We start from the raw sequence: 72,089 nt of genomic DNA, 5'->3' as shown, positions 1-72,089 counted from the left end.
CTGTGGTCTAAGGAGACACAGGTGAGCTTCAAGGGGTTAAAGCGCTGACTCGGTTTGCTGGGAACCTGTGGCAGCGCAGCGGCTGTGGAGTGATGGGGGTCCTGAGGCGTTGGGTGTGAGTGATGGGTATGCACTATGCTTTAAGAATGGCTGAAAAACAGCAGAGGATTTCTAGCAGAGAACTTTAAGTAAACTTAACAGCACTATGGTTCTGCTCTGTGCCCTTTCTCCCCCTGTTTTTCTTTCTGATCTATTAAAAAAAAAAAAAAAAAAAGTGTTTTTCAGCCTCTTTGGGTGAGTGGCCACCTTTGAAGTAAAACTAATAGCATGGTTTTTTTCCTTAAAATTGCTCTAAAAGTAGGAATAATAAATCTGTCATGCATCCATTGAACTTATTTGTGCACGTCTTTTGAGATGCCAGCAAAGAGGCTGGCATAGTTTTAAAGAATGGCAGATGATGTGTTTGAGGAAAAGTTTACATTTTTATAACTGTGTCCAAAACTAGCTGCTGTTGTTGATAAACACGAGAATGCTGTGCTTCTTAATACATTACAAGGACTAATTAACAGGTAGAATAGGGAAACTAAAAATAAGATTTCTTTTAATTCTATGTCTGATTCTGCTGGTAACTCATTATAGAGTAGTTTATCATAGAATAGATTAGGTCTTGTTCCCATAACCTCTGTGAACTGATGTAGCAGTTTTAGAGGTGCTTGGAGGAAGAGCCCATGGTAAGTGTATTATCTTTCCTAATAAGGGTTTCCAAAATTTGAAATGCTGAGGAATTGTAAGTCTTTTTCAGAAATTATTCATGTCCTGTATATATAGGGGAAAACAAGCATTAAATAGTCCTAAACTAAAAGAGTACCAATAGAGTATAGGTTTATCACATAATACCTATCAACTAATATGCAAACCATATAGTCCTATAACTGAAAACCTAAGATGTTAAAAAAAAAGTTTCCCTAGTAAAGTCTCATCTTTGTATAAATTGGTTCCCTATGGTAAATTTCCTAGATATGTAGAAGAATCCTCCAGCACCTCAAAAAAGAATTCTATTCATTAGACATTTATTTGTTCTATCGTGAATGAATCTGGGAAGAAAAACAATCTATTAGTACACTTTCCCTTCCATAAGCTGAATTTCAGGGAGGCTTAGAGATGTTGTTCAACCTGATTATGTTATTCGCAGTATCCTGGCTGACTATATAAACAGATCAAAAATTATTTCTACATGTTTTGCGTGATTTGGAGATTTCATTTTTAATACATATGTAAATATTTATCGTATAAATGTGGAGGAAAAAAGTCCCTAGAGCTGCTGTGATTTTTCTATTAGACAAATAACCACCTCGGCAGATAAATATGCTGTGATGTGGCCAAATAAGTAAGGCAGTAAACAAAGCAATAAGCAGAATCTGGGACTTGGTGTTTGAAAGGAGCAGACCTAATGCCTGTTTTTCTTCTGTTTCTCCAGAAAGGTCCATAGAGGATAAGTTTTTCTAGTTGATTGAGAAAGCTGAACTGATCACAGCACGCTCTAAAATGTAGAATTCTTTTGGAGGATTTTGCTTCACCTCTTCATCCTCACTAATAACTGTTTATATAGCATCCTATGTTTGTGAGGTTCTCTTCAGAAATGATGAAAAAGACATGATATCTGGCTCAAAGTAGAGAAACAAGAATAATAACAAGAGATGAAGGAAAGTGGGTGGGAGGAAGAAGGTTTATAACAAGTAAAGGTAATTGGGTGGTAATTGCATATAGATTTCAGCATTTAAACTTAGAATCAGGACAGAGAGAAAAAGAGTAGTAGCTTGAGTTGAGTGCTAAAAATTGCAGCTCTGGAGAAGGCATTTGAAAGCGGAGAGTAACCCCAGCTCAACAGAAAAGATTGAGATACAAAAATGTATATGGAAAAAAGTGGAAGACTTGGGATTGTGAGTTTTTACTGGTCTGCACATACCAGTAGGCCAGAAATTGTCCGAAGATTGGGATAAAAGGTGGTACTTAAGATCTTCAAGTCCTTCCCTTATATTTTCCTCCACTCCACTGCTTATGTTTACATATCTTGCTTGGTATCTAGTGCCTCGAAATGCAAAAGATTGACAGCAAGACAGACAGTGTCTAAACTGTGGGGCTGTGATAAATTATCCATTTTTGGCCCCATCAGATCCCAAAGGGTAAAAGGGAGGCAAATACTCTTATCTGAAATCTGTCACACACATGAGGGACCTGTACCAACCTGTCCACCACACCGTCTTCCTGCAGAGAGAGTTGCTAGCAAGAGGTCAGCTGAAATATTAGGCTTTCATTCAGTGTAAATTTGGAAGAAAAGTTCAGGAATTTATAATGGAGATTAACCTCTTTGGTCAGCGCATCCAGTCTTCTGCACGCTTTTACAGGATCGCTTTTGTGAGTATAAGCTACATCTTGAAATTAGCTCCGAAGTTATTTCTCCCCTACTGTTCTGGCTCTAGATTTGCTCTGGTGTTCAGGTTTTCTTCATAGTTCCTAATTGAAACACATTTATGACCAGTTTATGACCCATTGGACCTTGTGGCTCTAGTTCTTTTTCTTCTTCTCTGATACTTTCCCATCCAGTGTATTTATAAAGAATAATCATAAACTGATTTCCTGCCTTAATTAAAGCTTCTCATTTTCTAGATTTTTGAAGTAGACCTCTTGTGCACCAGACTATGCACACGCTCCTGCTCAAGTTCATATTTGCAGATAAGGTCTTTTAAATACTTTTTCTGTAGCACTAACACTTTCTTACCATTGCAACACATACCTTTCTCAAAGTATCATATTATTTATCCTATCTTCTTGTACTTCCAGCACCTGAGAATCTTTTACTCACTCTCCCACAGAAGAATGCAGTTATGGTGACATGTGCATTTTTCACCTCTCCACTGCACTGCTGTTTTTCATTGCATATATTGCTGAATGGAAGAAAATAATGTACAGTCTCAGCTGGTTACTGACCTCCCCCATGTATCAAGATGAGCCATAAACATATCTGTTGTTCCCTTGGCTGTCGGTGAACCCTGCTCATCAAAGCAATTCATAAATAAGGCTGCAAATACCCTAGAGATTCTCCTTCTAGGTGCCTCAGCAACTGCTGGAATAATTTTTAACTATTTAAGCATGTTGTACAGCAGGCAGAAAAAAAATCATTTTACTGGAGATGAACAGGTTGACTAACCTTCCAAAGGACATCAGCACTGGATCGAACCACTTGTTGACTGCATCAAGAGATTTCCCTGTTTGATCAAAACTTTCCATAATAAACAGAATGGAATTTGTGCTTACTATCTCCATATAAAAATTTTCTTATCCAGAACAGAACTTTGCCCATCTGTTAGCTGCTACACACTCAGATATTCTAATGATGGTAACCAAAACAAAGACCACAGAAGTATAATATAGACTCTACTTACTAGAGTACTAGTCACAGTATTTCTGCTTTTCAGATCAGTACATTTTATTTCACAAGCAGAAAGAATATGAATATTATTGTAGTCCATGACATTTGCAGGGGTGTCCAAAATGGTTATTTATTACAATCAAAATAAAGCTTCTCTGGACTCCAGTTGGTGTTTATTAAGCTCTTCCTTTAAAAAAATTATTTGGACCTTTTCTTGTGTTTGCAAGATGAAAAAGAATGAAGATGCATAGCCAAGCAGGAAGCAGAGAGAAAAGCAATTCAGAAATTCTCATACTAAAACCAATATTTTTTTTGAAAGAATTTTTTCCTTTTTATTAAGCCGAGAAAATTCCTGTAAACTGAGGTCTCACAGGGCAATATTTGCAGGGAATTTCAGGGAAATTTTAAGAAAGTGCTGTGTACCTTTTTTTGATTATATTTAACAACAGATGAAAAAGTAAATAACTAATCAGTAATGATCATGTGGAGCTCGCTGCCACAAAAAAGCCCAGCCGAGCACTTAGTAGGATTCCCAAGGACATGCGCTGTGCTGCAGCAGACAGCGATGGAAGAGTCAACTAGTGTGCACCTATGTTTGCAAGAATGGGGGTTAAAAATGGATCACGCTGCCTACAACCTAACAAAATAATTGAAAGAAAAGGGCAATACGGTTCCCTTCCTACCTCGCAGTGCAAGGGCAGCAAGGAGAGACCCACACCAGATGTGTGCAGATGTCAGCGTGCACGGGTGGGGATTAGGGGACTGGAGGTACTGGAGTGGGTACCCACAGGGATAAGGCCACCACATCTCCAACAGGAGGGGTGCGAAAATGGGGGAAACAGCTCTGAGAAGAGGAATGCCTTCTCGCAACCCCCACGTGCTGGGGGGAGTTGTGTGCACTCAACTTTGGGTCTGCGTGGGTGCGCGTGGGCGCGATTACAACTTTGGGGGATTAGTTACAGGAAGATGTCTTGAAATGCGTAGGCGTCCATTAGCATTTTGCAAGTGTCTAGTGTTGTGGTTTATTTGTTTTATTGCTGAATTGATCCTGACTGTATAGCTCACTGATTGCAAGATAATGATCTGTCGTTAATGAATCGACATACCTCCTTGATACTGATTTGATTTAAATCACATGAATTGAGCAGGGTTTTTTTCCCCGCACCATCTAGGAATGGAGGTACTGGGTTTAAGGCACAGTAATGAGCCAATCTTGGGCCAAAAAATCAATCAAAAGGGACCTTTTGGGGGGCATTTGTAAAAATGTAAGATTTTTTTATTAAATTATGATTTATAGTTATTGCACTAATTTTCAAAGTAATACCATATGACAGGATACTTCCAGACCTTTTCAGCTGAACTAAACCAGCGAGCCTCTCAGAACTGGCTTTCCCAGGACATTTCTAGCTCAGCATCATAGACATAACTTCAAATTTCAAAGGGCTCAGGTAAGCTTCTGTGCTTCTTATTTGGTAAATCACCCTGTCCCTTTAGCTGGAGAAATGCAGAGCAGATTCTGGATCAATATTCCATTGCATGATTTTTATCTCCAGCTGAACTTCAGAAGCCTACATTGCACAAAGGATAATTAGTAGAGATCAACAAAAAGATAGACACTGATAAACTTAAATATGAACAAAAGCTTCTGTGATGATGCTTTTCTGCACATAAACAAAGTAAATGAAGGTGGTAAGCTGTGAGATACCCACAAATTGGACTACCCGGTCAGAACTAGAATGAAAAGGACAGCCAGACGTGGTGGTGCTGTCAGAGGAGAGCTGCAGGAAAGAAATAAGCGGAAGTATACAAATATATATATATTGGAGGGAGAGAGTAAAAGAAGCTGAGAATTCAGAAGTACACCAGAACACCCACTGAGTTTGTTTTGAACTCATCCAATCAATTTTTATTTTTATTTTATTCTTTTTGTCTGAAAAATATAACCACTGATTCTTTCCTGCTGGTCTCTATGCCTCTTTAAAAAAAAATAATCAAAGAATTACAGCACAGCACCATCTATGGTTGCTAAAACTCCTCAGAACCACAGCATTAGAGGCACTGGGTTGTGCTCAGCAGAAAACGGGCTTTTATTTAAAAATATAGCAAAGAAGAGCTGAAGCAGCAGTAATGGGGGAAGGGGAATCTCATGTAAAACTTGGGTTACAAAATTATTCTCTAATGTTGTTAGGGCCACATTCCAGGAAGGTGAGATAGAACTTCACAATAAGTGTAACCAAGTACGGTTTCTTTAAAGAAAAGGAAGAGGGAAATATTTCACTGACACGGGGAAAGAGTGAACGCAGTACTACTCTGAGCAGTCCGGTAGCTACAACAGACGATCAGGAGTCAAGATCATTTCACTGCATCGCCTTAAAAAAGATCATCTTCAGCGAGCCTTGCACCCTCTAGCTATAAGCAGAGATCTTCTATATTTTTGGACGTTTTAGTGAGACTGTTAACTTCTTAGAAGACAGGCTATTACTATGCAACAAACTCCAAAATGATAAGAACAAAGCATTAGTTTACCTACCTAAAAAATAAAATTAGAAAGCAAGTTACTGAAACAATGCAGATAATATTCTTGGCCAACTCCTTCCTATGTGACACACTTCCTTCTGCTTTTTCCGTTTCTCCTTAATCTTTTCATTCATGTGTTTAAGAGGACATATACGTGATATACCTGTCGTACTAGGTGTTCGCTTTACAAAAGACCTAATTCTGCTCTTGCACAATTATTTCTTGGTTCACTGAATTACACCTGCTTTGCTTCAGTGTGAATGAAAGGAGTTTTAAACTGCTTCTCAGGATACTAGAGAGGCAATAACAAACTCCTGCAACGGGTTCTACGTCAGACAGACAGACGAGATGTCAATCCGCAGATTCTGGTAGAGGAGGTTGCCATGGAATCACAGATACTTCCTAGATGTGAAAAATGCTATTTTGATGTCTCTTGAATTGGATAAGGAAATATTTGTCAGTAAGGCTGGGATTTACCTTGTCAAGGTTTAGCTCTCTAAAGTTAGGCATTATTCATGTCCTGCCTATGGTCAGTAGGAAAACAGAGGTGTCCTCAGAAGGTGTGGTCACGCTCATTATTGCGAATACTACGCTTAGGATAGTTTTCTGAGTAGCATCTCTCTCTACTGAGTACAGAAGGAACCCCAGGTTAGCCTACATACCTAATTTTTCACAATGTAAATTTCATTGAAATGGGGTTTACATTTCACTTTATTTTAGGAGGGAATTAATTACCATTGTAGGTGTTTAACCTCTGAAGGCTAGAATACAGCAAAAGGGACTTCCCTGGGTCTCAGATAATCTGTTTAAGGACAGAATCCACTCATTAGTGATCAGGTGGGAACTCCAGGCTTAAACAACCTGTGTAAGTAAAAAGTAATAGCATCTCAAGATTAACACAGGATTCTAAAAAACTGACCCTCCCCTCCCCAAGATGTGACAGGATTTGGGTAAAATGTTTTCTATTTTTTTTGCCATTTTGAAAATTTTCTTAAAGAGAACTCACAGACATCTTCAAAAATTAATCACGGTCAGATACCAAACAGTAGAGTGGCAAACTAATGTATCTTTCAATTTGGGGTTATATTAATAATATGCTTCAGCATCAAATCTGTTTTCAGCCAATTGGTTTAACTGTAGCTCATCTCAGAGGCAACTAAATTTCATCGTAGAAGTATCGGTTCAGTTTCAGGAGTGCGTAACCTCTGAGCGTGACTGCTGTAGTTTAGCTGTGGGGAAAAATATCTGACTACTTTTGATCAGACTAAAAATACAGAACAATCCAGGGAAGGTGACAGCCTTGTTCATCAAACAAAGACACACAGTCTTCATTTCAGTTAACGATGCCAAGTAATGGCATGCAGAAGATCATTTCAATGACATAGAAAGAAGAGAAAGAATACTTCCATTGTTAATTACAACAATTAATTTCTGATGGATAGAACATTTAATGGAACAAAATAATTACAGGAGGATTGCCTAACTTAGTTATTTGATTATTCACAATTTTGAGAGAGAAGCTTTTCTACTCTGCATGGTGCACAGTCTTGCTCCTATGGATTTCCAAGGTCTGCTAATGAAACAGAAATTTGGTTCTCCTTAGGTACTTGAGAAACAGGAAAGTTTTCCTGAATCAGGGCCTCGTAGCCAGTTAAAGAAAACCATGGGAGGTACTCGTTGAGCTTCCCAACCACTACAAGATTGGAAATGCCCAATCCCAAAAACCAGCCTGTTGCAGTGGGAGGACCCTTTGAGATCCAACAGTAAGAAAGGCTGTAGGAAATGGCTGCTGAGTTATAGCTCCAGTCTGAAAAAAGCAATTCAACAGGAGTTTTCTGTAGGCAGTCTTCTCATAAGATGAGAAATTGGAGAAAAAAAAAATAATAGCCTCTTACCAATGAGCATAGTCACCTCAACTAAACAGAGACAAAATCTAGAAAGTGTGCTCTGCAGAAGTGATAATCATGTTGTGTTTCTTTATCTAACACTGAAGCTTTTAGGAGGCTAAGTTTGACATTATTAAAAAAAAAAAAAAAATAATCAAAGGAAACCAAGTAGCCAGAGTTTACTTCAGGATACAAAGTGAAATCTTTCCTGAACAAGCGATTATCAAATTACAGACCTGTCACTACGGTTTCCTGCAAAGGGTCAGCACCTTCTCTTGTTCCTGACAGACAAAGAAAGTGTGACAGGCTTGATCAATATTTCAGTTAACAAAACAGCTGCCTAATAACAGGACTTATGACAGACAAAGGTTTGTTTCAAGACACTAAAATAAATGTCTTCTCAAAGATGTGTTTTAATTTCTGTTTTGTCTTGTTTTCCTTTTTTTGCTTGTTGAATAGCTTGCATTAATCTGAATTTTCCCTCTTCAAGCTTGAGATTTATGTGTTCAAAACCAAATTCGCAAAGAATCTTAGATGTGGAAAGAAAATTTTCAGTTATCTATAAGTTTGTTGTGGTTTAACCCTACCATGCAACTGCTCCCTCCCTCCCTCCCCCAGCCCAAGTGGGATGGGGGCGAGAATAGGAAAAAAAGTAAAACTCATGGGTTGAGATAAGAACAGTTTAACAGAACAGAAAAGAAGAAACTAATAATGATAATAATAACACTATTAAAATGACAATATACAAAACAAGTGATGCACAATGCAATTGCTCACCATCCACTGACCGATGCCCTGTTAGTGCCCGAGCAGAGATCCCTCCCAGCCCCACTCCCCCCAGTTTATATACTGGACATGATGTCAGATGGTATGGAATACCCCTTTGGCCAGTTTGGGTCAGCTGTCCTGGCTGTGTCCCCTCCCAACTCCTTTTGCCCCTCCAGCCTTCTCGCTGGCTGGGCATGGGAGGCTGGGAAATCCTTGACTTAGTCTAAACACTACTGAGCAACAACTGAAAACATCAGTGTGTTATCAACCTTCTTCTCATACTGAACCCAAAACATAACACTATAGCAGCTACTAGGAAGAAAATTAACTCTATCCCAGCTGAAAGCAGGACATGGTTGTAAAAGGACAACTATGTTGAAAGGGAATGTTAGCGCATTAAATACATTTTCATGTCACTCTCATGTGATGACCCCTCTCCTGTTCTCCTATCTGACTCATACCAAGGAAAGTCCCAAGGGGTTGCAGGGCCAAGCAGGCAGATCTGCCTGGCAGAAGAGAAGGCAATATCCATCGCTAAAGTATTTTCCTTGCATTATTGCTGTCTGGATCCAGTTGATGACACTCCACAGAAACTTGAGCAATTTTACAATACTTCTAAATCTTGCAGTGACTTTTTTTAACCTGGCAGCACCCTACTTTAGAAACTCAATCCCTTTCCCTTGGGTTTCCAGGAACCTCCAATGGGAGTGAATTTCAGTTCAAGGCAAATGCAGTGGAGTCTGACTATGCAACTTTCTCCCTTTGGAAGAAAATATGTTCGTTGTAAGAAGGCTGGGGCCCTCAAAATGGAAACGTTTTTGCGTGTCAACGGTGCACCGCAATAAGAGGTGCGCTGAGAACAAAAGCAGCACAGACCTCAATGATATCCTAAGCTCTGCATTTGCAAGCTGTTTCCCTTAACTTCTGCCCTTACCAGCATTTGTTCTTTGGTCGGTCACAGCCGGATTTAGAGGACAGCACCAGAGCTCCCGCCTATTCTGCCACGCACAAAGAATTCTGAAAAGGATTATATTGCAGATTTCTCCTTCTGTATAGTCATAACATTTAAAATACCATTAAACCTTTGCTTTTGCTGCTCTGTGGGTTCCTGTACCCTACAGCTTACCGCATTTCAGAGTCTGCAGGGGTTCATATTGTACTCCAAGCTTTGTGTAATGTTGTAATGTTTCTATAAAGCCATTATGTGGAAGAATGTTGCAAGCTTTGTTTCTTATTTTTCTACAGCAGTTTTGTGTGACACTTATTTATATACCTTATTATGTATTGTAGTCCCTAGTGATCATTTTTCATAGTGATCTAACTTGTCTGGTATTCTTTCCCTGAAGGCCCTAAACGCAGTGGCTCTATATAATCTCAAGGCTTTAAAGCCGAGCTGTTCTGATGCTGTGTTCAGCAGCTAAAGCTTTCTACTTGAGCTGTCAACTTTGTGTGCAGAGTGTCAGCTGCATCGGATATGACTCACCCTTTCGTGTGACAACAGCTGCACTTCTGGAAAGAAGAACCACCCCAAAAGACACCTCTTGGCATTGGCACGCATCCGTCTCGCCAAACACACCAGGTCTGCACAGGGGGACGGATGGACTTTCCTCCACCTCAGCTCCAACCTGCCAGAGATGAGCTACAGCCTTTGTTTTATCGGAGACTGCTGAACTGGAGTTACACGGATGTGGCCAAACCCACGGTGTTCAAATGGGAGCTTGGCCCCATTTTAAAATATTTGTGTTCAAGCTTGCTACAAGTAGATGGAGTACTACCTTAACACGTGCTCCGTCATAGAAACTTTCTTTCCAAGATGTCCAGTATATATTTCTTCTTTTTTTTACCATACATTACGATGCTAAGCACCTCATGACAAACTGATGCTGGGGAGAAGGAAGAGAGCTGAGACGGAAGGGAAAACCGGAGTTTACATTTCAGTGGCTTCTGTTTGTGTTTATGTTCCCACCCCCCATGGACTTTACTTAATGCCTTGAGAAACCTTTTATCAAGCCAGAAGAACACCAGCCCCAGCGGGTTATGGTAGAGCTTACGCTGCTTGATTCAGACTCTCATGCTGATTCAAATTACTTTCTATCACACATCAAAGAAACCTCCAAAATTTGGCATGTTCAAATTACTGCACTATTTCTGGGTGTTGTTTATTACCATTAAACACTCAAAGCCTCCAGGCTCAATTAGCTGTTTCACTTTATAACGGCCTTTAGCATCCATGTATTTATGCATGAATCCATCTCTCCCTCCCTGTAGATTCTGAAGGTTATTTTCACCAAGGCTCCCTCTCAAGCTTACAGCCTTCTACAGCCCAAACGGACAGGGCTTTCCATGGGGCAAATCCCTCAGTGGATGCTAAGGTCTTCTGATAATCACTAGACCTCACATTGGTGAGGTGGAATCTCAATCTCTGCTTGAGAGCCAATCTTCGTCAACTGCCATTTATTCTGCTTACCTTTGGCCATAAAAAATTTGGGCAGCTAATATAACCGATTTGCTTAAATTCCCTGTGAATGCAATGAAGAGATACAGGTGTCAGTACCGAGCAATTTGTTCCTTTCAAGGGTAGATGCCTGCAATATGTAGGATGGATTGCCCGTGGAGGTGCTACATTCTCTGCGTTGGCTGTAGATAATTACCTTTGATGACTAACTTTCATATGGACAAAATGAGATGATGTGATGATAGAATGACCTTGTACATGAATGGCTCTAAGTACAGGCAATTTTTAAAGCCTATGAACATTTTGCTATACAAACGCTGAGAAGTAAACATGAGACCTTAGTAATAACAGTGGTATTTACACACTTCACATTTTTCAGACTGCTTCACATTTTTTCAGACTGCTTCACATTTTTCAGACCACCAACACCTCACAGTTGTTGAGGTTTTTTGTTTGGTTTGGCTTTTTTGTTGTTGGTTTGTTTGTTTGTGTTTTTTAACTCTGAGGCTGATTTAAAGCTCATCAGAAGAAATAGACTGAATCCAACAGCCACATCTCCAAGCCCACACTTCCCACACGTGTTGCAGATTTTCATAAATTATGTCTGAGACAAAGGAGAGTTAAAGCATAGGATGGCAAGACCTTGAGTCAGGCAGAGCTCTGAGAAGGATCTGCTACATGTTTTCCTTAAAATGAGCATTCAGAAAGCACCACAAAGACTTCGGTACTGTAAAGCGAATTTTAAATTTGAAAAACCTAGTAGAATAGTGAGGTTTAGAAACAGAAAAATTCAGACAGTCCGTGAAAAAGAAATGGTTTGAGTACAAGTCTCCTCCCTGCTCATAGTGCTCTCTCTTCCCTTTCTCCTTGCTTTTTATCAAACAATTATCTGGCTTTGTGGTGTGTAATAACCTCCAACACACTCCACACAATGCCCTTGAGGCCAGAGATCCATAAACGCTCCTTTCTCTTTGTGGGAGAGGAGAAGATGGGAACCCCATCTCAGGTTAAGTTTATGGAGCACTTGCTGCTCCCCAGCTGGTTCCCAAAGTCTGGCCCTTCCCCGTGCTCTCGGCATTTCATCTTTCTAGAGTGCACAGCTAGCACCAAGGAAAAAGACATCCAGTAAAACCCCTTTAAATGAATATTATTGACCTTTGGAATACTATTGCCCTAATCTCACCTGGTAATAGACACAGCTCAGAATTTTTTGAGCATTTGTTAGATCTTTGAAGAAAATAAATGCTAATTTCTTATCTTCTGCTGCCAATGACTATTTAATTCAGAGAAAAATAATACCGGTATAAAATACATTTATAATGGTTAAAAAACAGTCACAGTGTGAGCATGCAGAAACCCTGTCTTGCCTGTCTGAAATGCAGATTCAGAGACTCCAGGGAATTCCACAAATGCGGAATTCCAGCAGAATTTAGGAGGAAAGTTAGTGTTTCTCCCAGAGGTAGCTGAGCTATGAGAAAACTAAAAATTAATGAAAAAGGGAAAGCATCCTCAGGTGACCACAGGTACCAGGATTTTTCTGTCCCTTATGTAGCTGGGTTAAGTTTCCCTTGAATGATTTCCACACCAAGAAACTTGTGAAGCCCCTGCCTGCTCCTGGATCACAAACCAATAGCAGTGTCAAAGACTTCACTATGTTTTGTTGGGTTTCGTAGCCTGTATTTCCTGGCCCCAATGTAAAAACACATATTTGGCTTTGTGATGAATTGGGATGATGTGAACTGCCTGGCATTTGATCTAAGACACAGTATGTGATGAATGCATGGGTATCAAATAGTCTATGACAGATGTGAAGCATCTGACAGGGAGAAAAAGATGTTCCATATCACAAGAGAAAGGAAGTTTCCGCATTATTTCTCTTTTTATGTTTTGATATCCCATCTTCAGAATCTCATGTTTCTCGTTGGATGTTTGATGCCCTACTCAGGTACTAGCAAACAGCAAGAAGGAAGAATCTCATTGATGAAGGGAACCTGATCTGAATACAGAAATGGTGTTGGCAGGCAGCAGTGAGGGGTATGTTTGCTCAATATCAAAGTGGAAGAGTGGGTTTTATGAATGATTGCAGAAAGCCAAGTAATCTCTCAGGGAGAAAGAATGTTCTGAAAAATTCCTAATAGGAAATTACAAGACAGACTTTCAGCTGGTGTGCAATGGCAGAGAAACTGTAACACTGCTGCTAATATTTAGCAGAGTAAGCACTGCTCAAAGCATTGAAAGACTGTACACATTTGTGAGGTTTATTCTCTAAGGTTAATCTTCAGATTTTTCCTAAAAGTTCATAAAATATGCACCTATTTACTCTCAGAAAAAAGATACAATGGAATGAATATTAAGCATATTAATATAATTGTTCTTATTTAAGATGAAAAAGTGCTTCACCATTTTTGGTCTTTTAAAGAGAATGTTCTTCTGTATTTACTTCAAGTACGATGTAATCACATAACTTCAGCACCTGCTGTCCAGAGCCCCTGGTGTTAGGTGAGACACAGACAAAAGGCTTGGTAAATCCCTTAGCTTTTCTGTGCTTCTATTTTTTCCCAACATATAAAATGGAGCAACAGCAATTTCTTATCTTCCTAGTAGGATGCTGTGAGTAATAACTAACAAATGCCTGCAAGGTTCTAAGAACTTTAATCCTATTTACCGGAGAGGTCAAACTGTTGTACTTCCAAGAGGAAACAAAGATTTTATAATGTGAAAAACCAGAGTTTTGTTCCAGTGCACGTATTAGTCCTGAGAAGAGCCAGATATCCTTGCAAGTTCACGGCAAAGAGCTGTAATGTGTGGTAGATGACTTGATGGTACATCTTTATGTGAATTAAAATCATGCAGGTTTTGTTTCCAAACCATTTGTTATTCAAACCCATGCTTTATTGCAAAGCTATGCATGTCTATATGTCTTCGCTCCAAGACAATTCGATAGAATAAGCCTAGATCTAAAGGTGTTTCTGTTCTCAGTGAAGTCTATTTTATTCCCTGGAGAAAGACAGCTTGGTTTGTCAAACCACCTTAGAGAACAGTTGGGATGAACACAGAAGTGTAGATATATACATATATAAAATGCAGTCATGTTCAAGCACTGTTATTTAGACTGTAGGTATGTCTGGATGCATCTTGGATGTTTTGCAGACGTCTGTTTGAAGTTTAATATGGTATTGTTATTCACGTACAGCCTCCCTTCATGCACATGATAACTTTACTCTTTGTGCTAGTCAGCTTTAAATTTTTTAGAGGGACAATAAAAAAAAGGTCCCAGAGGGTCATGTGTGAGTGTATTGCTTATTAGCTCTGGGACAGAGACCAATCCTCTGGCATAACCCCTTCTAATAGCAAAATAACAAAGGGAAGGTTTGTGATGGAGGTAGGAAGTACAAACGACTGTCTACCTGACAGTAACATGCTTAGTAGTGGTGGTGGCTGTCAAGCAAGACTTTGAATGAATAAAGTGTCCCAAGTCATGCAACATTTGCCCGTACACTCAAACTCAAGAAAATCCCCCCAAGTTAAAGTCCATAATAAGCTCAATGTACTCAAGCTACATAGGAACTGTATGCAACTTAATGCAATAATTAGATTACACAGCTCTTCCTTACAAAAGTAATATTTAATCTGAGCTACCTGAAAAGACATTGGTAAGATGGTGAACTGTACTATTTCTTAGGTATTATTTAGAGCAGTTGTTGTATACTGTCATCTCCCACGTTGGGTTATTTTAGGTTGCGTACAGCCCGTTGGAAATGAAGGGTAAAAACCCAGTTGAAAGCAGCATATTCTTTTACACTGTTGTCACATTACATTGTGTCATTTCATGTGATATTAAGAGTTGTCACATCATATTATGCTGTAGGTCAACTAAATGGTAATGTGATGGGACACACCAGATACAGATAGCAGGAGCCCCATCAGAATTCATTTGCATATCCTCATCGACTTCATTAGTTGGTTGGTATCTCAACATGATCACAGTAGTTTTCAGAAAAACAGAAATATTTTGTCTAAGTACATGTAGTCCAAGTAGAAATACTGAGAAGTTCATGAGCAAAGGGAGATCTAGGCTACATATTGCAAAAGATGCTAGTTTTAGATAAGTATATATAAATATATATAAATATATTATGCACACACACACTTACACATACAATGCTGAATCTTACGCTGTGAGAGAAATTTTTTAAACAATACTGGCCCTAAGATAGCTTTTCATGTTCAATAACTCTAAAGGCTTTTATCTTAGGAAACTGTTCCAGCAAAGACTCTCATCATTGGAATCCTATCAAACTACATGGAAAAGACACTTATGAAAAGAGTAACTGTAAATACATTGAGATTTGCAAAGTCATCTGACATATTTTAAATTCCATTGACAGTCTGGATAACACATCTCTTGGGTTTTGGTTGTTTGGGTTTTTTTTTTTTTTACTTTTAGAGGATGGTACTTTTAATAAACATTAAGTCTTTATGAGCCTATCCCAGGTCCAGTATTTCTGATACATACACCAGAATTTCTTAAATGTGTCAGTTCCCTTCTGTGGCTTAAATACTGAAGATAATCTTATGTCCAGAGAGTTTAAACCCATTCCCAACTCTGAGCTGTCAATCAAGATCAAGAAGATTCATGAAACACTTGAGCATGTGCTTAACTTCCAAAGAAAACAGGAGGCATGAGCTACTTTTTAAAAATAAAACTTCAGATAACTTGTAGCTTTAGATATTAGTCATCAGTAGTAATAATATAATAAAAAGAGGAAGGGCCTAATACATCTGGCTAATATTTAAAATAAATTTTATTGCATATAATACTTTTCTGACTGTGAGTCTCAGAAAGAAATGCATTAAAGGGGCCTGCATATCTGCTTACATTTCTGGTTTCCAAAAAAATAGGAATTTAGTGACTCTGGGATGTGTCACCCTTACCATCCACTTTGAGCCAACTTGACTTCTGCATCTTATAGAGTGACTCTGCAATGTCTGCACACTGAATACAATATTTCCAGGACCAGCTAGGCCACTGTACATGTGACATAATGTCACCATTTCCCTTAAGAGATTTCTGAAGCAAACAATATCCAGCAGCAAAGAATAATTGCCGATCAGATCTTCTGACAAAAATTGACAGAAAGTCAGAGAAGGCATTAAGAATATGGAAAGGAACTATAGAAGATTCACACAGATGGGAATTGTTAGATACAGGCTCATTTATAGAAGGTTTTTAACTGCAGGTGACATGCTAGAATGGGGTTACATAGTCAGATTTAGGTTTCTTTAAGCACCGAGCCTTGAGATCTTCCTCCTACCAAACTAAAAATGTTTGATATTTGGCCAAACTAAGGTTTCAAATTTTATGTTTGATGATACAGCAATGCATACAGCCTTATACACATAAATCATCTGGCACTGTAGAGCCATAATCTTGGTTCAGTTCTGTAATTTACCATTAAATAAACAATAATAGTAATAGGAGAATACTGTAGTAGTTATCAAAACTCTGTTTCTCCAAATATAATGTAATTTTAAGGCTAGTTTACGTATGGGTCTCTTGGAAGGTTCCTTCAGATACAGAAGATCTTTGGCTGTCAAATTCAGCAGTTAATCATTCCCATGTTCCCCGCCCCATCTGTCCTGCTATAACATAGGTAAAGCAATTTTTTTTTTTTTTTTTTTTTTTTTTTTTTTTTTTTTTTTGTTATATGAAAATAGAAATCCTCGGAAAACCTGCTTCTGTCTGAAATTTTAGCTACTGCATAAGTTGATCTTTATGACTTAAACTTGAGTCATTGTCGAAATTTAAGCATGTCATGAACTTAATGGCCACTACCTCTGTAACCTGGAGAGTGTTAATAATATTAAACCTTCAGTGGAGCTCTTTTCAATACCTGCTAGTCCTGAGCAGCTTCTTTACTCTCCTGTACAGTGGCATTGATAGAATCCCCCAGTATGATAAAATTGTGCCTCCTTAACTCCCTGCCTGCCTGAGGGGGATTCTGGCTCTAGGGCTTTGCATTCGTGATTGACTAAGGTCCAGGTTGAGCAGGAATGCAGCAGAATTCCCACCCAACTTCAACTGGCCACAACAGGAACCTGAAATTGAAGCTTTTGACGTGAATTCCTTCCATCTCAGAAAAGTAGCGAACGCAAATTGCCAACCTCCTGGATGACCCTTTTCCCCTCTAGATTATTGTGGGGGAAAAAAAGACAAAAAAAACCTGAATAAAAGCAACTGTTGCTTGTTCTAGACTTAATGCTATTTCCCTTTGGTTTAGCCACCTGTTCAGTGAGTTTTGGTGCCTCTGCCTCAATTCTGTATTGCAAGTCTAGAGCGTAGGAGAGAGAAGGTGATCAACATAGGACTGAGCTGTGCAGTACCTGTGTGCCATATAGCAGTTGCTTACAGAGTTTGGTACCTGATGTAGGGTAGGCTTTCCTTTCTTTCTTTTTTTTTTTTTTTTTTTTTTTAATTCTTTTTAATTCTTTTTATGTGTGTAAATGTGTCCTCAGGCCCCATTTTAGTGGCAAGTTTTGATTTCCATAGGATACCAACAGAAATTAAAAGGTTTTCCTACCCCGTTGGAAGCCCTAGTTTTGTGAAACACCCAGATGCTAAAATTTCAGCACAAAATCGGTTCCACTGACATGCACATTTCTGCATCAGGTCTAAGGTGGATCAGGTACTACATCAAAACAAAAACACCCACTCCACCCCAAAAGCTGTGCTGAGGTGCCCAAAGCAGGATTGTTTTCCTTGTTGCTTCAACTGTCAGCAAAATGATTGACAAGAGGGTTTGTCACCTTTCTTGAGCAAGTTGATCAGTGACTAAGGGTCCTCTTGATAATCAATGAAATACTGCACCAAAACAATTTAGGTGTTAATTTGTCAGATCTGAAAGTTCTTCTGAGTCATAAGGCAAATTCATTTTATTTGAACATCAATTAATAAAACAAGGAGGAGGGAAAAGAGCTGTAAGCTTGATAAAATACCTCATTAGTCTATTTATATAACTGTAAATAGACATTTTTCTCCCTCTATTATTTACATTTCTTTGTCATATTATAAGACTTCTTTAATAAGGGAGTTTATATTAAAAAAAGCCAGCAAACACAACAACTCTTGTTGTGGAAAAGTTTTCTTTCTTTCTTTCCTTCTTTCTTTCTCTCTCTCTCTCTCTTTCTTTCTTCATAAGCTATTCTTTTGGAGTATATAAGTTAGGCTAGAAACTCTTAGGGGTCTTGGGTACCGTATCTGGCTGCCTCACTGAGGGGCTACTCAAGAAAGCCTGCAGGAACTGAAGGCACCCTACACCCTACGGAGAAGGTTAACAGGCAGGTTATGAATGCTTCAATAAGCAGATGTGTTGTTTAGCACGCTCGGTGTGGATATATACAGCCAGCCCTCAAAATGACCTCACCACACTGAGCTCTGCTATTTCTCAGCAGCAGCATCTCTACCCCATGTGCTGCCGCTTCTCTCTCATTGTGTGTCCCAAGTGCACATCCCCACGTGATGTTTGTAAATAAAAATGACCCAAGAGGCTTCTAACTTGCCCTGTAAATATGGACTATCCAATCTGGGCATGTGACTCCTGATTCTTCAGCTCTAGTAATGGGGTTGCCCCTTAAAGGACCGGAGGAGAAGCGGATCCTGCAATAACGGAGGGAGCTGTTGTCTCTGCTACGTATCTTGGACCCAATTAACTGCGTGGAAAGCGCACCTTTCTTTGTCAGACATGTCTGTTCTTACTGCCCGAGAGCTCTCAGGCATAACTGATTCTGGCACTTCTATTACTACCTGGAAACACAAGGGCATATTTTTTTACAGTCACTCAGGCAGTAGTCTGAGGAGAACGGTTTTCCTACAGGATATTGCTTACACTACCTATTTGTGCCTTCACCGAGACTGTGTGCAGACTTGGCACTCCCACACCACGGTGATGAGCACAACAGAAAAGTGATAGCTTCAGAATGCCTTTTGTTGCAACTTTTTTATTTTTTATATGTCTGTTTCTGCTGTGTGTTCGGTCAGTGAGGCAGCCTTTAAATTCAAGAAATTCCTAATACTTCAGCATCTAGAAAAAAAGGGATCTGTTATTTATCTTCTTTTTTTTTTTTTTTTTTTCTTTCTGCAATTCTTTTGCTTGTAACTAAACATGGAATAGGACTAGCTCTCCAGTTACAAAATATCATAGATTTCACAAAGACATAAATACAATTAGGTGCGTGCATTCATAAGTGGTTTCATCACAGAATACTTGTGGCATGCAGAGATAAAAAAGGTACACAAAAAACCTATACATTCGGTGTTATCATTCCTGGTTGCTGTGGCCAAACGTGTGCTTGTACATAGAGAAAGGATTGTGCTGTGAGAATTCAAGAAAAGGGGAAGAATTGGAAGAAATGAACCTTCAGTGATTATGTATAGGTGAGTGTTCCGGCATGTACTTAATTTTCCTCCCAGTTCCTCAAGACACAGAACTTATGAATACAAGTTTTATCAGTGGATTTTCCATGAAGTAGTGGAAAGAAAAAATAACAGCATTATATTTGATCAACGCAAACCTAAATAAAAAATCAGTTTTCAAAGCTGATAGGCCAAATATTCACAAAAATTCTTATTAAACTACAACTGAAAATCTACATGCAGACAATGAACTGCATATATGTCCACAAAAACTCACATATACTCAGTTTCTCCTATTAACTGTAGGCACGAGCCTGTTTGCTGGTAAATAATTGAATCTGGGGTCAAATTTACTGCAGGAGGTATGCGACCATGCCGATAGATTTAGCCCTTGCTGAGAGCTGCTGCCTTGTGCCTCCATCTGAGCTTAGCACAGACTGCTCATCCGATACTTCAGCTTGGGGCGGGGGGTGAGTTCAAACCCTTGCAACTCAGATTTATTTGGGGGCAGAGGACTGGGAAGAGTTTGGCTAGTGGAAATGGCCATTAACTCCTCCTTCTTAGCTGCCCAAACAGGCCCAAGCGATAACTAATTTTATGTGAAAACGGATCTGGATGAAGAAGCCCTTTTGGTGCTTCAAGAGCATAAAAATCACAAGCTACTTGGAAATATCGGTCCATCTCAGAAGGATGGGCTAAAACATACTTTCTTGCTCTGTCAGAGCTCTTGCAGTAGAGTTGTTGGAAATGGGGGATAAGATCACAGGCACATGGAAGACACTATAAACCATTAGAGTAGGTGCTTCGCTATGACTTGAGCTAATTGTATGAACCTTGCTGTTCCCAGGGTATCTTAGCCTCACAGACTATTTTATCTCTACCAGTCGTCCCTCAGAGGGTCTGGCAGAAGAAGATGCTACAGTAGCATCGGTATGGCCAGGGGAAGGGGCCCCAAAGGGAGCTGTGCACAGGGAGCATGGGCAGCAACACAATGTTGTAAGAAGCTTCCTCATCTCTTTTTTTTCCTCCCTCCCACCATCCCTGAACTCTGACACCCACACACAAGCCTGCTGTGGGGGGATCAAAGGAAGAAAATCTCTGCTAACAGTGAGACATGGAAAAATTATACATGCATAGCCACGTACTCATTTTGTATTTTTTTTTTATTTTTTTTTTTTTTAATATTGAGGGCATTTATGTCTGTTGATAATTAGAGATGTTTATGACATGCATTAATAGTAACTCTCCACACTGCCTTTTTGGAAACATGTGACTTCATGTTAATGGCTTGAGTTTGCTAACAATTTACAGGCAGACACTTACCACTCTAATACCCACTTACTCATTTGTTCTTCATATTTTTAATTTTATGTATATCCTTGCCTAAGCTCCAGAAATGACTTACTCCATCACCCACGCTGCTTCTCCTACTTAAAGATGTAAATGGGTCCCAATTGTACGAGATATTTAGCATATGCTTAAATTTAAGCATATGAATACTCCCACTGAGGTAAATGGGACTGCATACTTAGAGTTAGGCTCACACTTAAATTGCCCATTCAGAGCTAAAAAAATTCACATACTTGGCTTCCTGATTCCTGCACAGTCCATCATTACCTCAGGACTTTGTAGGTTTTGTGACTTAGTAGCATGTTTTTTTGTAAATCCCCCGTTGAACAGTCATCCTGCTAGGTTCTCTCTCTTCTTCTTTTTCTTGCTGAGGTGTCAAACATCTCGTTCCCCTGCTTGCAAGTGTTTTTTCTAACGCAGCTCTGCGTGAAGAATCATTCCTGGAGAGCACAGACCAGCACTGGCAGCAGGAGCAGGGTGTTAGCTCTTGTTACAGGTGTTATCCTCAATGCACGTTGCAGTATGGGTTTTACAGAGTGAATTGCAATCTATCAAAATGGTGCTTTTCTCTGCTTTTTCAACTTTTTCCAACCAGTGGATGCGTTGGATGATGGTTTTCAGAACAGTGAGGTCAGCAATGCAGTCTGTCTATATCTTAAGTGTTCTGCACACAAACACACCTGAGGCCTTGAAAAATGCAGTCGGACAACCCAATCCTTATTTCAGGAAACTTAACCCCAAACTGTTTTCTGATTCCCCAGAGATTTAGCCTTTAGGAAACTTGACTCGGTTCAGAGACCCAGACAGAAAGAGCTCTCCTATTACCCTTAATGTTTGCTCTCTGAGGATCAAAGAGTTTATACACTGTCTTGTACAACCCTCATAATACAGAAAGATTTCTAAAAAACCCTGGCCATTTATTCACGGTTTAAAATCCAAAATAGAATCTGAACATTTGGAAGACTATTTGTCTAACCCCTCTATTTTTGCCTTTGTACTTTTCAGTTCTATTCTCTTTACACTTTTTGGGCTAGGGTATTCTCTTTTATTGTGTTTTTACATAGGACAGATAATAGGAGCTCTCTTTTACATAGGAGCTCTGTCTTCCATATACTATCATAAAACATGGGTCCTCTTAATACAAACTGAAAACAATTACAGTTGCACATGCTTTTTATTTTTTTACAGCTTTTCACATGTGCTTCTAGAGTGCTACGCAGAAATAATTCTTACTATAATATGCACAAAATGATGTTTCTTAATGTGCCTGTCTGTTAAAAATGTCTTTGATAAAAGCAAAAGGTTCAACATCTCTAAGGAAAAAAAAAAAAAATATGAATTTCACAGTGTCTTGATCTATTAAAAATAAATTTTCATTGGAAAAAAAGAAGACAGCTGGGAGGTAATGTTAGCAGATAAGGAGGAAGGATTATCAGGTAATATATTAATGTCTGAAAGCATCGGCTCTTGTTTTACTTCTGCAGATAATCTTATATGAAATGGTCTTTTAGTAGTTTTACATTTTCTTTTTAATTGTTTTCCAAAGACTATTAACAAAGTAAAGAAAACAGCATTTTTCAAACTACTTCATTTGTTGAGTAGGAATGGAAACCAAACAGAAAAAGGACCACTTTTTGCTCAATGGAAAACTCTACTGTTAAGGCAGATTTTTGGAAGGACAACCTTATTTGCAATAGTAGTCACCAATCCCTCCAAACTCTACACTGACATCCCATAGTACAAGAGATCCAGGCAGGCAGAGAAACAGGATAAATGGAGAAAACAAAACATGACTGAAGAAAACCTCATTTTTACAACTGATATAGTCATAGAATGGTTTAACCTTAAAAACGTGTACAGATTTCCTGAAGCTGTGTGGAAGTCGGGGGTGTCAAGCATATTTGAGGTTGAAATTTTTGAAAGTCAAATCACTTATTGTCATCACACTTTAGTCTAAAAATCAATCTCTCCTCCACTTAATCAATTGACCACGTTTCATTTTAAATATGTGCAGATGGCCACAATTCAAAGTCACAGTAAGACAAATTGTGTAATAGTAATATGTTCAATATCTGGATAAATGCCTATCAGATGTATGAAAACATCACCTGGTGTGTTGTCTGCAGGTTCAAATTCCAGCAGAACGGCATAAATGTAAGTGTCAATAATATTGCTTTTTTACTTACATATATACAAAGTAATCATTACAACAACAGAGAATATGCGTTATTCCTTCACCACATATCTTCTCTGGAAACACTCTGCTTAGCTGGTGAAGAATTCAGGGTCTGTATTTATTGTTTGAGATGATAGCCATTTTTTTTACAGCAAATGGATTCTGGGAAAATACCTCCTTAGGATTTAACTGCTGGCTGCAGGTTACTCTGAGAAATAAGATGATGTATCTTTCTGAGTACTTCACCTGCCATAAACAACCTTCAGTTCTGTAGATAAAAACTATTAGTGCATTTGATTTACAGAGCTATTAGAATTGGTTCTCTATTTAGCAGGAGGCCCTCTTGCAGCACAAGAACCTGCTTCACCTGCCTGACATCGATCAGAGGGAGCTAATAATGATCGTAACGCCAGGGGAGTGACTCGGAGGGTGGTGGTGTGGTCAAATCCTGTGAAGACGGTGGGTTCATGAACTCCGCTCTTTCATGCTCCCACTCCTGTCAATGAAACTCATGTTTCAGTGAAGTATATTCCCTTTTTTACATAATAGGTGCTAAAAGTGGAGATGAACTACAGTGGAATGATGATTAGCAGCTTGCAGCTCATTCACACAGCACACGATTCCTATTCTTCCTCCTTAGAAAAGGAATTTACGGCATCTGATTTATCCGCGGGTTGAGGCTTGCAACTGCGACAGGTACAGCCCATCCACTGAAGTCGGGATGAACGTAACAGATCAGGTTTGCAAGAACAAGACCTATAAATTGGCTTTTATGTGTGTTTCTTTCTTGAATTGTTTTCTCCTCATACACAACTGGCCACCAGCTTAAAATAAAAAAAGGACGGCTAAAGGCAAGCACCCCTCATTTTAGCCATTAAAATAAGTTGTTTAGCTATCCTTACTCACTGACAAAAACTCTGATCAATTAATGGATTCTTATTCCAATGTTATATGTCACTATATCCCTTGGCAGTAGATCATTAGCCCAGCTGAAAGCCACATTGAACAGCTCTACTGTGATCAGAAGCAACTGAACTCTAGAACTCATGGGATATGCAATCAAATAAATTCCACAAGTGAGAGGTCTGTACCCAAAATATTTGTCTACTCAACTCCAGGAATGACTGAACACAGACTAAAATTTTGGAGAGTAGTGTATATCAAAAAACAGAGACTAAAAACTATCAGAAAATGTCAGAATAATTTATGCGAGAGAAGAAAAGAATCTGGGTGTGAAAAAATGTGGGTTTCCAATGCATTGATTCTGGTTGGGTTTTTTTTGTCTGCACATTTCTGTTTGCACTGCATGTAGAATAAGTGGTCAAATATTTACCAAAAGCGAATGCTAAAATTGTACATGGACCCATAGTGATAAACACTCATGCAAATGTATTTGTGGTTGAATAGATTGTGCCATTTTTCTGTCAACCACAAAAGCAAAACCCTGTGACTGATTTAATAAATCTCTTCTAGGCATCTAGCTGGAGTTTAACACAGGATATTTAAGGCTTGCCTTTGTATATAGAGAGGAAAAAACCTTTAAATATATGTGAACAAGTATGTGAGTAAACTTATCTACTGGAGGATACTATTATATGAATGGAAAGAGAAGATAAATTTGTCATATAAAATATTTATTGAGACTTTTTAAAAATGTTATTTTCAGCCTGACCAAAGAAGATCATAACTGAACTGTGTACAGCTGAGACATAATGAAATGGCTTTTGTTAGATATCCAAATCTTATACAAACTTATTTAATATTTTATAGTCCCAGTATGACATTTCATGAGATCAGACTGACTGCCTGTGACAGTATTGAGCATACTGCAAGAACAAACACAGAGCAAACAAAAAATGCACCAAAGAAACCAGAAAAAAATTCTGGAAGTATAAGTAGTGTAGTTTTCCTATCAAGTGATTTAGTTTGAACATATAGAAAAGAAGACAAATATTTAAATGAAGATGTCAACCAAAGTTAATCATGTTTCAAAGGAGGACGGTACCAGATCTCAGAAAAGATTGAAATAAGTTTGCATATCATCTAAATCAGTTCATTCCTTGATAATAGGAGTAAACCACACCAAAAATAAAAGAAAGAATTCCCTACTCTGTTCTAACAGAACTTCATAATGTGTCTTTCAAAATGAAATAATAGCTGATTTTTCAATAACTTGAAACTACATAGCTCTAGGACTAGTTTCTTGTATTATCCTACCGGTTAGAACTTAAGAAGAATTTCTCAGGGCATACTGATGAACTCTCATTCAGGTGTGATCAAAACTCAACTGCTTCTGTGGAATCATGGATTCTTAAGAAGGTTTAAAAAATCATTTTTAATATACATATATATATAAAAAGAGATTCTGATGAGAAAATAACAGAAACGACTCTGTGTGGCTTCTTCTGCTTTAAGAAAGAAGAACATTAGTATTCTACTAATAGATAAAATGTCACCAGAAAGTTCACCTTTCTTCATAATACTCTAATTAGTATTTCATATACTATAATTTTACTCTTGATGAGATAAGCACTTTCTGAAGAAATTTCAATATCTATATTGCTAGTGCTTGCAAAAAAGCAATTTAAAATGACAAATTTTAATACCTAATGGAGGTCTGAACCTTTTGATATAGTGGCATGAATATCAAATATTTTAGGTACCTTCAAGGTTTTAGTGACTTTATAGCATGGCAAACAGACCTTGCTCAGCCCTTCCTATTTTTCCTTTATTTTCCCTGTTTCTTTTTGTCGAAGTCATCCTTCTGCATGGCTCAGCTTTGCAGAAAAACTCTATTTTCTCTGCCCTAGTCTGAAAGACTGAGTGTCAGTTTTGTTCTGATCTAAAGAAATCTGAGAACGTCACTCAGAGGCCCCTTTCATCAGCAGGTGTCAATTGAGCAGAAAGAAATGCTACAGAAAACCTTCAGAAATCCAGGGTGCATATTTGTGTAAGAAGTTGCAGCCAAAGACAGTGTGACATATTTCCTCTTATCTTGTTGACGTGCAGGGACCTGTGTCTGTAATTCCCAGACGTGCTAATTCTGTCCCTAAATACCAGTTTATAATGACTGAACCATACCCCAAAGCTTTTTTAAAGCACTTGGTTTACTTTGGTACTCTGCAAGGCCTAATTAAGTTGCCATAAATTTAAAAAAAAAGAAAAAAAGAAAGAAAAAAAAGAGAGAGAGAGAGAGAGACAAAGAACTATTAATTATTTTATTTTTTTTAAACTTACTGGAAATCAGAAAAGTATTATTACTTCACCTTTGAAAAATTCCCTCAAGGCAGCCAGAAAGCATGCAAACTTCATGGGAGTGGGTTCTGTCACAGATCAACCCAATCTCACCAAAAGGGAAACAAAAGCTCTGCAAATATTTCAATTAAATCTGTTTTAGCTTAACCTGAGACAAGCTTCTGGATTTTATGTCCAAACCAGGTGGAGCTGGATGCTTTCTGACTGAGAGTATTATGAAGTTCATCGCTAAACCTCAAAGTTAGTTTACGTACGCGACTCAAAGGCAAAATACGTTCTTGCTTTGGCACAATGCAGATAAATTCCCAAATTTTACAGTGCTGGAGTGGTAAATCTCAGATCTTTGCTCTTGTGAAACACACAAGAGGGACAGAAACAGAACTGGCGCTTTCCTGCTGGTTAGGCATATCAGCTGTATTTTTCAATGGAAAATGTGATCTTTGACTCTTAATTTACTCCAGGAACGGCTTCCACCCTCAGTGAGGGGCTCTGGGTGACAAAGGGCTTCTCTAAGCGGGTGGAATGCGGACAACTGTCCCATGCTTTGCTCGGAAAATAGGGCTCCGTTCCCTCTCACTGCAGAACAAGCTCATTTATTTTCCATGCCAGCCTTTGCAAGCATACAGGTGGGGAGCAAGGGAGCAATCCCTTAGGAACGGGGAGCGATAATCCACCAAATTGGGCTAAATCTGGGTTGTACAACATGAGTAAGAGGGGTACTATAGTGCTGACAGATCCCCAAAACTTTGTGCCAAAAATCTTGTTGCTATTGTAGCCAGGAGGAAGTTCTTCAGTTGGCTAAAGTGAAACCAACACGTGCTATTTTGCTCAGTTCACTCAAAATATGTTACAGTAAAGATAATGTAATGCTTCCTGTCACAACTTGTAAAACTCAGATAATAGTGTTATATGAAACTTGAACACATTTAGTGACAGTTTGAGCTGACCCAACTTCCTAAATTTCTCTGTTTTTTAAAAGAGAAATTACATATGACAAGTTAATGAAACCAATATCAAGGACTATCAAAAATGCCCCTTTACAGATATGACTAATTTCAAAAGTCAGCAGTGTAACAAGTAGAAAACAAAATGGAGACACATTTTCTTTTTACATATCAAACATCCCTGGAACTGTGTGTTCATGCAACTGCTTAGGAAACAGCTTCAAGCCTAGAGCAGGAAATTAGTCATCGTACTTGGCTAAAACTGGCCCACATGTTTTGCCAAAAAAATTATTGAAAAAATTACATTTAGAGCTATTTAAATTCTATGTGAATTCACAAAATACTTTATGAATAGATACAGATGGTAAAAAGGTAGCCATTTCAGAAACATTTATTTTATTTTGGAATTAAAAAAAAAAAAAAAAAAAAAAAAGAGATGTTATATTTATTTTAAAAGACAGAAAACAATCTTTTAAAAAGTGTCCAAAACAGCCTCAAAACCCACAATGCATATGGTCAATCAAATATGGAATTGCTGAGGTTTCCTTCATTCATCAAAACAACCAACCAACCACTATTCAAACCTCAGTGATGAACATTGTAACAGGATTCCTTCAAACAATTTCTTAACAAATGGAGGGGGGGGGGGGGGGGGTTGGAAGTTACTGACAAGTCTTTACCCAAAGCTTTTATATGACCAACTGTATCACAGAAATCCACAGAGAAACGTTCTGCTATTAAGACATGTTAACTTGTGTCTATTAAAACCCTAATGTAGACAAAGCACTTATATTCCCCTTAGGAGAATCAGAATTTTTCCAGAGGTCAGAAAATGTTAATCTGTCCAAATAAAAATGTTCTGTAAGAATGTGTCTATGTCTGCACGAGTAGCTTCGCTCCGAGTTTAATTCCCCTAACTGCCTAAATGCTCCAGCAATCACCTGTAAAAGTCTGTTGCAGGGCAAACTTGAGTTACTTTGGTTCACTTCTCATTTGAAATGTTCTAGCAGGGTCCCACACTGGTAGGAAATTATATTTAAGAGCATTTTTCCTGGGCTGCCAATCGGAGACGTGCTTGGAAAGATGGGAGCATGGGGAGTTGTCCTGGTTTTGGCTAGAATAAAGTTAATTTTCTTCCTAGTAGCTGGTATAGTGCTGTGTTTTGGATTGAGGATGAGGATAATGTCAATAACACACTGATGTTTTAGTTGTTGCTAAGTAGTGTTTTCACTAAGTCAAGGACTTTTCAGCCTTTCCTACTGCCCTGCCAGTGGAGGCTGGAGGGGCACAAGGAGCTGGGAGGGGACACAGTGGGACAGCTGACCCAAACTGGCCAAAGGGGTATTCCACACCATGTGACGTCATGCCCAGTATATAAACTGGGGAATTTGGCCAGGGGGACTGCAGCATGGGGATGGACTGGGCATTGGTCAGTGGTGGTCAGCAACTGTATTGTGCATCACTTGTTTATTATTATTATTATTATTATCCCTTCCTTTTCTGTCCTGTTAAACCATCTTTATCTCAAACCATGAGGTTTGTTTTTTTTTTCATTCTCTCCCCCAATTCCACTGAGTAGGGGAACCGAGTGAGTGGCTGCTTGGTGCTCAGTTGCTGGCTGGGGTTAAACCACAACAGGAGGAATTGCTATTTAAAAGCCATTCACTGTGTTCACCTCATGGTAGTAGATGGCAGAGTCCAACATCTGAGGAGAATCGGAACGTGCTTTTTAAAAGCTTTTTACTCCCTGGGGAAACAGAAATAGCCATTGCTGACCCATCTCTAGAAGGTGGGTGGAGTGAAAGTGGTTTTAAATAGGGTAATTTCTCAGCAACTAAATCCATGCTTTCCACCAATATTTCAGACTTTTTTTATAAGAAAGTATTGATGTAAAATACTTTCTACTTTTTTTTACCTCTTCTGTATTTTAAAATCATTGGATAGAATCAATGTCTGAAATTTATGGAGAGATATATATATATGTATAGCTGTATGGATGAATATTGGGATACACAACTGTAGATGTGGAGGGGTCAATTAAGTCTAGCATACTAACTGTTGCCTGCGCAGTTTAATGCATGCTAAAAAGCCAGGATTAGGCACAGATTTGGAGTTTTTCATGGTGCACTGATTGTGACCATGCGGAGACATGTGTGTGTTTAAGTCCTAGCACTGTCAGCTTGCTTGCCTGCCCTGGTAGGGCAGCATGTGGTCCAGGGATCATTGGTCAAAGAAACATAAAATGACTTACTTATGGGAATGCCCCAGCATTTTGGAAGCCTTGACATTGTCTAGGCAGGTCTAGTTTTAAATTGTTTTTCAGTGGATTCAGCCATGCATTGCTTGTTGGTTGCCTACTTGAAAAAGTTTTCTTCCTTAATTATATAGCTTCATGTATATACCATATTGTCCTGGCTGTATTTTATAGAGTTATATGAAGCAAAACAGCTCCTGTTAGTGCCCACATAGTTGTCTGGCACTATGTAACATTCCTTTTTCATGTTAACAGTAAAGGCGGTATAAACCAGCTATGTAACTAGACAGACACGGATTGTACCTTTTCACAGGCATGCAAAGACTCTGTAAGAAAGGTCTCACTAAACACCTTTTAAATAGTAAAAGCATCCTGGGCTGTGAGCTAGGACAGTGTAAGGCAGGAAGGCTGATGGGCTGGGTTAGATAGAGTTCCTGGATGACTTTTCTGGGAGATTTCTGGGGATTAGAGGCCGGTATGACAGAAAGAGTGGGAGCCTGTGCCTTCAGGACAGAGAGAGGAGGTGGAGTGAAGGAGGAACACCAAATCCCAGCCCAGCCCAGTCTGTCCACCTCTCACCACAGCCTCGATATGGAAATAGGGATATACGTATAAAATTTTCCTAACTGTAGTCCTATCTGAAGCAAACTCTTGTCTTTCCATGTCTTCATTACCTTGAAACTTAAGCTAAGAAGTAATTGCAAGGACCGAGTCCCCTAGTCGAGCTTAGGAGAAGCTACAAACACATTGCTCAGCTTTCAGATGGTAAGAGCTACTCTCAGCCTGAAGTCACAAAAAAAGAAGTCCAAGAAGGATAAAACTTCAATTTCACAATAAGAAATGGTTTTTAATTGTCAGTTTTTTGGTTTTCTTTTCATTGATGCAAACCCACCTATAACCATGACCATACTATACATACCTACATGTAAGTACATGCCATCAAGAAACATGTGGCATGCCAAGTACACAAATAGCATCTATTACCACTGGAGAACTGCACATCCCCTGCTTTGTGTGAATATTGTCTGTGTATACGACATGCATAAACTTGCACTGTTACTTTTACACTAAAAAAAAAAACCAACCATAAGATGACAAAAAGAAAAATAAATTACAAAGACATAATTTTAGTAACTTCTTGACAAGCACTTAATGTCTTCCAGTCAAGCAAGAACAGAAAATATGTTAGTTGCTTTTTAAACTATTATTCCAATAAAAAGTAATTATAGTGATTAATTGCATAATGATTACTGTAATCACAGCCTATTCTTAGTTGATTAAGAAAGACAGAAGCAGCTCACAGAAAGCTTTCCACTAAAACTATCTGTGTTTATTTTATTTGCCCTTTGCTAATTTTCTTATTAGAACCCACAAATGACGATATTTAAAAGACAACCTTGCCGGTTGCTTTGAGACTAATCCACTGTCCATTGATAAAAACTCCCTTGAAGAGACTGACAAATGTGTTAAGTGCTATTATGGAGGCAAGAAATTCTTTGACCTTACCATTGCTGGGTTTTGTGTTGCTATTACATTTTTTTCCTGCTTTTTAATTGAGTACTTCTGCCTCACTAAAAGATTTAGAAGAATTTGCATGTACTTTTAAATACGTATAATTTTTAGCATATTACATACATTGAGAAGTGTATGAACTCTCTGAAGAGATGATAGTGGGGTGACAGGTGTGGGATTTTATTTTGAAGGGGTGGAAATCTTGGATGCTGGGAAAAACCTTCACATTTCTATCAGCTTGGATGGAGTTGTCATAAGTGACACCATTTCAGACTCCGCTCTGTCATGTTCTTCCTCACAGCCCATTGGGACCCTGGCTTTTGTTAATTTGGTGTGTAATGAGATCAAATATTACTATGACAGTCAGCATCACAAACCCCTAAATAGAGAGGCTGAGTGATGGACAGAGATCTCAAAATATTACCTATTTCTGACTTTTATTGGGAAATTGGAAGAAGAAAGCAGCTAATAAGCAAGGCAGTCGCTTTAGTTAAAACTTGTCAACTGCAAGAATGCTTGATAATACCTAAGTCCTATCCATAAGCTTGATATTGCTACACTTCTATGTTGATTGTACATGAGATTTTTTGGGGCATGGAAGTACAGAATGCAGATGTGTTCCAAGGATAATAGAATGGGATGTCTGAAAGCCTTTGTCGCAAGTATCTTAAAAAGGCTGGAGATGCAAAACAAGCGGAGAAGGACCTTATAAAAGAGGACTGACCATACTGCTTAGAAGGGAGTCGGCTCACTCCTTGGCAAGGTTTAGCAACATGAACTTGACTCTGTGAAAGCCCGGCTGAGCTGAGGGCGCAGCATCAGCAACACAGCAAGATCCTCTGTGAAACTGTCTGAAGATGTTCCCCTAAGACCCTATGAGCCTGTAACAACCACAAAGTGGACTCATCTCTCCTATGTCTCAACCCAACCCTTCGGCCAACAGTGCCAGATATCCTTTCCATGATGATGTCGTTGAAGACAAGATATCAGACCTTCGCCCACTTTTGGTGTGCTGACTGCAGAGAAGAACGCTAAAGTCTGTTCAGATAAATGTCAATGCACACGGTAGCTATTATAGAGGGAAAACACTTTCTTCTGTATAATTCCTCCACCTGGTGGCCAGGTCAGGGATTTGGCTAGTCCAGGTACTGGACACAGGGCAGGCCACTTCCCAGCTCAGTTATATTTGCCCTTCTTGCTTAAGGTGCTATTTGCAATTAGGCTGGGTAACAAGGTAAAGTTCAAAAGGATATTAGTGACCTGGTGGCTAGACCTTTTTGTTGCTGGAACTGGACAGGTAGCCCCATTTGGCCAGGCATCTGCTTTACTGATACAGAATATCATCATCTTCCAGAAATGCTTTAGCTTTTGCTTTCCCTCTCCACCCCTGAAAATAATGATTTTCTTCAAAAGTGAAACCATTTGCAAAAAGGGACCGGTTGTGAAAAATACCACATTTCAATTTTAAAGAAAATATATCATGATTTGCAATTGTCAAAATGCCCTGTTTTGACATTTGAAAATGAAAATAAAAGAAACTTTGAAAGGTCACTATCAAAACAAAATGTTTACAAATTTTTAAGTTAATTCTTAACTTGATTTCTTCCAAAGGGTTCTTTTTTATTGGTTTTTTTTTTCTTTTGGTTTTTTTTTCTCTCCTCCTTATTTCCCAGATATTAGGTATTTTACTACCTACTGTAAGGTAGAGACATATTTAGACATCCTGCAGACTTTTCAAATGTACCAGGATGCATAACTGCTTTCGTAACTAATGAGAGCAAGGAGCTTCTTTACATCCTACATCTCTAAATCCTGAAAGTACTCGCAAAACGGAAGACCTGCTTCCCACCTGGCACTCATGCGTATATTCCATCATGCTATTTTATGGCCCTCTTGAGTTAAAAGACATGCAATTATCACAACTGCTTGTTATTATAAATTCATACACGCATTAGAGGTGCATTTCTCTCTGTCTCACTCTTTTTCTTTTAGCTGTAACTTTTCAGTTTGTTCTCTATTACTTACGATTCCTCTAAATATATCCTTCGCAGCGAGGATATATTGAACCTGTCAAGTTTATTTAAATAAAAGTTAAACTGGGAAAAAATCAGGAGCATGTTGCCTGGCCAGGGATGGTAAGGTATTCAAGACAAGGCCTTGCTCCACTTAGCAGACTACAAATCCTCCAGATGTCGAGGGAAGCACAGAAAAGCAGATGATAAATGGCAAGTGAGAAACTGTACATTGATAAATGAGACTGCAAAGGAAGAATACATCTCCAGCAAATCCTTCATTGTTGCCTGCAACTCTGTTGAATTGCAGAGTGCTATTTATATAATCAAACCTGCCAGTAATCAGTCAATGGAAGGCATGGTCCTACATTTGTATGACTCCCGAAAGTGAAAGGAAATTGTACCAGAGAGCAGGGAAAATAATCAGGTTGGTCCCGTTCCCCAGCAGATGCATATGTTCCTTGTCACCTGTGGACTGAGTGTCCTTTAGGGAAGAGACAGGAATGATAAACCTGAGATAAGAACAATCAAGGGGAAGGTGTTTTGAGGCTTCGAGTACCAGCGGCCTGCTGTTGTATAAAATGTTATTCAAGACATGAGTCAAAGATTTTCCTGCCTCCATAATTATATGATACTTGTTATTACTGGATGTGTGGTCTATAGAAGGAGGTGTTCATGTCATAGATGGGCTAAAGACAGGTTGCAAGAATTGGGTAGTCTTTCAGCATCTTTCAGTGAGCCTTCTCTATTAATTTAGTCTCCAGACACAATCACGTTTGAGTGTTTAAGAGGAAGATGCAGTAAGCAGAAAGGTTACCAGGACTTAAAGAAAATCAATATCTTGAGTGGAATTTGTGTGGCGTTTTTGATGGACATCTGTTCTTGGAACCAAAATCTCAGGAGAACTAGAGATTCAGGCTTTAAATTGCATGAACACTTTAAATGGCCTAAAAGTCCAATCTGAACACAAATTAGTAACCAGTTTCTTACCCAGAGACAGAAACCTGATCTCAGCTCCCTCCACTTAAACATAGTTTGAATATAGCTTTGCCATTGATGAGTGCAATATTTGACTGATAGATTGATGCAACCTGTGCAATAGGCAAGTTATAGAGGTACAGAAGTGCTTTGTATTGGTTTATCTTACATTCTTTATAAGGGAAGAGGTCATGTTAGTACAGGCACATTTATACCAATATAAGTACATCCTCACTTGCGTGACAGAAGGGCTTCAACTATATGGGATAGTTAAAGCAGCTCCATCGGGATACATAGACAGATTTATTCTATGGTTATAGATATCTCTGCCCACAGCCACTCCATACTGAATGCATCCAACATAGAGGCTCCTGGACCTTGCTGATAACTGTATGGGGACCATATGAGAATCTGAGGTGCTATAGGACCAAGCCAAAAATATTAGTGAACATGAAACCACAAAACCCAAGTGAGTGGAAAGATTTCAATGAGCTCCATTGCCACTGCTGAACAGCTGGATAGGAATTAAAAAGGAACAAAAAATACACATCTCTTTCCAGCTGCACAGATTCACAAGTCCTACTGATATTTATATAGATGTATGAGACATAGTTCATGATATGATACCCTGAGGTCTTAAAAACTGAATGATATGGTTCCTTGTTTGTAATCCAGCTGCTGCAAGAATGTCAACTTGCCATACAGAATGTGCTTTCTTTCTTTAATAATTCAATTTTAAAAACCTTCAGGAAGTTTAAACTCACACATAATATGCAAATTATAGGTACTCTGAAACATCACATTGATTTACATTGTAATTGTTCCATTACTGATGATAATGGAAGCTGCATGTCCACGAGTACTTATTCTTATTAGGTAGGAACTCTGCAAAATAGGCTGATATTGCCTTGCTTTTGCAGCAGTTATTACAATGTGAATGGAAGAATCATAACGCCCCAGTCATACTGTGACATACTGAAAAATATCCTGGAGACAGTGTTATTTCTCAGAGGTTTATTGTTAAGAAAAAACCACAACCAACCAAACAAAAAAACCCACCTCATTTATTCATGACTTCATGACTACAACTGCAAATACAATAGTAAATATTAAAATACTTGTGATCTGCTTCATGTCATGAAAATTCATACTTAACAGCAGCAAAGCTACAGAAAATAGTGGTGGGGAAAAAAAATTACCTCTAATCTAGGTCTAATTAGTTCTGACAGTGCTGCCTACATTAATCTAGGACAAAATGATTCATGGAATGGAATTTTTTTGCTTTCTTTTTCTATCTTTGCTCTTTTTTCCACCATTTTGCTCTCCTTCCTTCCCCTCAGTGAATGTAAGACTTTGATAACATTACAGATGGTCCAAAAATAGGCAGTATATTTGGCACCCATTCTGGATGTAGAATCTCCAATGAAGAAATAAGTGAAAAATGAGATCAGAAGAAACAGCAAAGATATACCTTTGACTCATGAAATTGTTAACACAGAATCTTTTCAAGGGAAAAGATTTTTACTTTAGTGTCAGCAGTATGCATACTCAAGAGAAAGTAAAAGCAAAGGTACAGTAGTTCAGAATTTCTTGTTTCAATTTTGTAAGTATGAAGCTAAATTTTATTTTTAAGGTGTGTGAAATTCAATAGAAGCCTTTTATTGTGTTCACCTGCTATATGTATTCAAAACATTTCTATTTGAGGGTCAGGAGAAAATGAATAAAGCCTAGATATCTTGGTTTCTGTATTCAGGTGCAATGTGATGATGAATTTGACCTTAGGAGGATGACCTCTGAACCACTCTGCATGATGACTGAAAGATTTGAGTCCACTGTGGTCTCAGACAATTTCTTTGATTTCTGTGTTTCCAAAAATTCATAGTTAATATTTGTATGTAAGATGAAGGTATTATTTTTATAGAACCATAGAATAGAATAGGTTGGAAAAGACCCATCGAGTCCAACCGTTAACCTAACGCTACCAAGTCTACCACTAAACCATGTCCCTAAGCACCACATCCACATGTCCACGTCTTTTCAATACTTCCAGGGATGGTGACTCAACCACCTCCTTCCAGGTAGTTGTAGAGAGCGATCAGGTCTCCCCTCAGCCTCCTTTTCTCCAGGCTGAACAACCCCAGTTCCCTCAGCCGCTCCCCATCAGACTTGTGCTCCAGACCCTTCACCAGCTTCGTTGCCCTTCTCTGGACACGCTCCAGCCCCTCCATGTCTTTCCTGTAGTGAGGGGCCCAAAACTGAACACAGGACTCGAGGTGCGGCCTCACCAGTGCCGAGTACAGGGGGACGATCACCTCCCTGCTCCTGCTGGCCACACTATTTCTGATACAGGCCAGGATGCCGTTGGCCTTCTTGGCCACCTGGACACACCATGGGCTCATATTCAGCCGGCTGTCAGCCAACACCCCCAGGTCCTTTTCCACCAGGCAGCTTTCCAGCCACTCTTCCCCAAGCCTGTAGCGCTGCGTGGGGTGGTTGTGACCCAAGTGCAGGACCCGGCACTTGGCCTTGTTGAACCTCATACAACTGGCCTCGGCCCATGGATCCAGCCTGTCCAGATCCCTCTGTAGAACCTTCCTGCCCTCCAGCAGATCAACACTCCCGCCCAACTTGGGGTTGTCTGCAAACTTACTGAGGGTGCACTCGATCCCCTCGTCCAGACCTTTGATAACGATATTAAACAGAACTGGCCCCAGTACTGAGCCCTGGGGAACACCACTTGGGACCGGACACCAACTGGATTTAACTCCATTCACCACCGCTCTTTGGGCCCGACCATCCAGCCATGTCCAAGCCATGAGCGGCCAGTTTCTCCAAGAGAATGCTGTGGGAAATGGTGTCATAGGCCTTCCTAAAGTCTAGGCAGACAACATCCACAGCCTTTCCCTCATCCATTGAGCGGGTCACCTTGTCATAGAAGGAGATCAGGTTAGTCAAGCAAAAAAATTTACTTTAAAAATTCATTTTAAATCAGACAGCTCCAGCATTTTTTTACGTTGGTGTCTTTCTGGAAGTTTTAGATCACCTCCACAATCACAATGCCTTGTGATCGCCATCCCTTCCTACATGTGAAGGGATTAACACATGAACACAATTAACTACAAAACTTCAGTTTTCTGCAGCTAGTTCAGGTCCAAAATGGACCCATGTGTGTAAAAAGTATTATCTCCCTCCCTGTGCCTCCATGCCCAAGACACTATCAGTTAGTTTAGTAAAAGATACTATTTCTTGCTAGAAGCCTTGTCGCATAATCTTAGAACATCACAAACACAACAACACTACTAATAAATTTGTTTACATTCAGTATCGGGAACTCATATTGCTAATGGGGTAACTCTGCCGATAGGTTGCTCACATTGCTAATGCAGATGCATTTGCACTTGTGCCTTTCTGCGACATACACTGTTTCAGGGATTCCTGCTATTAAAGTGTGATGAAGTTGCTATGGAAGTTGAATTTCTCGTACTTTATTTTAGAAGTCTAAAAGTTAGGCATGTTGTCTACAGCTTCTAAATAGATTTTCTGTTCAGTGAAGGAGGTTACTCATCCCATCCAAAACTAGGGAAGTAATGGAGGTTCAGTGAATCTTGCTGAGGATCTCAGACTAAATGCATTGTTTTTGACATCTACCGTTAGGCTCAATGAGTTCCCTCTTCTTGTTATTGTCTACTTTGTACTTCACTCATACAGATACATAGAAGGGATCTTGACCCACTATGAATGGTTTAGAAATAATTTAACTGTGGAGGAGGCTTACAGAAAACCTGAATCTGCCCAAACCTTCTAAATTTTGGTCCTGTGGAGAGCCACAGCAGCACAGAGGTGATGCTATACAGGTTGAAGATATAAAATAAATGTGTCTGTGTGCATGTGCATGTTTGTTTGTAAATAAATCTGTGGTTCTACTCTCATATCAGGTATTCTTTTGATTAAAAAATGTCTATAATTAGAAAGTATAAATCCTTAGCCAGGTAAACTATAATCACACGCTAGCAACTCCTGTCAGACTTCTGTAACTCAGCTAATAAGACTTAGATGTTATATACATTTTTGCTGGATTCACCTTCAGCCAGGAACATAACTGTAAAGAAACCCCTGGCTTCTCTCATGGCTTGAATAAAGCTCCTGCTCACAGAAAAGGAAAGCAACTTCCTCAGTTTATGATGCAGAACAGGGTTTCCCTGGGATATTTGTGCTCTGAATATGTAATTCTAGTCTATGTATTTTCATTTCTTTATGAATTAGCAATGGGCTTTGCTAGGGGTTTTCTGCTGTACTGCATCATCAGGCATTTTTTTCTGTCACTTTTTTTTTTCTTTCTTTTGAAGAGTGGGGTCCCTATAAGATATGATCCTTAACAGCTAATCTGAATAGTTGAGAAGAGAAAGGAAAAAGGGAATTTCCCACAGAACTTGCAAGAATGCAGGATTTTTTTTAAAATGTCCATGTGCTTCACACAATCTGCTATTTATTTTTGCCTTAGATGGTGGTAATTCATTACAAATCCATGTGATGATAAGAGAAATTAGTCTGAATAGAAGAGGCCTCTCAGAGTCACTCCTGCCTCTTGCTGCATTTGTTTGTGTTTATGTAAGCAAAAAAATGGCATGCATTATCTTTTTATGAGCCTTGCGATTTATTCTGTTTTGTTGTCAGACCTTTGGGAATGCATTCTATAAACTTTATTGAGACAAGATATCTAGAGGCGTTTGCATATTTGTGAGCTCAGCACAATATTACTTTTTAATGCTCTTTTGACTTTGCGTGGAGAAAATGGAGTAAGAAAATGTAAACCAGCAATATTTCAGGTGGCTTTGTTTTTATTACCTGCTTTTTGTTTCCCTAGGTTAAAAACAAATAAAGACTCAATCATTTAAATGTAATAAACACTGAGATCTAGTAGTTTAACTTCTGACTATTTCTGTGGCTAAAAATTCAAATTACTAATCAAGGCCTCCATTCAAAAAGCTATTTAAGGATACTGCTAGCTCAAGTACATATTTAAGTATAAAGTTATACTGGCATGTTTCTTGAATTGGGCTTTATGACACATGTCTGTTTTCAATAAAAAACTTGCACAGTTTTTGTTATGGTTTTAATTCTCTATATTCTACCTGACATTTACTGAAATTGCCATGATCACATCTGCAGTACTGTGCACAGATATTCACATACCGAAGCAAGTCCGGCGGTAGACTATGAAGATGGTCCCAGGCTGGAGCATATGTGATGTACAAGCAAGTAGAGGCTGAAAGAATTATTTGTGGATAGCCTTAAAAAGAGAAAGTGAAGGGAGATCTTATTGTGGTCTTCAGCTACCTAATCGGAGGGTTTAGAGAAGATGTAGCCAGGACATTCTCAGAAGCATGCAGAAGGACAAGGGGAAGATGCAGCAAGGGAAAATCTGATTAGATATAAGGCAAAAGCTTTTCACTGGGATGGCAGACAAGCACTGGAAAAGGTGCCCAAAGAAGCTGTGGGTTCTCAGTTCCTGGGAATAAAGTTTTTATCAATCTGATCTAGTTGACCCTCTTCTGATCAGAAGTTTAGACTGCATGACTTCCAAAGGTCCCTTGTAACCTGAATTAGTCAGAGTCTGACTACATCTATTTCTATTGACTTTCAGTAGCGTATGATTTACCTCTGTGCTTTTGACAGTTTCAGCCTTAAATACTAGCTAGAAATTTCATAAAATCAACGTAAATTCATGTATTGATTACAGCAAGGTTGAAGTAATCTATCATAACCCCTTAATTGATTGAATATTAAAAGTCTTTTTTAAAGTAAATCTTAAATTATCTGTACTCATTTTATTCTAGATACTTTATTTACATGAGTGGTTTATCACTGTCAGAAGAACAGGCCTGGACTGTCAGGTTCAGATACTAAGCATAATTAAACATGTATTTGTTTTATTTCCATTCTTTGCACTTCAGTCTGTGCTGACATCTCAGAACCCTCCAAGGATGCCAAGGGTTTAAACAAGGGAAGAATTTGCCCTTTCTGGTTTCTTTCAAAGGACAACATTGGGAAATGATGGAGGAGTCAAAGTCTGGCTTCCATCTTTCTCTTTCCCTTCACCTCATTTCTCTGTCATGATTTGTGCCTTCTTTTACCTGAACTGTCCCGTAGTAAATTAAAATTTATGAGCACTCTTTAAAAATAAAATAAAGATCAGATTAGAGAGTATTTACTGAAAACATCCTTCTAGCATACAAAAACACTTGTGAGAGAATCTGGAGAATGAAAAGTTACAGCTATCTTTTCCACTTCTTCTGGAAAGATTTCTGACTTGTTACATTTTCCTTCCCTGGTGAATCACTTGATGTTGAAATAACATCTTTGCTGACAACTTAGGTAGGTGACACAAAGCCTTCTGTGTTCCCCATGCTGTAGAGGTTCCTCTGAACAATTTCTGAAGAAATAAAGTTTTTTTTCTATTTCTGTTCTAAAAGAGCATACTGACTTTCGTGATCTCTCTCTAGCAAAGAAGCGATGTATTTGGTTGCACTGACACCCTTCTCTGCCTCAATTTGCCAAAGAAGTTGACTTAACAGATGGGCGTTCCTGTAGCTGGGATATTGGACCATGTTGCAACACAAGCTGTGCACCTGTTGTAAATTCGTTTCGTTATGCACACTGAGGAACTTAAAAAAAAAGTAAATGAGCAGTTTCTCCATTTAGGCCCTAATTCAGCAGTGCACTAAAAGGATACATCATCATTACTCAAGAAAACATGCAAAGAACATGCTGATGGATGTGTTTAGGTGTTCTGTTGAATTAGGGACTTAATGACGAAAGACAAGCAGTAGAGCTGAACTGCTCGTATTTGGAGAACCATGTCCCCATGGATCTCAGATGTTAATGGCAAGTATATACTGACATCATCGGGACAAAAAAAAAAAAAAAAAAAAAAAAAAAGAAAAAGATAAACAGATTTTGAGGAAACTGCAATATATGTTGTAACTTTGCAAATGATCATAATCCCTAGAAGGGTTCAGACTTTGCTATGAATATTAAAATCCCTGGATTTTGTTGAGGGTAGGAACACATATGAGGGAAGCAATAACATGTTGGAGCTTGTTGCCAGAGGAGATTGTGGAGACACAGAGTATCAGGAGGTTCAAAAAGGATTAGAGAAATTAGGCAGACAAATTAGACGAGACAAATTAGATATTAAATGAGCAAAGTCAATACTACACTATTGAGTGACTGACAAAACAAATAAAAAAGCCTTCGTCTAGAGGGATTTTGATGAACTGTAAGGTTGAGTGAGCAGAAACTTCATGGAGTTTGACAAGGAGAAGAGCAAAGTCCTGCACATGAGCAGAATAAAGACATTTATCTTTACAGCTGGTAACCAACAGGCTGAATAGGAGTTCTGCTGAAAAGGACCTGGGCACAGCAGGTGGACATTGAGTTTAGCAGGAGCCAGGAGCACGCTTACTGTGAAGAAGACATGTTTCATATCTGTATACAGTAGGACGAGCGTGGCCAGAAGACTGAAAGTTGGTATTCTCCTCACCAGTGCAGGTGAAGTTGTATCTGGAATAGTGTTCAGACTTGAACCTCTCAAATTCAAGAAGCATGTGGAGAAACCAGAGACAGAAAAGACTGACCAATGTGATGAAGAGCCTGGAGTACACAAAGTAGAGAGTTCAGGGGAGACAGGGGTGTTTAGTGTGACTGAGTGAAAGAAGGAGTGTAATGACACCCTGCAAGTTTCTGTATTTCTATGAAATGGACAACAGGAAGGTTTAAACAGATATGAAAGGGAATATGGAGGTATGTACCCTCTAACATTCCTAATGCAATAACTGCAGAAGAAGTTGTCTGCATACAAGGGTTAGGCTTGTGTACCATCCCTAAACAGCCTTTTCTACCGCTAATCTCAGAGAAAGAATACGTGTTGGAAATATCAGTAGGGTATTTCTTGTGTTTTAAGAAACCGATTAAAAGGTGGTGCCTCCCTCTCCCTTCACCTCCTCTCTTCCAAGCATAATGCATACTTCTGGTCAACTATGTATACACTGCTTAGTATTGCATGAAGAAGGCCATTTTCAACATATGTGTACACCAGTTCCACGGTAGAAGAGTCTTATTGACTCTGTTTGCTATATACCTGTGTAAAATCATATTTATGCTAAGGGAAGGATTTTTCTTTCCTAGTCATACTAGATACATTTCTATTTCATTCTGTTTTCCCTGGGGCAATATTAGGAATAAACAAATAGGGAAGTGGAAATGGAATGGTTCAGATGCATCGGTGTTACTGCTTTTCTTTTACATGTGATGAGAGCCCCACACATCTGGAAGAAGCTATTGCTGCCTTAAAACTTATGCTGCTAAGGTTCACTTTGTCCTCATAACATGTAAAGGAAAGTGAAATCCATGGTATTTGCCCAAAGCAACATTTAGCTCAGGTCTAATGACATCACATAGGCAAGTCATCATCATACCATGGGCATCTTCCTTGCTTACTCATGCTTCCCCTTACAGTGTACCGATGCATTACATGTAACAAAAAATCAGATTGTTAGTGGAAAATAATAGCTTCCAAAGCAAAGCATGAAGAAAATACATTTGCAAAGGACCTTGAAGAAGTCAGGATATGCAGACCTAATGAAATTATCTGTAAAAGATGCATACATGCATACAAACATACATACAACGATACATCCAACCGTCTATACTATTTCAACCATCAGAAACAAAAATCTTTGTAATATGTTTTATGCCTTCTCTCTACAGAGGGTCCAGAATAAGTATGAGCAAGACAAAGCTCATGGTTAGAGGTAAATTTTTGTTTTGCTTTGTTTTTAGACAAAGTAACATAGCTCGAAAAATCAAAAGTGTTCAAGCTTACAAACTTCTTCAAGTCTCTGTATCCACACTGTCAGATGTGTGTCCTTAGGTGAAACCTACTAAAGTAACAATAAAAGAATCTAAATGTTTTTGCTTTAACTCTAGAGATAGTGTCAGAAGTCTTGGAAAACTCAGGAGTCTTTGCAAATGATGGGTTTGCTGTATATCTTAGATTTTTAGTAGACGTAGCCTTTCTTTCCATTAATCTCCTTCCCTCTCCCCTTGAAGCAACTTCATGGCCTCTTCTTGCTGATCTGGCACTCCATGCAAGAGAAGTGCATCAGTACAAAATGGGATGAACCTTTATCTACTATTTACACAATAAAAATAATTCTATTCCAAAAGTAAATCACCATTACAATGGAGGTTCGATACACTTATCAAGCAACGCTAGCCCGGTGCTGCGAGTGTGCAGGTATAATGCTATCAGCGTGATTGCCTAGGGAGTAAAAATGCATTAACAACTAATAAGATTATTGACCTCATGTCACAGAAATGAAATAATTTCAATTTTGCAATTCTGCTCTAATTGTTGTAATTAAGAACTCTTTCCCTCCTTCCTTGACTTTCACAGGGAGTAGATGTATGTACTGATGAGAAAGACATGTATATAATTGCTTCATAAGGCTGGATGGGTACCAATAAGAATATAGAAAGTTGCCAACTGGTATGTACACTACATTTTTGAGAGTATTTAATGTGCAGTAAGTAGTTTACCAGTACATTTTTTTCATATAAGAAAGCAAGTTTAAGAAGTTCCCTGTCTGCTTTGTCTGTGGTAATGTATCTCCACCCTCAGCCAGTGTTCACTACGTTCCTCTGTTTCACTGATGAAAATCCCTGTGGATCCCACAGGGTAATATGGGCCAGAGAAAGGATTCATGTAAAGAAAGCATTATTTTTATACTCTTGTTTTTCTTTTCACCTTCACTCCTTCCAGTTTCATTTGATAGACCTGTTTTAGAAGGTTTCAAAACATCATTAAAAAGAAAAAAAAATATGAAAATATAAAAATAATCAGATCTAAGGATCTGACATACTAGTTGTAAACTATGAATATGTCTGTTGTTTGCCATGTTGGCTTGGATCAAGAAGAATGTTTCTGGCTTGCTTCAGTTTCAGGGTAGGAACAAATGTATGGAGAGATTTATATGCATTATATATATAAGAAAACATAGTTATTTGTTTCTTTCTTGGTTGCTGAACAGAAATTCCTTATTACTTAACCTCATATAGTAATATGGACCCATTTTTTAGGAATTGGGTTCTACCTTGGCAACTAACAGCTGAGTCTTTCAAGGAAGATGTTCATCATGGGTCATCTCCCAATGTGCTTATTAAGATATTTTTAGGGCCAGCTTCAGAATTTACTCCTGTGTTATACCGCAGGCTGGCTTTGGCCTGCAGCTGCCAGGTAAGACCTGTGAAAAATAATTTTTTTATGGGTAGGCTTTCTAACTGTTCCACACGATACACTGGAAAGAGCTGATACATCTGTCACCTTGGTTTTCCATGCAACTAATGGATTTATACAGTCATAAAAATCCTGAACAAATCAGAAACTTCACAACCATAGATGGAAGGCAGGTGTACATGGCTGTTCCCTCCTGCCCATTTCTCTGAATGAAATGGGCAAGGGAAAGGAGAATGTGCTCTTTCGAAAGAAAAGGGCGAGGGAAGAGAGGGTGGGACGGAAAGGAGTTCCTTTCCTCCATTTTGGAAATCACAGAATCATAGGATGATAACATTAGCCTAGAGTAGTCCTACAATTAGCACTTCGTTTCAGATCTCCTTCAACTTCAATCAGGAGATACGTCTCATTTCGTGATTACTGTCACCCACTGGCTTTTTCCAGCGCCCAAAAGACTTTTGGAGCCCAAGTGAGCTGTTCAGATGCAGAAGAAGATCACTGAGGAACCTAGACGCCTGCTATGGGGATGACATGGACATAAAATCCTGTCCCGTTATAACTAACTAGATTATTTCTCATGTTTTAAGGCAGAAGCAGATATACTTGCGTCAGGGGGGATGGCTGTGAGAGAAGAAATAAGCAAGGTGTTTTCCCTTCTTTTCTGATTCTCCCTCCCTCCCTTTATTTTAATGGTCTTGTTCATGTGGGCCAGGTAACATACAACCTGGTGGAGGCAGCACCTCTACGCAGGACCCCAGTACCGTAGGGGAAGCCAATTCTGTAACGCAGTTTACCAAATCTCGAAGGTGATGAATGGGGGATGATTTATTAAGTCACCCAGCCTGTTCCTTGCTACTCCAGGGTTAGTTTCAACAATGCTTCTGTGTGTTTAATGGATTAATACAGTTCACTGAAGTTTATTCATGAAAGAGAAAGCGGGCTCAGCATTTTTTCCATGTGTGAAAACCCCTGCATAACAGAATTCAGATTTTATTTGGCAGGAACGGGACCCAAGAGGACTAATTCGCTAACCTTTACAGCACACCTTTCTTTTAGCACAAGTGACAGAAATGAGATACTTAATACAACTCTTGCTTTATGTTGGAAAATGGCAACATTTTTAACAATGCAAAAAGGGCCAATTTTAATCCCGACTACATGTCCCAGACCAGCATGTATGATACAATAAATAATATTAATTATAAAAGTTTTAGAAATGTGCACTTCATTTTTGGAGCCAGAAAGGTGGAAAACCCAAACAAAACCTGAAAATAAAAATAAGTATATTTTCTGGATATGTGCTGACAGAACAGAATTTTGCAGTAAAAGTTTACAGGTTGCCGTGTTTTGCTTCCTTCAGTGTAAAAGGTGTCAAACAAAAAGCAAAAATCATAGACCTGAATATTTATCTTCAAAATGGAGGACCTAGAGGGAATGCAACTGATGAATGAAAAGATCTTTGTAAAATGTTAAAATTTAAAGGAGTTTTCTAAGAGTAGAGAAATGGAATAACTAAAATAAAATTAAAAATCTATCTCAGTTTGTGGAGTTATTTTTAAAGCATGTAAAACATTTCAGGGTCTGCTACACTGAAAATAAAACTGTTAGAGGACAAACACTGGCTTATTATATAAAATGAGCTGGTAAGAAACATCAGATAAGAACAAGTGGGAAACAGCTTAAAAGCATAAAAAAAGAAATCCCCTTTTTATCTCATTTCTTTGTTTCTAATATTTAATGAAAGAAAGAATCTTCCCTTCAGATCTGCAAACCAAAGGAATTTCAATAAATTCTGGATCAGTATTGTTCAGGTGTGTGGTGTGAATAAATCTGAAGGTCAAGCTTAGGATACCTGTAGGAGCTGGTTTGTATTTCTAATTCTAGATTTCATTGATTGGTAATCATGAAACAATCAAAATAATGATAAGGATTTATTCCATAACTAGTAATTTCTGAAGTGCATTGTTTTACAAAGTATTTTAAGGTCAGAAAGGGATGGAGAAAAAATGAATCTTGGGATTCTTTCTTTTTCTAATCTTCCTGAACTCTCAAGTTTTAATCTTATGAGTGTTTGGAGAGATGATACATTTGATTGTCAGGCCTCCTTGTTCATCAAGTGGGAGCAGCATTTTTATTGTCTCCAGAGCCTTTCTCTACACTTATATACAATGAAAAGACAATTTTTTTTTTCATGCTTTATACATGTAGCACCCTTTATACAACAGCCGTGTCATCTAACTTTGGTGTGCAAAGAAAAATATGACCAAATCAGAACAGTGTATGTCTTTGGCAAGTATACTTCAAATTTATCTTGAGAAGGAGACACTTGACACCGAAGTAAGGTCATTCAGAAGTTTCTACATGTTAGTAGTGTTACTTATTCTAAATAATATATTGCTTACAGTACCATTATTCCCATTGATTATAATATTATTAGCTACTGGGTGTGTGCTCTGCGCTGCTGTAAGGGACCAATCAAGGATACCTAACACAGCACATAGCTTAAGTCAGACAGATACAAAGGAGACAAATTTCAAAAAGATCCAAATTAGAAAATAATTCTGGAAGTCCAGAGATGGAAACCACCCATTGACATCACAGCTCCTGAGTTTAATCCAGTTCATTTTTTTCATTCTTGCCAGTAAGAATGTCACCCATTTATCCCGCAAAGAACAGAAAAGGGAAGGGGAGTTAGAAGTGAGTGCTTGTCCTTCTTCCAAATAAGAATGAATGAACATGGGAGCTAACGAGTGTAGAAAGTTCGGGTAGTTGCCCCAAAGACATTACTTCATCATCTTGCATGGCGCAGACCTTAGTTCAGCACAGATCCAGACTCCAGTGCTGGGGAATGTCCTGGGACACCTGAGCTAGGACAAGAGAGGTTGCCTTACTCCTTTAACTTATTTTGTCCCATTGCCTTTTATTCTGTTTTTATTATTCTGCTCTCCACCTCCAGTAGTTTTGAAAGGACTCTGAGCAAGTAAGGGGATCGCCAAGAAGGCAGAGACATGTCTTGATTTTCTCAGGGTTGCGTATAAGAAGCTAAAGTCCAGGAGAAGTCCTGCATCCATCTTTCAGGCTGGCTTTGTGACACTCAGTCACATGGGCTGCCAAATGCATAGACGGTCCATAGCATCCCTTGCTGATTTTTAGTGCAATGTGACAATTACCTCATTTCTGGACAAAGAATTTGGAAATCTTTAGGAAGAATCTAAAAACAGAAGGGGATTTGTTTTGGAAGAAAGAAAATGTCTTTTTAAATGGGTCTTTGTTTCTGTTTTGCTAGAAACAAAGATTGCAGAAGAAACGTCACAGCATGCAGTGGGAGGAACGATCACCAAAATTCATGGATTTCTTGTTTTACAAGGCAGTGTGTCTGGGCCTTCTCAGCCAATTCAAGGGATGTAGTCTACAGTTTATGCTAAATAAGAGGAAAACTAAATAACGTATTTAGTTTCAGACACCCATTTATAGTGTAGCATGGAATAATATTTTTTGCTCTGTGTGTTGACATCTATTTGACATATGGAGATTTGTTATGTATATATACATTTGTTATTCACCACTGCAAAAGATAGTTGAATAAATATGAATAAAAGAAATATACAAACCAATTTCCTCTTAAAATAGTTCTGTCTAGATGGGATTTTGCATCTTCAATACATATTTTTGGTAACTTTTGGATTAATAACCCAGTGGTAGGACTAGTAAATCTACCGCCTCAAACAATGAATTTTTTTTGTTCTTTTCCATACTGAAAGGAACACAGTGGGGGAAATAATGTAGGGAACATTTTTTGTTTCAGCCATGGAGTTACACTGAGAAAATACAAAATGTTTGATGGTTATGAACTTTAGTGTATCTTGTTTGGGCATTAAGTATTCTTACCCTGTCAATCTTATGGAAATTAAAAAGGTGTGGAATAGGTGTTAGAAGTTAAAGCCATTTCATACAATTATTAAATGTGCTACTCCATTCTGAAAGGAGTGCAGCACTAAATGGGCTTTGTTTGATATTAATCACACTTTCGTTCCTGAAATAACTTCTAAATTTAACAACTCTGGTCTGCAGTCAAGATCGGCTATCATTCCAATTCAGTCTATTGGTGGATATGTTTTTTGTTTTGTTGGGTTTTTTTTTACTATATGTTTACTGTACACAGAGCCAGAGAAAGTTTCACAGAAATAAAATGTAATTATATGAGATAAAAGATAGGATAAAACTGTTGGAGAAAATAAAGGTATATCATTCAATATCTCATACATTCTCTGCCATGGAAGTGTTTTCTGCATTTGAAAGAAGAATGATGATTTACTAGGAGCTACATTCTTCATTTGCTAAAGCAGTATGGTAGTCTCACTGTGCACGTCATGTAGTTGAAGCTAAGCAAAAGGAGAAAACAAAAAGGAACTAAAGTCTCAGTGGCAGAATCTCTTCTATGTTGCTTTAATAGGATGTTGCACAAAAGCCTACGTTGCAGAAGATCAGTGTCCTTTACAAAAATCAAGCATCTAAAAATGGGAAGATGTTGTCATAAATCATCAGATTTTCACTGAAGTTAAGTTTTCGCAGGAAGAAAAACTCTAAATAATGCAAGTGAAGTGGATTTTGCCGATTTACATCCTCTGAGAATCACAGTGAAACAAATTATGGCAATGGTTTAGCTACACATACCACAGGGATTTTTTCCTTCTCTTTCCGATTTTTCCCATCCCAGTGAAATTAAGCAAAAATCTGCCAATTTTCTTCACTTTCCCTGACTGACAGTAAGTGTAAGGGGCAAGATCAAACAAAACCAATATAGTTTTGAGTCGCCTTTTCCTGCAGAAGGAGAGAGAAACTCTTTTTCTACCTACTGATCTAAAACCAACCTGGCACTCCTGGGGTGGGGTGTGCAAATGAGTCATCTCATCCCCATAGAAATGGAGCACATACAAATGAAGCAAAATCTTTAGTTAAAAGAGCAAATGTGGGCTTTGTCCTTCAATTGCAGAGGTAAAGCTGATGGATCGCATGCTATTTCTTTGTGGTTCTCCTTCATTTCAGAGTTCATACCCTTTTACCCAGCTCTGTGCTCTCTAAAATTATTTTCATGCATCAAATTGTTGTCCTTGGTCAGTAAGTTGCTAAGGGACAACTGGGGGCCATAGCGTCTACGTTAGTGCCACTCCCTACAGTGTACAAGTTCCAGCTCAAAGGCTGCAGAAGTGACCAGTCCCCCTCCTGCCATATTCACAGCATGGCTTGAATTTTTATATTAAAGTTCCATTTATAAATTTAATTAAAGTTATAACTCTAGCACAGGAAATTGAGGATGTTAATAAAAGAACTGGCTGGAAAAATTCCATGCAAATAGTTTTCTCTCATTCAGTGCTATTCAGAGAAAAACCAGTTCAATTTTTTTTATGTGAAATGATATCAGCTTGGACAAAATTGTATTGTATGGTATTGTACTGAAAGTAAAACACTTTGAAAATGTTATAACATGACTTTTTTATTTCTTGGAACAAAAACTTTCATAATTTTGAAACATTTTTGTTTCAAGATGAATATCACACAACAAATGAAGAAATATTAAAATGATAAAATATCTAAATGAAATTATTAAACCAATCTAATAAAGCTATAGAGGCGATTTTACTCTAATTTCAGCTGAAATACTAGCATTTTTCTAGTGAACAGAAATCTGTTCTTTGGCCAGGTCTAGTTGTCTCTCATAAAACTATTAAAATGAATCTCTCCATTTTAACTTGACTTTATGAACACATGAGGAATGTAGTATACCCTGATTATATTAGGCCTGCTAATAGGATTCCCTGTCCTGGAAGTTTATCTTCCTACCGACCTTTTCTTCATAGTCTCCACAATTTTTCAGTCACTTTCTCACTGGCTCCCCTTCTCTTTCTATCCCTGCTCTTCTGCCCTGTTTCCTGGCTCTGTCTTTTTAACATCATCATTCCTTTTGTGTTTCATTTTGAGAATGTCTTTCCCAAATAAGTGTAGAATTAATGCAGTAGTTTCCAAACTATTTTTTTCATACATATGCCATGTAATATTCCTTATTTTCATTAATCTTTTGCCTGCTCTTCTGTTTAGATTGTAAGCAATTTAGGTGATGACTGTAAATCATTCTGTCTTCCCAGTGCCCAGGACAGTAGAGGTACATGTATGTCTGGTTGCTCTGTAGCAAACATTATAATAAATAATAGCAACGCTCTACACCATTTTATCATTGCCTAGAGAAGGTTAATTAGCAGTAATTTTATGTAGATTTTTTTTAAAACAAAGTTTCTATATATGAGAATTCTTTTCTTCCTTTTAAAATTATAATTCCCAATCCGAAAATAAGGATAACTGGTTTTTTTGTTAAGGGAAGTGCTTTGGAAAAGTATACATTAATGGTAAGCAGTAGGACAACTGCAAAAGAATAAATATAAACGCTCTGATGCACTCACAGCTGAAGTTTTCACGTCTGTATTTACTTTTTTTTTTTTTGTTCCCATTGCCTTGGTCTTTTATGTCTCCTCCAGTTTTCCATCCTAACATTCCTCCAAATTCTGCAGCAACTTTGCAGACCGACTATCCCAAGAGATGCGTTGTCATCATGAGATTAACAGCCTTTCCCCTCCGTTACACCAGTTCAAATGCAGTTAAAGTCAATAATGACAGAATGTGGTCATCATTTTCTAATAGCTTTGGACTAAATGAAATGAGCCAGTGGTCCCCAGGCAGTTCCTATCAGTTGAGTGGGCATATCAATCCAGTGAACATCACCGCTGTCAGTCTCGGGAGGCAGAAGTAGGTATGGACTAACATGAGGAATGACCTGTTCCTTCACTTTTTTGAGCAAGCTCTCCAGCTGTGGGGCAAGGTATGGAGGGAGAGCAATACCTCTTGTCCACCTGTGCTTAAACTCCTCCTTGGAGGAGCTCAGTATTCATCCTACGGATGTGACAACTTAAACATTTTACAAGGAAAAGACAGCAGAAGGAAAATAACAGGTAAACCAATCCATGAAGTGTTACTTCATTTTACAGGTTAAAAAAGCCATATCTTTGTAGATTGCTTAATTGTGTGTTTCTACATGGAAATTTGAGACAAGTCCCAGTCAAAAAGTTTGACTGTGGGATTGAAATTCCAAAAGCCTAACAAGTGTTTGGACCTCTGATTACAGGTTGACTTTATTTCTAGCAGAAATTAAATATGCTTTTGAAAGAACCCCGACCCAGCAACTTTAACATGATAGCTTGACTTTGTGAAGATCAGAACATATGGTATGAATACTTATCCGGGAGACTTTCTCAAGTTACCATCAGAAGATCGTGGCAAAACAACATTCTAGAAAAAAATATTTCCCTTTGGAGAACAATCTTGCTTGTTTGTTCTCCTTTGATCACAGTCCACTTTACATGTACAGGCAGGACTGCGGACAGGAATATTTCCATCAGTCATAATTCTCTCCCTGGTTGAAGGCATGGGAATGTCAAACTGAGGGTTACAACTGCTGTGGAGGTACCATCAAAATAAATATGTTTGTCTTATTTATGTTATGTAGTTTGGTTGGCTTAGTTGGTCTTACCCAAAGAGAATGAATAGATAGGGTGATAAAACACAAAATGTCTAGTCTGACCTGTCCTTTGCGAGATACCTGCTTTTCTTAACGAAGGAAGTGCAATAGATCTAATTGAGGCTTCAGTGGTATACCTCATAAACTGTCATATGAGTAATTAATGTAGAAATTGGGAAAAATTAGGATGGGTAAAACATTTTTAAAGGTAAGCAAAGGGCTTGATAAACAGAATAGAGTACAAAAACCAGGAAAGAGCCTCAAGAACTGATCCGTATAAGAGTCTTTTCAAAGTTTGTTAATGATCTTGGCATCAGAGGTGAAATGTGAGTTCATAGAATTTACTGATGATTCAAAGCTGAACAGCACTGCAGGAACAAAATCTAAGTATCATGGAATAATTATTAGATTAAAGGAGGAAAAGAATAGAAATGGAAAGAAATTTAGGAGGTCAAGTAGTCAGGAATAAGTAACCAAAATTTCTCAAATGAGCTAGAAGCTTTTTGCTTAGAAATGGCATGGGTAGAAGACCTTAGTTCATCATAGGATGTCTGAAAGATGTCACTATAAGGCCATTAAGAAAAAGGCAAATGTGGAACTGAAGTGCATTAAGCAACACGTTTTCAGTAGAAATCAGAAAGTAAATTCAGAGAAAATAGAATGGTTTAAGAAAAAGAACAGATTATTTTACCACAGGAGACTAAAATGCTTGTCTCATTTCATCAGGCTAACTAAAGCCTGAGTAGGGAAGATTTCTTTTTGTAAGGACATCATGAGTGAAAATAATTATCTCAGCTGAGGAGTGAGGCTGGCTAAAGAATAAAAGTATAAAATTCCCATAAAGTTGTGTGAGATCAGCTCTATTTATTTATTTATTTATTTTAATTTAATCCACTTAAGTTTCTATCCTGATTTGGTAATACTTACAGAAAGGACACTACCAAGTGCAGGTTTTAAGACTAACACTGCAGCAGATATAAATTCTCTTGCTATTTCTGCCTCTGAACTACATATTCATCACACTTTAAGACTCTCTTTATTTCCCACCATCTAGATGCCACTTAATTAAAACACCTAATTTAAAGAGACTCCTAGTTTACAAATATTTTATGCATATTAAAATTGAATCCCAAATTTGCAAAAAACCTAAAAAGCTCAGAAAAATTTGTGATGCCATGATTTCACAAGGGACTAACAATTTAAGATGATCCTATTTTCAGCTGCAAAATATTGGACATATTAAAAATCTTAGATTTAAGAGACACTGAGCATGCTACCTTGTGACTTGGTCTTTTCAGACGTATCCTGTGCTAATATTCAAAATCAGTATCTTTTCTGTAAATCTCTTCAAACATTATTCTTATGGGGGTTTTATCATTTCTATATTTAAAAGAAGGAGCAGTTGAGGTATACGGATTTCTCTGCAAGTTAATCCATTCCCTCCCTTCCTAATCTTTCCAAAACCCAGGGCAGGACATTCCTTTATTTTTTTTCCTTAGTGAAACTTCAGGAGTAGCTCCTAAAAAAAAACTATCATGACATTTTTTCCTATTTTAATGACTCCTCAGACTTATTTTGAAATGTGAATTAAACAGACATGGGTAATATAATTACTCCTGCTGTTTTCCAAATGGTTCAATTGCAGGTAGAACTCTCATGGGAGACAACATTTACATTCAGTGATGACTCTGATAAATATTTTCTCATTTTGGTTGAATAACATAACATTTTCTGTATTTCATAGGGACACCTGAAAGAAGACAGTAATTGGTTTAACATTATTGCCTTGTCCTTTATATCCTTGATTTTAAAGAATAAATGTCCCTTAAAATGTGATTGAATGAAGAATCATTAATGGAAGTTATGAGAGCTAATCAGACTGTCAGTCTGCATTTTTTGGTGTCCAGAAAATGAAAAGCAAGCAAGACACTTACTAGAACAAGTGAGACATGCTTTTTACTGTGATAAAGATGCAATCCAATACAAATCTACTGAATGTCATCTTCTCTTGGAGTCAGAATGACATCTCTATTCTCCACACTTTTAATCCTGAGGCACCTCACAGCAGCAACTGTCAAACTAGTGCTAATTCAAAAAAAGCCCTGGAGGTGAAAACGTTTGACAGCCTCTCTCAGTTATCCAAATGAAAAATCAGGTTATTTTCCTTCACCATCCTTTTTGTCCACTTCCGTACATACTTCCTTCAATTTGACTTTCGTTTTCTTTTTCATTGGCCGCCCCAAATTCTTCAACCTTAAGATTCCTTTTCCTCCACTGTTAATGATTCAAATATAATTGCAGTACAATGCCAAGAAAAGGTGTGAATCGCCTTGTACAAAAGGTGAAGGTACCTTGGTTTTACGCTGTAGACCTCACCTGAGAAGAAGAAACCAGCCTCAATCTTATATTTGTTTTGCAGGAGGTCTCCCTGTTTTCTGAATATGTTAACTTACATATTTAACATTACACTAAATGCTAAGTAAAGATTAGATAAAAAGAGTTGTTAGTGCCAGAGAAACTTGGAAATAATCTTAACGAGCTTTGGCTGGTCTTGGGCTTTAATTCATTCTGTATTGGCTCTCTATTAACCGTTATAAAGATGTGAAATCTGGACTACTCCTTTAAATATAATGCATTTATGATAATTTTGCACCTCTGTTGCTATGAACATCATTAATTTTCTAGTATGCAGAATATGCAGAAATTAAATATGCAGAATAATTGCTTAATCAAGCCACAGTATTTAAGGTCATTAGGTCACAAGGTCACTCCTTTGGTAAATTACAAGTCATTAAGTCTCACTCAAAGACCCAGAGACTCTCATTACAGAGAAGTATGTCAATGTCATGAAATGTGGGATGTCATGGAGAGCCCTAAGCAAATTTTATCTGAATTAGCGTGGCTGTGACATGCGGTACACCACAATGCAGACATACTAAGACGGGTCCCAAAACCAGTGTACCTGCAAGGAACTCAAGGTGAACCCAAAGTGAAAAGACAGCCAGCAAAAATATTGGCGTATAATATCGGTGGAGGCTGCAGTCCTCTTTCTGGAGATGGCTCAAGCATCCCATCAGCGTGGCATGTGTGCAGCCCAGAGTTCTTGTTCTCATGGACTAGGTGTGAGTAGGCACACAGCAAGAGAAACCAAAGTGCCATCTAAGCTTAAGGCCCCTGTCATGGCTGGGATCTGATTTGAATGGGCGCCTTGGTGACAGTCAAATCCCAAGGTTCCACAACCTAAAAATGATATTCTTTTATACCCAAATCATCCCATTTATCAGTAAAAATAATTGCTTTCAGGAGCCTGCAAACAAAGTAAGATCTGGAAAGCAAGCAAACTTCCGTATTTGTCTTGCATCTTAACCAACAATCAAGATTCGCTGGGCCAAATTTGGGCCAAATTGCCCAGCTGCTGGGCACACTCTGACAACTACAAAAGATGTAGTTGTATTTGTGCATATTCCCTGAAGATTTATGGAAGAATCTCGTGTCTAGGAAGTCCGTTTTTGGGGATGACAAGAAAGAAGCAAACTGCGCATTTTTCCACAAAAAAAATGCTGATTTCTTCTTCTTTTGTGAATATCTTATACTCATAACCTGATTATATTGACTATGGAGGAATTACTACTAAAATTATTAACACAATGCTCCATATCTCTACTATTTTCAGAGAATCCCTTAAAGAACTTTCATCCAAAGATCACTGACATCAATGGGAGTGAGATTTTTCATGAAACTCAGTGAGCTCTGGATCATATTCCATGTGTACAAGTGGTTTCCATGTTATTTTTTAAATTGTCGAAGCTTGTTTGTAAGGTTGACATTAAGCTGTGAAGAGCAGGACTAAATTCACCATCTTAGAGCCAGTAGGTTATCTCCAAAAGGATGTCATGGCTCTGATTCATCCATGAAACAAGGTTCACACAATCTGTTATGTATTACAGCTTGCCTGGCTAGATTTTCTTATTTGTATCATGGCCAAGGCATTTCAGTGTTCCTGTTCCTTTGAGACCCTCTGGTTAAGATGTGAGTGATTTCCAATGCAGAAAATTATTACTGTAATTAATTAATTGCCAACGAACTCTTTGTTAATAAATCCACCACTGAAATTCTAAGTTTCGCTCTGGGGATGTTCACTTAAGTTTTGTTTTCTAAAGTGTTTTTTTTCAATTGTGCATGAAGAAAAAAATGTCAGGATTAATTTTGCTTCTTGCACGTTGCTCCTCTGGACCTACCGTAGGAAATAAATAGGGATGAGCAAAGCAGGATAGCGTTTTTCTGTAGCCAGCTCACTCCAGACAAGCTTCACACCAAGGAAATGATATATTTCATTGATCAGCAGTGAATTTCTTAGTTTCATATCCTTACCATAGTGCATGAGGGAATGTCTCCTTTGAGCAGACTGGTTCTCCTTCGCTGACATGGTTATTTACCTTCTGTTTGTTGTTTTCAAGAGAAGGATTGAATTAATCTTTTTATTCTTTAAAACAGGCTGCTGGGAAGGTGCATCATTCTGCATAGAGGATTCCTGCCTTTATAAGTCAAACTGTTTTTTAAGAAGGAGTTCTAAAACCCCCTGTCTTCCTGTGCATGAGGTTGTATGTGCAATGCATTCACGGCATGTATGAGCAATGTACTAATATTTATGTGGATTTTAACACTCTTTTTAACTGCCAGAACCATAAAGTTCTTTGCTTCAGTGCCATTCTTGAATTTCAAGGCATGGTAGAGTCCCTGAAGTGACCATTCAGGCTGAGCCCTTGTGCAGAGGAGCAGTATTATTGTACATCGCCTTGTACCTGCAATCTTAATCCCCTTCTCTTGATGTCAGGGCAATTACCAGTTCTGTGTAAATGAAAATCCGTAAGGATTTATCATTTGCCTGGAAATGTGTGTTTTGGCCTCAGATAACTAAGCACAGAATCTTGATTTTTCCAGAATAACATGATTTGAAGAACAACCAGGATAAATAGCGCTGATTTTCTCATTTTATTTTATAAATACCTCAGAAATGTCACATTCCTGATCTACATGCACTATCAGTTTTGCAATTCAAATGTTAGAACTCACAGAAGAATTAAAAAAATATCTAATTCTACTCCATACACAAGCCTAACCACCTCAGCTATCAAAGGATATAATTTAAATTTTTCTGCATAACTCTCTTATTTCATTCTTTGGGCAAGTTTGCACAGAGACAGTAGAAGCAAAGCTGTCAAACTCCTTCTTCATCACTGGCACCCAGACTGGGACCAGAGCCCAAATAATGTCATGACACTTACAACTGGGTCCATATATCCAGGATGAATTTGACTGTGGAAGTGAGGTTAACCACCAGAAGTGCGATGGTAGCTTGAGAGTAAAATTGAGGAATCATTTTCTTCCTTAGAAGTGTCATGTGGATACATTGGCAGATAACCTGGAGTTGTGATAAGAAGCAGTTATTTGACCATTTAGGAGTTTTCCCCTGGTTAGAAGTCACTAATATCCTTGCTTCACACATTGCTGTTCCTTACACATTGCTATAGATGTATTGTTCACAATTCCTGGCTGAAGAGCACTTCATATCTTGGTTTTGGTAATTAAAATCTCAAATAATGGAAAAGACTTGGCAGTTTTTTAAGGATCTCTCTCAACATCAGTGTCTGGCCCACAGTCTTACAAAGGTAACACCCTGGACTTTTAGTGAATTTAGGATCTTGCATTAGTTTTTTGCCTCAGCAACATTTAACTCTTATCAGTTGAAATAGTCTTTTAAGAATAACTTGACTGAGATGATAGAATTTAAATGGTGATTGGTAGATTTGAGAAAATGACTTCAAGCGTGATGAGCAAAATGAGGCAGTACTAAAGATGAGGGGGAAGGTTGTCTTTGTCTTGCTTCTGGTATGACAGAGGCAGCAGGTGTGGGCTGAAGCAGTCCAGACCAGAAACGGCAGAACAGCTCAAAATATTTCTCTGTGAGCATTTCCATCAACAGGGCTTAATCAGTTTATTAATACGTATGAAACTGGGCCCTGATTCATGATATTGCCTACATTGCAATGACAGTGCAAAATGATTTATTTTGCCTAAAACCTTCTTCTCCGCTCTTCTTAGCTACATCTTCCAGTTATCTGCTCCTATAATTATGGGGTATAATGTGTTTAAAATAAAGATCATCCATTTTAGTGAAGTCTAATCTCAAACTACTTTGTCAAGCACCCTCCATCCTAAAGCTTATTTGCTGATCAACTGCATAAAATAATTACTGGTTTAGTAGCATGTTTTAGTTTTCTTTCAGGCAGTTCAGATATTCATTGCCGGTGAAGCTGCTTAAAACTATAGAATCCTTATGGGGTTTATTCATCACTGAAGTCTTATTTTCTGAAGTAAATTAATGATTTGCTATTCCTGGAGACTTTACTGTGCTTATCACTGTATTAACTTGCATCAAAAAATCACACTAAGCCATTTTTCAAACCTTGACAAAAATAGCCTAGAGACATTCTGGTGAATGAAGGTCTTGAGGGGAAAAAAAGCAAGTATATTTTAAATAATGGAAATGTACTCAGTTAAGATCAGGTATAGCTGTCAGAGGTTATTGCTAGCATTCAGAATCAACCCTCCTTTCTACGAACAATATGTCAGAACATAGTGAGAGATGACGTTGGGAGGATCTGCATAAAGAAAAGCCGTGTTTAGCTGTTAAGAGTTTGGCTTGGCTGTGAAAATCGCCTGGATGCCAATTCGCATTGGCATTGTGTAGCTGACACTTGGAGATCGATTTAAGAAATCCAGCAAATGCTTGCAACAGGCGAGACAGTAACATCTCAGAGATATATCTCTGACAGGAAAGATTGTAAACGAGAGAAAAGTTTTTGAAATGGACAGGTATTTAGTTAATGAAAACAGAACCTGGAAAGAAGCAAAAATGAAGGACAGTGTGAACAATTATCTACCCAAAAAAGAAAGAAAAAGGTATCATTTTTTTTCACAGAAGAGGAATATTGTATCCTCTTTTTTCTTTCATGAGGTAGTAGTTAAAAGCCACACTAAAACAGATCTCTGACAAACTGCTACCCTTGGAGGTGCTTTTCCAATGGAAGACAACATTGTGATGGATATTAGCGAGAGAGCCAAAGAGCTGACCTAGGAAGAACAGGTGGTTTGAAGACCAGTTCTTTTATTTGAAGATTCCTAGGAAGAAAATCTTTGATCAACTGATCTTTGATTTCATACAGTCCCCATCTGTCAACATCCTCCTTCTTGCTTGGTTTGTCAAATTTTCCATTTTGCATAACAGAGTAAATGGGCAGGTTCACTTTAGCCACCACAAAACCCTTCACCTGGGGACTCAAGCACTGGGGTCATAGCTGCTGTTATTTGTTCTGTGGGACAGACAAAGTCTCCTGCCATACAGACATGGACAGACACTGAGCAAAACAGCAATACCCTGCTACCAGGAGCTTACAATCTGAATTAAAAAATGGTCAACTACAAAAAAAGCAATCACAGGACATTGAGTCTTGAGGGATCTGGAAAGAAACTGAAGCTGGCTAAAGACTTCTGTGATTTTTAGATAACTTTTTCCTCTCCACAAGCTTCTACCTCCCCTCTTGCATTTCATCTAACAGGCCTACATGTACCAAAAGCTTAGGTGTGTGTTTGGTGTGTAGTACAACACCTGGCGTCTCTGGGCTGTATTGTAATGGAAAGATTAGTCACTGAGCTACCTCATGTCAGAGAAAGTGAAATAAGCAGCAGCTCGTACAGACTAGCAATGACATGCAAATTTCAAGGGACGTGGACAGTTACAAAGTTGAAAGATTGGCATAAAATAGAAAAAGAGTTGAAATCGTATTTGGACTTCACCTATCACATTTACGCAGAAATTGTGATGCACCCTCTGAGCACTAGCTGAAAAAGATCGAAGAAAAAGTCAGAGAACTACGTGAATATAAGTAGGAAAAAAGCAGTGCTTTTGACACCTCTGGAATCTTTTTCTAAGAAGTTTAAATAAGCATCAACAATAAGGAGCTAAGTATTATGACGTAATACAACAGACAATAGGACAAAAACGTCCTCTCTCAGACATTCTTGCAAATGTACTATAGGGATGGTGCCTAATTTGCTGCTGAGTTATTCCCAAAGATCCAGTTAAAGTGAGATTTATTTCCTATTTCACAATTTCCTTGAATCGTATGCTGGGAAGAAGAAATGGTTCTAGAAATTTGTCAAATTTGGAAATTACAGTGTCCTGTGTAAGAAGAAATAACTAGATTGTTTAGTAATATCCCTGATTCTTATGGTTTTTATCATTATGTTTTCTTTCTGTTGGCTACTGTGGTCAATGAACTGAGGATATCATCAAAATCCACTGAAATGAAAATAAATTATTCAAATGACTGTGAACAAATACTGTAATTCAGATTTATTTTATTCCATGATCTGGTTGGTTTAGGGGTTTTTGATGAGATTTACAATAACTTTTCAGGTGGCTCTGGTTTCAACAATGCAGTTTGGATTTACCGCAAGAGTGACTGAGGAGACTAAATGTATTCTGTCCCTCAAATCAAGTTAAATATATTCAGAAATTAAGACTGAAAAAATAATAATCATGTGTTCTGAGAGTCTAACTGGAACACTGAAAAATGAAATGGTCTAATTCGTGTGTCTCTTATGGTTTATAGCATTTAATGTTTCCCTTCTAAGTTAATTAGTGATATTTGGAATAAAATACAATTAGAAATACAACCTAAAATGCAAAGAAAGGCCCATATGATTGCTTTACAATTCAAAGACTTATCCCTATAAACCCTTGTCTATGATTTTCACCCTTGTGGCTTGATAAATAATTTCTTTGTCATTTCATATACCTGCCCTGATTAACAAAGGATTGATTATTTCCTAAAACAGTTTTGTAATTAATACCAAAGTCACACTCCATCCCCCTTGTTGATCCTTGCCTCTACATGTTTCTGATAAAATATAATTGTCTTAATTCTCTCTGGATTGATTAGATATAATGTTCAAAGGGAAATCTACTTTATTACTGACCTAACATACCTTTGCTAATATGAATTTTTTTATACTGCACTTCAAAGATGAAAGTTTCTTAATTAACAGCAGAAGCTTTACTGAACCAAGTCTATTACAGTCACATCACTATTTCCTGGGGCTTTATTATTTTTTTATTAATACAATCCGTTGGAGATAAAGGCTTGAAAATAATATTTAGACACAATGAAAAACATACTGCCCTGAACATGGCTAATAGTTTTTAAAATCAAAGTTTAAGAACTAGAGGTTTTATGTAATGAAGAACATTTAAAAACTCTGCTTGGAGTGGAGTTCACCACTTAACTTCCATTTGGAGGATTTAAATGGGACTCGAGTGGTGCACATGCCTTCAGATCTGCAGGGGGCAAATTTCACCCTTAATCAAGGCAGGTTTTACTATTCTATTTGAAAAGTGATATTTGCTAGCTCTGAAATTCCTCTCAGTATTTTTGTTTAGTCAATAACGTGCTATATTTAAGGTTACATTTATGGTAGTCAAGGTCAAGAAAAATATTTGCCAGGAAGAAACCTATGCTGTAACCATTCCAGCCATTGTAGTTTAACAGTCAAATAAAACATTTCATACAGTATGCCACAATACTATGTATAATTGACCTACATGGAAAGGCTGGCTAGAGGCCCTTCAAATAACTTTTATTTATCCATATTGATATTTACTTGGCCATTTGTGGTACCTGAAGAGTACATAAGCATTAATGGCCCATCTTTAACTACTGCTCCTTTAGTATTGTCGATGCACACTGTTAAATAACAAAAATAAAAAATAAAAAATGGCATTCTTTATTTTTATCTGTTGACATAGGAATATTGGATTTAAGTTTTTTCTCAGCAACCCTAAGGTTCAGAAATCTAGTCATTTAAGGATAGGGAAAAATTTTGACAAACATAACTCTCTAGTCCTCAGCTTCTTGTAAAGAAGATCAAGTATTGTGAAAGTAATGAAAAATATAGGTGCAGTTAACAACACTGGTTCTTCCAATGGGGGGGGGGGGGGGAGAGAAAAAGAAAAGAAGAAAAAAAAGGAATTGCTAAAGAGACATGTGAAACACAGATTCACTCTGAAACAAACTACTGAGAAACTGAAGCCTGGGTATTAGAGACATAAGCAATGTCCCAGACTGTAATACCTGTTTTTCAGTAAGCAATACTGGCAGCTCTACACGTTCATGATAATATTAATTAGGCCTAGAAAAAAATCGCAAGTATTATCATTAGCATGTTGTGACATTTAAGCTATCTCAAATTTGAAGACTGACATTGACCTCTAAAACTCATAGAATTTATTTGAATTATGACCTCCTAGTTCAATATGCAAATATGAGGGAGAGAAAACTGAAATTCTCAGGACTGATAAGGGTGTTCGGGGTGTAGTAATTTTATTCTGATACTGTTGAAAGAGTTGCCAACAGTTTTTTAGAAGTCCTCCTTCCAGGAACATAAAGAAGAGGGAGCTGCTTTAAAATGGATTTTTATTAGTTTAAGAAGAGGACTGATGAGTTTGCCTGAGAGAACCTAAGAGATTCTTTATTGTTGTACATTGCTGTGAAATCCTACCTTTTTATACATCTTTTTTTGCTTGCAGAGCATTAAAAAAAACAAGGAAAGAAGGAAGTAAATATTCACTGAAAGGAGGTGTAATTTACTGGTTATTGCATTGACTGTATACATTCTAACTAGGAATCCATGTGAGATATTTACAAAAATCAAAGGAAATCTTGGAAGAATAGGATACATTTAGAATGTCAGTGAAATAAATCAGATAAATAAGAAAAAAAAGTTATAAAAGTCCCTCTATTTTTGGAAGAGGAAAATCTTTTGAGAGCATTAAAGATACAGACTTATGCATTATTCATATGTAGTTTGGTCACAGTATTTGCCTTCTTTTATCTCTTGGAATATATGTTAGCATGGAGAATCACTTTGTTTTGGTTTGTCATCTTCTTCCAGGGTTTTGAGTGTCAACCACCTGTATACCACCGGAGCATTCTAATATAGACACCACATGCCCAAACACAACATGGAAAACATTTGGGTAGATAGCAGCTCACCAAAAAAAGAAATGGAGATTAAGGAAGATTGCTAAGTACAATGATATGTTGTCATGCACACACACATAAATATAAATTCAGACTAAATTCATAAACAGGAGTTTTATAGTTAAATGACATGAAACAACATGCAGTTCCAGTCAACTGTCTTAAAGTTGCACTGGTCTGGTATACCTACTTGTGAGCACTGTGTTTCAAGAAAACTCTAAAACATGTAGATAGGATACAGAAGAGAAAAACAAATTAAAGGAATAAAAACCTTGACTTAGAAGGAAAGTCTCCAAAAATCAGCATGGTTGAATCTATGTAAGGAAAACCTCCATGGAGACGTCCTAATGATCTTCAGATATTTTAAAGACTCCACAGAAAAAGAGATAATAAAATATTCCACATTCCTATTGGGCAGAGGAAAGTTGCAATGGGCTTAAACTGCAGCGAGGAGATCTGAATCAGATAGTAGGAAGAAATCTTTTTAATGATAAGAATAACTAAGCACTGGAATATCCAAGGATGCAGTGGAATTCCTATCACTTGAGTTTTCAAAAGAGGGATAGAAAGATATCGATGATAACAGGTCTGCATGATTCTCCCTTGGGGCCACAGAGAGGTATTATTGGAGTTCCCTTCTACATGTATCTGAACTCTACTAATCTAGGATTTTCTAAAGTCACTACTCTGGGACTTTATAGGCATCAGTTTTTGTGAAGATGTTCATTGACAAAATCAAAATACAGTACATGAAACTACTTCCATTGCTGATGTATTTTTGAAAGACAACTAGACAATAACATCTCCTTGTATGAATCTCTTCAGGCAGTGATAGAAAGGTAAGGACACTGTAGACAGTAGCAGTACCACAATTTTCTTGGGTTTCTGAAAAGACAGCAAGACAGAATGTATGTTTTTCTTGTCTTGAAACCATTCATCAGCTAGTGGCTGTACAAAAGGTGATCTGTTCTTAGAAGCGATAAGACATCAGATTGAAAATAATCTTCCCATTGGTTTCTCTTTATAGAAACAACTGAACACTTTGGTGGTAAGTGCAGCAAAGCAGCAGATTTGTGCAGTGCATTTGATGAACTCTGGGGAGACCCTCTGACGGCCTTATTAGAAAAGGGAAGGTCACCAAGAAAGGAAACTATTCAGAAATGCTGAAGTCGGGACCATCAGCATTGCTCCTTACTAAGTTTATAATTTGGAGCTATTGCTCGGAAAAGTTGGTATTCAGGCTTTTGACCAAGAACTCTACCATAAATTAATAAAGATACATGTTGTTGGAATTTAATTTTAAAAGATATTAACAACTGAATGTTGCTGCTGACCACTCAACAACTATAGGAGACGCAGAATGTAATTCACTTGCTGTGAGTAATTCAACATAGGAACAATATTACATCTCTCTTTTAAAGATTAAACAGGTTTTCAGGTACAAACCACAGAATTTTAAAATCTAAAACTCAAATGTTTATTTGGGTTTAGCAAGCTATAAAGACATGGAAGATACCTATTCATTGCCAGTTTGATGCAATGTCTTTTCAAGGAGTCGTCAATACTTCAATATCTCAGGCTCAACAATGACAGACAAAATCTCTTTCCACACTGAGAATGGCATAACCACTATTGCTTCCAGTCCCTTCAGGTCAAGTCCAAATGTGACTGCATTTGTTTTAATTGTTGAGATGGGACTCATGTCGCTTAAGCTCAAGTGTCTATAAAGCAATTCCTAAGCTCTTAATTCCTAGTTCTACATTTTAGTCAGTGGTGAGATAATCAATACAGTAAATGGAGTCCAGAGAGGGATTCAGCTGACCTACAAGCAGGGGCTTGATTCGTTTGCCTTATCACAGACAGCGGTACCATTTGAGATGCCTTGGGGTGTCCCGTATGACGTCCAGCTGCAGGTCCAGAAAGGCAGGATCTCCTCTAGATTCTGCATCATGGCTGTCACCTCTCTAGATGCCTTGAATAGTCTAGGGTCTCTTCAAGGCCTATATTTAAGCAATCAAATTGAGAATTGTGTGTACAGTTTATGCAGAGATAAACTGCTTTCTGGAGTCAACTGACTAGACCTTCACCGACTATAGTGGGAGCTTAGACACCTACCTTCTCTGCAGGCACCTCTACTGCTGGAACCCAAAGACATATGAAATTATTTTCACATTTCATATATTAATTCTAACCTCACAACAGCTGAGAGCAACTTTCCTGGAAGTTTTTCTATTTTTGATATTTTTTTCCCAATAAAGGTCAGTATAGGCTAAACCTGTTGACCCTCTGGGCACATTGAAAACCCCTTGATTGAGGCTTTTGCCTTAGGGGAGTAGCAGGGCATTGGGCAAGGGCTATATTGTACTGTGCAGCTAAGTCTCTTTCAATTTAGTTTTACATCAGTCAACCATTACTCATTGCTCTTAATAATTTACATGTGCACCCAGAGAGATTGTGATGAGCATAATTTTTTTAAAAAATGAATAATTAAGGGAAATAAAGAAAGAAGTGAATGAATGAGGATGTCATACCGATAATTATCTATTGAGGATGATGTATATCATAATGGGAAAATCAGATACTGTGTTCTTATATTGTTAAAACAAAATGATGCTTCTCTAGTGATGTAATCTGACGCTTTAGAAGCCTGAACTTAACATGTGAGGTTTTTCTTTATTCAAGTTTACGTTGAATAAGAGAAAATATTTCCACTGATGAGTCAGTAGCATCCTCTCTGTCAACAGATATAATAGGAGTCCTGTCACAAGGATTATCACAGGGATTGTCACAAAGATTGCTTAAAATTGTCGGTCAAAGTATCGTTGAATGTACTACATGGAAAAAATTATGTACCAGTGAATCATGACAAATAATTCCCTTTTCAGGTAAAAGTCGTTTGCTCAGGACTTAACAGTGTTGCAAACACCTGAACATGCTTAACCTTCTGTGCCCTCAGTAGTCTGCTGAGATTCAGCACATATGTAACTGTTTTCAAGATCAATGAATACTTATTTTAAGTTGAAAAACTGAGAACAAGACAATGATAAAACAGAAACAAGAAATGGGGAGAACCAAAGGATGGAAATAGTACAGAACAAGGATGTTATGTGTTTTACATCAGTTGATATGTATCTTCATGTTTCATTAATTTTATAAGCAAATTCATCTTCATATAAACATAATTTTTCTTTAAGCAGAATATATTTTAATTGCTTTTGGTGTGTGTCAGTTAATATTATTAACGCATGATCGTTGCAGGTTCAAACTATTTCATTGCAACTCTTTGTCATTATTGGGCTTCATTATTTATCATCAAGTTTTTCACTCTTTATTGTTTTACGGCTTCACTTGTGAACAATTCTTGCATATTACTCTTTCTGTCTTGCCCCTATGTTTTTTTTCCCATTCATGCATGTGCATAATGAGAAACTGAGCAAGACAGAAAAAGCAGTGTATGAAAGTTACTATGTCCTAAGAGGAGAATCAAAGTATACGGATATACAGGTAGGTATAAAGATCTGTAGATAAATATGCACGTATTTATATATATGAACATTGTACAGGAATACAAATACTTATATAAAGAGGAATATTCCTTAAATTAATCTCAACGTCATAGTGTAAGTATGTATATGCACATATAGTGTAAAGAACGTAAAATGTTACACTGGTGATATGGGAAAACTCCACCTCAACAGTAAAGGAAGAATTGACCTCTTCCAATTTCTAGTTTGTCTTCTGGAAAAAATTATTTCCTGCATGCACAGGCAATAAAGGAATTCAAGCGCTGAGCAGTATGCCCCATTGCACAAGGCACGAGGATAATGCACATCACCCCGTGAATTCTCTTCTTAATTATTAGTATTGCACATTAGAATCAACTCATATAATTTGGTAATGATGGTAGTCAGGAAGGGGAGAGAGCAAACATAAAAAGTCTCGATACACCTTAGATTTCTCATACAAAACCATATATATTTATATATACATATAAAATCACAATTTTAAAGTTTATTTCAAGTTGTATCTTTGGGGATTAGCGGTATTCAAATATTTTATAGATTTATGATTCACACATATTAAAGTAGTCAGAAGAGGCAATAAAACTCTGAGGAAATCACCCATGCGGTAACCATTCCCCCAATCTGACACAGTCCTTTTTACAAAACCCTTACGTACGTCAAGCATCCTGTGTTTTATGCCATCTTCAATCCCAGCTGCTTTGTGTTAAGCAAGATTCCATGAAGTGAATCTACACCTAGAGTTTCTTGAAAATTAAAATGTTATGCCCTGTATGTGAGGGGTATCAGTTGCATCCTTCTGAGAGGTTAACAGGGCTGGTAAACTGTGACTTCTCATAGCTGCAAATGCATTAAAGAGGGGGAATATTTTGTACCATAGTGCAACAGGAGTGCATGCATGCTTTATACCACATTTTGGCTTCAAACGACCAGAAGAGGCTCAAATGTAATAGAGTTCCAAAATGCAGTAGCAATTTTCACAATTGTTTGTTTTCTAAAGGATCACATAGCACGGGATAACTGGGGTGAAAAAGGGCTGGAATGCCTGCACCGTTGACACATGACGGCAGACAAATGTCTTGGAAACACCCTTGAAGTTGATACCTAGGGCAGTTTTCTGTGATACATGTGGGGTATGAGGTAGTCATATCAGGTGAGGTAATGTCTAGAATACAATTCTGCCATTTCTGGGCTGAGCACCTGGCTCACTCAACTGCTATATGATAAAATACCTAATTACCTAATAAGCCTTTTAAACTTCCTCAGGGGCCTGGGGGTTAGAAAAATACTTGTCCACCCAATGCAGAGTTGCAACAGCCCTGTAGGCAGAAAGCAGGCATTTTGGAGCACTCAAGATAATTTCCTGATAAACTAGAATGTTGAAAGAGGATTTGTGCATCAAATACAGGAACCTTTGCAATTAAGTAGTCCTAGAAAGTGAGTGAACCGGATTATTTGCTGACCATTAGTACCCTTAGCTGTTTAAATCTTATTTTAGGTGTAAGCAAGGTGTGCTACATCCCAGTCCATGAAAATTTAGGAGAAAATAAGTACATTCCAGGCAGTATGTAATCTCAGAATTAAAACAAAGCCTCCTGTTCCAGCTGTCCCCCTTCCCAATTACCCGATCATACCCATAAGGTATTATGTCATATATTTGGGAAGAGACATATTTCGATGCTACGGAAAGATGCCGGATGAAAAGCAGACCTTATGTAGGGAATAAGGATCAAGTGCAGTAGACAAATGGTCTACTCTAACATTATCAACTCATTAAAGTTTGATGTGAAAGTTCACAGAACGTAGAGATTATACTAAGAAATAACCAAATTAACATTAAGGCAGAGATAAACCATTTAAACTTGTTTGTATGCATGTGATACATAAGCAGACGTAAGTGCTCATTGCTAAAATAAATAAAAAGAAAAAAAAGTGAATAGATGAGAACTGCTTCTTTGTGGCACAAATAAATGACTTGCTGTGGGCTGTTGTGCTGTAGGCTGTGCATGTACATAGCCTGTTACGAAATCCTTACAGGAGTTTTTGGCTCATCTCCTGTAAAAAGTTTTCAAAATTTCCCCACTATATTGGCATTTTCTGAAACTTTCTTGTTCATTTTTCATTTTAGCTTGGATCTGGTTCTTTATTATTTTCCTTTAGTATTCTCATTTTCCTTTGTTTTTCTCATTATTAATCTTTTAAGGTTCATTTAAATTATAGATGTTTTGCTTTTGTGAGGGACTGAGGTGCAAATTGTGGGAAAACAAACCAAGAGCCTCCTGGGCCGGACTAGAAGGAACATTGCCAGCAGGTAGAAGGAGATGACCTTTCCCCTCTGCACAGCCCTAGTGAGAAACATCTGGAGGGCTACATCCAGTTCTGGACTTTCTTCCTATGATGGAGGTCAACCACAGGAACAGAAAGTTTGTGGATCCTCTGTCCTTTGAGACATCCAAAACTCAACTGGACACAGCCTTGGGTATCCGGCTCTGTGACTCTCTTTAGGAGGGTTTGGACCATGGACTTCCCGAGGTAGTTTCCAACAAGTCTGTGCTGACCCAGATTAATTTCTAGAGTAAATTCAAATGAATGAGAAGGGTTTATCTTAACATTCAAGATGCAGAGCATCAAAGGCTCCAGAAACTGAGAAATGCAATAGAAGGTGAAAGGCCCTCTGGAATCTAGGCTGTGTAAAAGCTCTTACGCTGGGACTGAAAGCACACTAAGAAGTATTGGTAGGTCTATGCTTTCCAGGAGAAAATCGTGCTGATGCACCCTCCCATTTAATTCTTTCCTAAAATCTTATTCTGTCATTCAGTTTTCAGGAAATATTCTGTATTTTATATTTTCTGCACTGGGTCAAACAGATGAGCAGTTTCATATATGCTTATTAATATCTTGGACACTGAATAACACCAGTTCTAGAGATATATTATTGTTAGCAGAGCCCTTGATATATTGCTTCAGGAAATAATCATTTGTTATGTCAGTCATTCTACATGCCATCAGCCAATGTCTCAAGGGTTTCTCCATAATTATTAGGGAGGTTAAAATCACCCATAATCACAATCTTACCTGTCTCCCTTATCTGATCATATAGTATTTCATTCTCCTGCCTTTTCTGTCACATTGGTCTCTTGCAGTCCCCTGCTATTAGGCCTTAAAACACTACCTATAAGCTCAATCCAATTGATTCTCCAGAGTTACAGTTCTTTTATGTCTTTTATTCCTCAACAGATAAGGTTAAATCTTCCATTTCAGATCTTTTCTTTGAAGCATCCTATAATCATGTATTCAATATTAAACCTTGTTTTCGGGGGGGGGGGGGGGGGGGGGGAAGAAAAAGAAAAAGGAAAAGGAAAAGAAAAACAAAAAAAGAAAAAGGATAAAACCAAAAAAGACTCTAAGGCTCTCTCTGTACTGTCATTTCCATGCATTTTCATACTGATTTCTGAGTGTTTATTGTTAATAAATTGTTCTTCCTGTGAACATGGTTACATCAGCAGTTTACTTTTACATTTTAACATGTTCCACATCATGATTTTTAGCCTGGTTCCATAAGCCTATGCAACCCTAATGGAATACGTACATGCCTATGTGTGCTTATCTGTGTGTCTGCATGTTTGCGTGACTGTCTCAATTCTTCTTTAAATTATTTTGAGCCATCTTGCTGATTTCAAAGTGAGTTCAACAATTACGAAGAGATCTGAAAAATATGAATTTTCTTTAAATTTCAAGAAACTATGAAGTGGTAGAGAGATACCCTTTCTAATGCTTCTACTTAAAGTTGAATAAGCTTAACTTACTAAATAGCAAAGAATCTGCAAGGGGGAGATACCATGGAAACCTGCACTAAGGCAGTGTAACTTCTGCTGCCCATGTCTAGTACTTCTGTGTTGACTGGCATACTTTGCTTTCTTTTTATTACCAGATTTCACTATTCTTCCTCCTTCCCTTCATCTATTTGCTTTCGTTTATTTGCTAGAAATAGATTAAGAACAAATATAAAGAACATTGGAACAGAAATGTTAAATACATTTTCCCCAGGACTTTTTTAGGGAAAAAAGCAACAACAAACCAGATTCTTTTTTATTCCCTCTTCACTGTTTTGCATTTTTTTCTAACAAGGACACAGCCAGTCTTTTCTAATGCTGGTAGCTTTTAAGCTGCATGCAAGCAGTGTAATGCATTTGCTGAGGGAGGGTATGGCAAAGCACTACCAATTGCTTTAATTTTAGGACAGTTATATGCATTAGATACTGACAGAAAGCAGTAATTTAGCACAGAGGTGATGTGTAAGATAATGTCAGTTTAAATGTACTTGCACTGTAGTACTTGATCTCCTCCTAACATATGAGATCTACGGACAGAAAAGACATTATACATTCCATGTGTTGTCTCCTGTTTCCTTTTGAGACATCCCATGTTTCTTACTATCCTGTTATATGCCAAGCTAACACACTTGGCATGGCACACAGCCGTGGTTTCTCCCTTGAAGGTGCTTCTTAGTGCTCACTGGCTCCTCAGATCTTCTCCGACGTCCTTCAAAGGCATGTGAAATGGCAATGCGTTTATGGAGAGCTGACATAGTGCTGGGTGAGTCAATTTGCTTTCTGGCACCAACATAGAGAGATTCTCAAAGTGCTGTCCATACTCAGGTGCCCCGTTCCTCAGTTATTTCATCCATCTCTTGCTACGATGCACCGGGTGGGCCGAGCGCCTTGGGGTCAGCTTTACATCTGGGGCTTCTACCTGTCACGCATGGTCCATGCACTCTTGGAACTACTCATTCACAGGGTGTGTAAACGGCAGCCTAAGTCAGCCTAAGGCTGCTATATGGAATTTAAATCGACAAACAAGATAGAGACGCAGGCAGGAGAGAGTGCCTAGTTTAGTTTTTCTGTACAATTGGGTTAATCTCTGAGTTTGGTCATAAAACACTGCATCTCAAAAATTCAGTAGAGCTTTTACATTGCCACACGCCCTCCCTCCTTTGAGTGTTAGTTTATCAGACCAACTATCTGATCAAGGCACATGACTTAATCTGTTCAGTAGCTAAGCATTTTGGCTGACCTTATCATCCTCGTATCCAACACCTTTAGGAGAAACTGCTTACCTTTGCTTAAGTAAAAATGAAACCTTTCATCTCTTGAAAGGTATTAAATGTTAAACTATAAAACATCACTAGAAAACTGAGATTATCTGTCTCCTGTGGATCCTTTTTCTTTTGCTACGAGAAAAATAATCAATGAACAACTTGAATCTGATATTGTTCTGCCAGTCTTGGAAAAATCCAGAAAGCCCAGTACTACATACAAATTAATTATTAAAAGTAATACTATACAGTACTGTCATTATGTTTCATGTTGTAGAATATTTTTCAGACAAACTATGTCTTGAAAGGCTTTTTGAAGTTGTAATATACACCTTACAGATCCAAATAATAGCAATTGAAAAAAGAGAGCAAAAGGGCAAGAGATAACCAGTGAAGAAGAAACGTTTTCAGATGTGGTTTGCAAATGGATGGAAAAGCAGAGTGTGATGCAAAGAGCATTTAAAACAACAGGAGCAACAAAATGTAGTGACAAGATTGTAGAAAGATGCCAGAGACAGGCACTATGTAAATGAAAAGGGAGGACACTGGGGAGGTTGCTA

Source organism: Accipiter gentilis, chromosome 19 (genome assembly GCF_929443795.1).
Source record: "Accipiter gentilis chromosome 19, bAccGen1.1, whole genome shotgun sequence".
NCBI classification, from domain to species: domain Eukaryota; kingdom Metazoa; phylum Chordata; class Aves; order Accipitriformes; family Accipitridae; genus Astur; species Astur gentilis.
The sequence above is the reverse complement of the archived record's forward strand: the minus strand, read 5'-3'. Positions refer to the sequence as shown.